Source organism: Elaeis guineensis, chromosome 7 (genome assembly GCF_000442705.2).
Source record: "Elaeis guineensis isolate ETL-2024a chromosome 7, EG11, whole genome shotgun sequence".
Taxonomy (NCBI): domain Eukaryota; kingdom Viridiplantae; phylum Streptophyta; class Magnoliopsida; order Arecales; family Arecaceae; genus Elaeis; species Elaeis guineensis.
In genome coordinates this window covers 90007445-90065414 of record NC_025999.2, presented here as the reverse complement: position 1 = coordinate 90065414, position 57970 = coordinate 90007445, and the positions used below count along the sequence as shown (strand labels likewise).

The 57970-nt window shown below is 38.0% G+C and overlaps 5 protein-coding genes across 7 annotated transcripts; 3 read left to right on the top strand and 2 right to left on the bottom strand.

The window, feature by feature from the left end:
* Positions 1-843: 843 nt before the first annotated feature.
* LOC105048432 (cleavage stimulating factor 64) lies at positions 844-9016 on the bottom strand. Its single transcript, XM_010927735.4, has 7 exons — positions 8838-9016; positions 8674-8751; positions 3139-3177; positions 2483-3052; positions 2295-2375; positions 1575-1763; positions 844-1477 (listed from the first exon to the last, which is right to left on the bottom strand). The coding sequence occupies exons 1-7, from the start codon at positions 8934-8936 to the stop codon at positions 1355-1357; spliced, it is 1179 nt and encodes a 392-aa protein (XP_010926037.1). The 5' UTR covers positions 8937-9016; the 3' UTR covers positions 844-1354.
* A 5961-nt stretch (positions 9017-14977) lies between these two features.
* LOC105048431 (VQ motif-containing protein 8, chloroplastic-like) lies at positions 14978-15972 on the top strand. Its single transcript, XM_010927734.4, has one exon. It carries the CDS (start codon positions 15063-15065, stop codon positions 15675-15677), a length of 615 nt encoding a protein of 204 aa, XP_010926036.1. The 5' UTR covers positions 14978-15062; the 3' UTR covers positions 15678-15972.
* Positions 15973-17906: 1934 nt separating this feature from the next.
* Positions 17907-25855, bottom strand: LOC105048430 (uncharacterized). Of its 3 annotated transcripts, none has more exons than XM_010927730.4 (9): positions 25327-25855; positions 24547-24781; positions 24235-24407; positions 23896-24038; positions 23544-23721; positions 22775-23342; positions 20876-20988; positions 19842-20085; positions 17907-18349 (listed from the first exon to the last, which is right to left on the bottom strand). In XM_010927730.4, the coding sequence occupies exons 1-9, from the start codon at positions 25515-25517 to the stop codon at positions 18122-18124; spliced, it is 2073 nt and encodes a 690-aa protein (XP_010926032.1). In that variant the 5' UTR covers positions 25518-25855; the 3' UTR covers positions 17907-18121. The 3 variants fall into 3 exon arrangements, with proteins under 3 accessions (XP_010926032.1, XP_010926034.1, XP_010926033.1); XM_010927732.4 differs by having other exon boundaries at positions 19842-20019; XM_010927731.4 differs by having other exon boundaries at positions 24235-24404; positions 25327-25854.
* Positions 25856-37011: 11156 nt separating this feature from the next.
* On the top strand, positions 37012-44731 carry LOC105048428 (uncharacterized). Its single transcript, XM_010927727.4, has 10 exons — positions 37012-37575; positions 37674-37811; positions 40093-40281; positions 42740-42877; positions 42995-43116; positions 43199-43331; positions 43416-43545; positions 43685-43764; positions 43879-44013; positions 44208-44731. The coding sequence occupies exons 1-10, from the start codon at positions 37090-37092 to the stop codon at positions 44439-44441; spliced, it is 1785 nt and encodes a 594-aa protein (XP_010926029.1). The 5' UTR covers positions 37012-37089; the 3' UTR covers positions 44442-44731.
* Positions 44732-47367: 2636 nt separating this feature from the next.
* LOC140859499 (uncharacterized) lies at positions 47368-54094 on the top strand. Its single transcript, XM_073261479.1, has 7 exons — positions 47368-47922; positions 48026-48221; positions 52675-52794; positions 53110-53210; positions 53348-53476; positions 53555-53643; positions 53846-54094. The coding sequence occupies exons 1-7, from the start codon at positions 47722-47724 to the stop codon at positions 53982-53984; spliced, it is 975 nt and encodes a 324-aa protein (XP_073117580.1). The 5' UTR covers positions 47368-47721; the 3' UTR covers positions 53985-54094.
* The last annotated feature ends 3876 nt before the right edge of the window (positions 54095-57970 follow it).

The following is a 57970-nucleotide window of genomic DNA, read 5'->3' as shown; positions in this document are numbered from 1 at the left end:
TCAAAAAATTGAGAAGTTTTTTTTCTCATTTTTATTTTAACTATACACCGGTTACATAAGGAAAAACTATATTTTACAATGTATGCACCATATGACTATATACATGATAGACATAGCCACTAGTTTTCTTGGTAGTGCACGTAAATAAACGCTTGATGAATAAGACTTATAAGAACAAGTAATAATTGGCCACATGCGTAGCCGCATGGGCAACAGATATAATTTCTTGTTGCATAGAACCATTGCTGTTATTTTAAGTAACAGGCCAGCAGATCTTGAATCTCACTTCGCACATCAATGATTCATTCTCTTGAGGATTGTTGCACGTATGGAACAGAGACCATCTGTGGACCGTGCAACTTGCTAATCAAGGCTGGAGGAGCACTGCAACCGGGATGGTGTGCAGCTGATTTTAGAAACGAATAGGAAGCCTTGACTTGAGTTTATTGCAAAATGTAGCTACACACAAGTGATCTAAAAGGAAACATTGAAATTGCATCGCTGAGGCTGAAGCAAGAGAGAACTCATAAACTCAACAGCACCTGATGATGGATTCAAATGGTAAGTAAGTTGGGCTATTGCAGTGAAGGGAGCATGATGAGCTAAACTGTCCAATCATTACAGTGGAGACATTGCGATTATTATATATAATTGTACAAATAATGAAGACGAAAATTTAACACCATCATAGCACGTACAATTTTAAAGCACCAGGATGGTGTCCAAGGCTTCCAGGATGAACATTTAAGAAATTACTTGGGCAAAAATTGTGAGCACAAAACAAAATTGCATCAACGAAGGACCATTGATATGTAGTTAAATTACCCACAAACCCGACTGTGATTTAGTAGGGCAAAATTTGTCAGCTACTCTTATAGCATGCGATTTGGGTCTGAATATTCTGTATGTGCTACTTTCAGAAATATCAATCTTCTATTAATTCTCCTCTCCTACTGAAGCTTCAAGGAAACTCAAATGCCTTCACTCACAGGTCTTTGCACACATCTTGAACAACCTTTATCCCAAAAATACAAGGCATCGAAATTTAACAACCGACGAGAAAATAGCAGAAATGATATACCAACTAGTGTGACATTAAAAAAAAAAAAAAGGGAAGAAGATCAATATGAATAGATATAACAGGCTCTGCACCTATTAGAAACCTAGATCATTGATAGGTTAGCGACCAGCTGTCAAGCACGGCTCAGTTGCGAACAGCCTGTTACTGGTTCAGTGAACAATAAAGAAAAGGCACTCCTTACACCGTAAAAGGCCGACCTTAATTCTCCAGCATTATACTGCATATCTGTTCCAATAAAGCCATTCCACGCTACACGAAGTGCCAGTTTCATCACTATCTTAGCATTTCCTGTAGTTGAAGCACCTGATGTCTCTGCTCAGGAGGCAGAAGATTGATTTGTTCCGGGGTAAGGCTCATGACTTGCTGAATTAAAGCCTTCTCCATCTCAGGCGTCAACTGCACAAGCAAAACAGAGGGTAGGATCAATAAGAGGAGGCCTTGGAGGTTGGAGCTTAAATAATGAACACTTAAACATGGCCATGATGATAATTACCGGCGGTGGACGAGGTGGCTGACCACCTGTGCCTGAAGCGGTCTGTGCCGAAATCAATGATGGTGGTCCCGGCAACTGGGGCCCAGGAGTTGCTTTTTCAGGCAGGCTGGGTGCCCAAGCAGCTCCTCTTTCAGCTTGAACGGATGTCCCAGCTTGATTGCTATAATCTGGACCTATATGTGGACCACCCTGAAAATAACACCAAATTTGATTTTGTTAGGTGAAAGTTGCACCTAGGGCAGTGAACAGCCGCATAACTGACCATTCTGCTACCAGATCATGTGCAAGGAAGATATTTAGGGCGAAGCATGACCCTACGAAATATGGTCCGAGAAACGTTTAGATATTCAAGTGATTACAGAGAATGCACTATAATGACTGCAAAGTCATTCAACATGAAATCTGTTTGCAACCCAGAGGGAGCATGTGGTGACCTCACACCTTGAGATTTTAAGCTTAGGCATATAGACTGATTTGGTCAGGTGGTGACTTATAGAGCCAGATGCCAGATGCAAATCTGTTGATCATTTTGAGTGCATACATTAAAAGAAAACACATGGTATGCCATATTTTGCCATCACTAATTCAAATACATAGTACTTGGAACACACGCACACATATATATGAACCAATGAGAAAATTCACCTAGCCAAATGTTGCAGACAGTGAATCTAATAGCAAGTCACAAAATCCTGTCCACGAGCAGGAATGTAAGCCAACCTGATAAAGCTGCAGGGGTAGTGGTTGACTTGGTAGCGGCAGTTGTCCTTGTGGGAAGGAAGATGAAGGATTGCTACCTGACTGAAAAACACAAAAAAAGGTTATCTCACGCAGTTTGTTCATATTGTTAGAAAATTCAGGTATTAGTAAAATGCAAAGTAACATGGAGCTTGTAATAGCCAACTTACAGGAAATGAAGTTTGTGATAAAAGCTGTTGAGGTGCACTTGATGGTTGAAAACCAAGAGCATGAGGCATCTGTGAATGAAGCAGATGAGAAAAAGGCTGCATGGAAGGTGGCCTTGGTTGCTGCGGCAAAGGTGGTTGAAGTGGCAGATTAAATAGTCCAGGAGTCTGCAAAGGTTGCTGTGTCTGGCCAGAAACAATAGGCATATGGGATGGAAGTAAAGAGAGCTGTGGAGGAGCAGAAAGGGGGGGAAGAGTAAGGTTATGGATCTGAGAAGATTGTGGAAGTGATAAAGGAGCTTGAGCATTCAGAAAACTCTTAATTTGTTGTGCTGAATGTGGGGAATCTGATGGCATGGTCTGCGACTGAAAGTTCAACGGGGGAACTGAAGCAGATGGCAATGGAATGGATGGTTGAGTGGGATGTTGCTGTCTACCAGATAATGAGGTTTGAGGTGAACTAGCTTGATTCTGCAGTCCAGCTTGTACTGGCGGTGGTTGAGAAGTTTGAACGTTTGGCTGCTGCACCTGTGCCGATTGTGGTTGTGATAAACCCTGCTGGATGTTAGGCATCTGAAGAAAGAACAAAGATTTATATATTCAACACAGGCTCTAGTTGAGTATGAAAAAATATATTTAAAGTTAAAAAGAAAGATTACCACTCGAGGAGGCTGCAGCATTCCAAGCATAATTTGCCCCTGTAGTGAAACATTAAGACAATTGAATTCCATTTCACAATGTAAATCGCTAGCCATAAGTATTATATGCCAACACAAGTCATATCAAACGAAATAAAGCTAAAGTGCTTAAAATGACATAGGAATAATAATATTATTCAAACTGGTTTAAACCAAAGAATCATAATCCACCATAAATCAAAGGGATTGGTAGTCATCCATATTTTCCAAGATCCACAGACAATTTAAAAAAAAAAAAAATCATAACACAAACCGATATCTTGACTAATATCATACTCTGAAAGAAAATGATTCAACCTAACATGAACACCAATCAATGGACAAACTCTCAGAATGACAATGGAAAATCCGAAAAACCTTTTTGTCAGCCTTCCTTTTTCATAGAAATGCCAATTAGCTTCATTATCCAATACAAGATAGTTGTTGACCTTTCTTTCATTGTGGCCCTTTCCTTCTTTCCGTTCTTTTTCTGAAGTATTAGCTCCGTCACTTCTTTGTGATAGGCAGAATCCAGAATATATAAATTATGGTAACACCGAAAAATTTTGATAAAGGACTAATCTATCCTCCCTTCACAAATATAAGAAAGATAGCTGCCAAAATTGCTGCAAATCTAGCTGCCAAGGCCTATGAACTTGGTGAGTTCTTTATTCTAGCTGGTGTTTCAGAGAAGTCATGCTAGCTTATTTTTCTAATATGTAACACCTCTCATTTATAGGTTTGACTGGTCGTCTTCCTCGCCCAGAAAACCTGATGAAATATGCAGAAAGCTGCATGCACACCCCCCTCTATCGTAGTTACCAATAAGGCAGAGGCTAGCATCCACCAATTTTGTAATAGTCATTCTTAGGTGTAATAGTATTTAATTCTACAACTGGATGTCATTGTAGCATTTGCTGTTTCAAATGTTTTAGCCTCTTATGACTTATATAGATCACTGGGCTATGGCGAATAATTTTTTATAGTGCTGGTTTGGGATACATAGAAATGCTTCCTGCCATCACATTTATAGCAATAAAGCCAACATCTCATTACTTTGACTATAGGAAATATTGCACATGGACAATCACTATAGAAGATGTTAAAATCCTATGGATTATATTAAATTCAGAGTAACTCGCTTGATGTTATTTGCTTTCTAAGCAATAAAATGCAAAGACTTGAAGAAGGTCATGAATATGATAGAACTTTTGCTCAGGGCTTCATCAAGGGGATCCCAAGCATATCTTTCATACATCTTCGTATATTTTCATTTATGTAACAAAAGCATGCTGGATCACATACAACACTAGAAGTAACTCTGTACATGCTCTTGTTCTATCAAGGTTCCCTCATCGCTCTTTGTTCCTATATTACATCAATGTTAATTTTGATCGAAGCTACTTTAACATCTATTGCTTTTGAAAGTACATTCTATTGATTTTTAGATCCTTAACTTTTAAAATTTTACCAAAATATTTTGAATATGAATTAACCAAATCAGGGACAGTGGTGAGGCAAATGTGATCAGGCCTTTTGGATTCTTGAGTGAAGAGTGTGGAACATGAGGGCTCTAATAGTCTCATGCATGAGGATCAAAATTTTGATTAAGTCCGATAGTAACGCAAATAAGGTTGCTTATAGATCTTCTACTTATTGATCTTGTTATTTATAACCCACATACGAACCCAAACAGAACCCATATTTCATGGATCAGGACCGGGTTATACATGAAACCGACCCGATCCGAATGATCGGTTAGGTCAAAAAATTTGATCATGGACCCGACCCGACCTGATCTTCTATTGGACTGGGTTTGGATCCAATATTCAGACCCAATCAAGGAATCAGCTCCTGGGACTCGATGGTATAAAGACCCCAAGATCTCGATAAATCGATGCCTAGCACAAGCTAAACCCTTACTAGATAAATGTCTCCAAAAGGACACAAATCCAGGCTATGAAGTTACATCAACCTCTGAAATATCAATTGAAAGACGGGTTTGCCCGCTCCTTGCACGTTCCACAACATGACCTTCACAATGACATCAAGTAGAAAGAGAGGCTAAACCTCAAGCCCCTCCAACTTCAAGCTCATAGCCTAGCTCCACACCGCCCTCAAAAGCTTCAAGAATTGCCTTCAATCGCATCACAACCCCCTCATGATAGGTCGGCTCCTGGCAGCTTGGCCTAGCAAATTCTTCATTGTGCTTAGGCCCATATGCCAACCTAGCACCCACATAGCCTTGGTCCCTTGCCTTGGCAAGGTCCAGCCCACAAACTGCCCCATCACCTCTTCCTCCAATCACTCGTGATGGCTTATAAGTCTCGATGAAGATCTAAGCCGCCGCCAACTTAAGAGTAGGCGCACCCTCCCGATGGGGGTTATCACCGCCACCAAACCTGCCAGACTCCCAACTAGCTGTAACCAACTCCACGGGATCCCGACTGGACTCCACATTATCCAAGGTAGACCGACACCCCCTAGGTGCTACTAGATCTCCGATGCCAAGCTGCATGCCCCCTACCCCCCACCGAAAGTCCGCTTCCACCTTCCTCTCCAATGACGAGGATCACCGCTCCCTCGGACCGATGTTGTCGTGCCTTCCTCCCTAGGGTTTAGATTGGAGCCTTGTCATGCCTGATCCGAGCTTCGTGGGCTCCTACAACAGGCCTCCCAATCGGCCTACATGATGGGCCTTTGGTAGACTCCTTGCCCGCTTGAGATTTGGGCACCCCACATCAGCTATCACCAGTTCCCTTGGGCTCGGGCCATTATCCCGGCCCAAGTCCATATTATCCTCCACTAAGCCAATAGGGCCCTAAATGAAGACGCCACCCTTGCCTTTGACTCACCCAAGTTGACCCGACCCTCCTCCATGTCCCCCAGCCATTTATCCGATGATCGATGGTGGGTGACCTTGCTAGGCTTTGGCCAACTGTCCGAGTCAAGAGGCGAACCCGATGAACTCAGCACTTGCCTCGACGAGTTAGGCCTAAAGGGGGACGAATTCGGACCAGACGAATCCAGGTCAGACTCAGCATCCTTCGTCACCTTCAGCTCCACCCTAGGTGCCTGAAGCTGCTGGATCCAAGAGGTCATTAGCCAGGGTCCCATCTTCGACCGGCGACCTATAACCGGAGGCTCTGTGGCGGCCTCTTCTGAGATCAAATCCCCCTTCCCCCCACCACCATCAAAGCCAGAAACCCTTTATCTCGGCCGACTCCTTCAACCTCGACCATGTTCCCCGATTGGAGAGGGCAATCGCTACCCTCCGACGAAGGGTCAACCCCTAGAAATTGATAGCCGCCGTCCAAGTGCCCTAACCGCCCAGATTGGAAGCAAATGGTGGGTAACTTCTCATACACAAATGGCTACCAAAACACAATCCCCCCTTCCCCCTCACGAAGACCCTCGGTTTGAAAGGCTCACCGGAATCAATCTCCACTCGAATTCACACATAGCCCATCTTGCAAAGTTGCTTAATGAAGTCATCAATGGCAATCGACCTTCCAACCTCCGCCGTGACCCCCAAGATGATGTGGTCCCTCAAAGACTCCATCGACAGGCTCAGGAGCCTCACCCACACCACCGTTCGCCGGATTATGTTCACCCCAGGGACCAAGTCCAAGACCCAAGGTTCCAGGGTCATCAGTTGAACCGCCACAAACCACAAACTACTGTTGAGAGCCGCTGCACAGTCCACCTCCGACCAAAATCGAAGGAGTTGGTGGTCCTCGGCAAGGGAAAAGACCTCCACATCAATCTTCCTTTCTCCTTCATCTCCTTCGCTATCCATTCCACCGGTACCTTCCAACCAAGACTTCGGATGAACACAGTGAGCTTCTCCCATTGCTGCCTAGATTCTTCCATCTCTGCTTCTGAAAACTCCAACACTTTGGCAAAATACCGTTGCAGGCCTGCAGTTGCTCGACTCCTCCGAGATCTTGTGCGAGGTCCACAACAACTGCCGCAGCGCATCCTACACCACCTTTGCCCAAGACCTTCCTCCCTCGTCGAATCCGACAAGGTATGTGCTACCTCCACCACCTTGTTTTTCCATCCCAAATCACACCCAATTAATGCCCGCTGGGTGTTAGATGGAAAGTCCCAAAAGACGCATGATGATTAAAGCTACCGCCCACTAGCGAGCAAAATCCCCACAATCCATCTCAAACCTTAAATGGTTTCTCAAGTTGCTAAATTTCAATTTTCTTCAATTTTTAATTTAAAATAATTCACATATGCATCTATAACTACTAATCTATGTTGTGCAACCAAGCTCTCTCTTGGCATCATTTTCTATATTTGTTTGTTGATTTTTCTTCTTGGAACTATCTTTGACATTAGATAATAAACTCTTAAAAGTAAATAAATGCTCTTATCTCTTTTTATATTGCATATATGCTATTGTTGGATTATAGGCTGTCACAAACTTGACTATTGAATCCGCCATATCATTTCTATCACCAAAATTATGTCCATCATGTACTTCTTGCTCTAATCCTATAATGTTTCATACATGGTTTATAGCAGCAAACCAAGATATGTTGCCTGTTTGCTATTGTCTGATGTAAAGAGAACTACTCATAATGAATCACCAGCAGATTTAATCTAAAGGCACTAGAAAAAGTGATACTCCAATCTATGGCTAAGTTCAAACAAAATGTTATCTTTTTTCTTCTAAAAGAATCTTCATTCTCTCTTGGATTTTTAAGGGTTGACGCAAGCATGTTTCTGACCATTACACATAAATCACACGCAATTCCATTCAATCAAGGTTCTGTCAGCAACAGATAATACATCATATTTTTAGCTCATAATTATATGCTACCTCCACGAAGAGTTTCATGTTAAGGTAATAAGATTGATATGCCAAATTGCTTTAGTTAATTGGCTTGTGGCTTCACTAAAACTAAAGGTTTTCAACGAAGGCAGGTTATATTCTCAAGGGTATACAGAACTGGGAACATTGACTGCATGCTACTTGATGAATAGCATAAAGTTACAATTGGTTGAACAGAATCATGGTATATAAGCACAAGACAGTATGGATATCATAAAGAACACTAGGGTTTGCCTCAGTTTCTCAAGTAATTATGTTGGATCATTCTTGGATGACAAAGAAATTCTTAAATATCTTTCAAAGAAGTATTACCCTATCTACACTCCTTTCTTTTTCTGTTCAAGGAAAATCAGTCCCCCGACTAGAAAAGGAACCCCGTGGAAGATAAGGGATCATCAGAGACCTTCAATTACTTGTCCAAAGAATTATATCCACAATCACACGTGCAGAATGCTAAAGCCCGTATACTTCTCAATCACAAATTTTGCAGAAACTACAAATTCAAATCGGTGAAATTGCACTACTCCCCACACCAAGAAATCAAAACAGAAGACGACTCCCCAGAACCACAATCAACCCTTTATTTCCTTAAAATTTAGGAAGCATAAACCAAACCCTTGCTTCCGAGGAGCCACAGAGAGAGAGAGAGAGATGAGAGTGGAATCAAGAACCTGGAAGAGAGCTCGCGTCAGGAGAGGGTTGTCGATGAGGATCTGCCTCGCCTGCTCCTGGTTCTGCTCGATCAGAATCTGCACGTAGCAAAAGAAAACAGCAAAAATCAATCCATCCGCTCTTTCCCTTTCTTTTGCCATTCATTTAAACAAAAGAAAATTACCTTCATCTGGGACATAACTTCGTAGAGCTGGCTCTTTGACATGCCGGCGATCTGGGAGGCGAAGCCGTCGCCGGACGGCGGCTGCTTCGCGGCCATCATCGCTTCCCCCTCGCTGAATGCATTTTCCTCCGATCGAAGCCTCGGGTGCTTTTCGTTCAGAAAGAAGAAGGCTGGTTAGCTTCGGGTCGGGTCATAAAGCGGGACGCTCTGACTCCGCTCTTGCGAAGGATTGGGTTCGTGCCGGTCCAATCTGAACCCAAATCATTTTGAGTAGCCCAAGCCCTGGGGATTATTCAAAAATCAAAAGCTTTTTTTTTTTTTTTCATTTAGATAGAAAAACAACAGAAGACTCGCAAGTTAAAATGACGCTGGTGATGCATGCCTGTCTAATTAGTCCATTTGCTTTGTAGTAAAAATGGATGCAGGAGTATCCAGAGCCTGAGTCTAACCCAAACACATTATAAGATATCAATGTGCGTGTAATTTTTTTGAAACTCCGCAAGATATGCTTAAATTGTTGTGGCTCGTGTATTACTTTTAAAGGGAGCTCAGATTCGATGATTGTCCTTGTTTATGGGCCAAGTTATATATTAAGGAAACCAACCCAGAAGCTTGAAAATTGCTGATGTTGGATGCTGCTATTAAAATTGCTAATATTTATAACTTGGCATTCCTCTATTTGTCTGGCTGAAATCTCAATTCTTTATTTTTTAGGTTGTTTTCCTTCTCTTTATGGAGAAATTACTACCTTAGAGTAAGATAATATTTTATTGGAATCAATAAAACAAAACATTTATCAATTTTCTTTTTTTATGTATAATTAAAGTTCTAGATGATTTATCGCATAGCCTTCTTAAATCCTAAATACCTTTGGGCTCCATAAGTAGTCTTTTATTCTCTTTGAAAAATTAAATAAATAATTCACTTCTCTCTTGAGTGAATCTCGTTAGTGCTATGACTGGTTCCTGATTTGATGTTTTTCCATGAGGTTCGCTTTCGGAGCAATTCCATGATTCTTCTTATTTTTTTATTAGGATGTTAGAAGAATCTTATATACAAAAAATAAATGCAACATCTGTCAAAAGTTCAAAGTCTAGGAGAAGGTCAGTTTAACTAAGCTCTTGTCGTGGGATGCAATTAATGGAACTGATATATATAGTATATTTATTTATCCCCTTTATATAGACTGGAAAACTAACAAACTAATTTGCTTGTTTCTTTCATTAATATACATGAGTTTATTTTATTTTTAGAATATTTTTACTTCCTAATTATTGTTCTTCCATAGGTTACCTTTATGAGTTATTTACTTTCAAACCCTAGCTTGCACACCCTAGAAAATATATGATCTTTATGGACCTTATGTCTAAGCTGAAGTTGATATCAGAGCAGGGTCGGCTTAAGAGTAAGGCCATCAAAGCAAGGGCTTTAGGCCCTCACTTGTTTTAGGCCCCCAAGCTCTCCTGCCATCCATCTCCATGACGTCCAACAATTCACTCACGAGAAGATGAATGGTGCTGGAGACGAAGACGGCAAGATGAGAGATGGGAGCAGTGAGACGGGAGACGGGAGCCGTCTACCCCTAACATCTATCAGGGCCGTTTTCTCGCCGGATACGGCGAGATGGAAGTTACGGCCTCACAGGACTCGGAAGTGATTCTTGATGAGGAGGCAGAGGGCGTCGTCGGTGGAGAAGAGCGGGTGCTCGTTGGGGCTGCGGGTAAAGAAGTCGGCAATCCGGGTGATAGGGTCGTCAGAGAGCTTGCAGAGGGAGGCTTCGAGGCTGGCAAGGGCGACACTAGCGAGAAGGCCATCGGAGGCACCAACAGCACCGTCGTCAATGGAGAGAATGTGGACCCATCCGACGGCAACGATCTGGCTTGGAGAATGTCTTTCGATCTCTGACAGCAGACATTCCAGACTTGAGGGGCGTCTCCGACAGTAGTAGAGTCCCAAGCTTCCGACGACGGGGTGTTTCAGGCTTCCAATGATTGAGCGGTGGCAAAAAAAATGAAAGGACTTTGAGTCTCCATATGACAGTCTCTTTTTTTTTTTCCCTGTCTCGAGTCACGATACATGTTGCATTAGTGTGGTGGAAGAAATAAAGTTGCATCCGATTCAATTTCTGCTTTTGATTTTAGTATTTAGCTTTAGGCCTCTCAATGTATTGAGCCACTTCTGTATCGGAGCTACAATTGCAAATTTTTTTTTGGTTTTGTTTGGCCATCAGTTAAAATAAAAGCAAATTGTAAGGCTTTGATAGCTATTGAGTGAGATTTTTATTTGTCGCTAAAAGAGCATTGGGCATTAGTATAGTGCAAGGATTGAAGTAGTTCTGTACGACAAATTGATGATCTTGCTGTGTAGAAGCGCTAATGTGCACTAGGCCAAAAAACCATAGGGCCAGAATAGCAGCTTTGAAAAAAATCAAGCATTGATTGCTAGGGGATGATTGCTAGTTGATAAAATCCTTTAACCTAAAAGGTGTGAATTGGGAGTCCATAGATGACGGAGGCTCTTCCCATTTCTAAAGAAATTGAGCTCCTCTTTCCTTCTCACTCTTCCCCCTTCCTTCTGGCCTGGTCAGAGGATTCGATGGTTTGGACAGGTGTAGTGGCAGTGACAAGTAGCAGCGGTGGCGGTGGTGATGACAAAGGATAGCAACAACGATAAGATGTAGGATTTGGGCAGCACGTTGCGGTGAGTTGATGTAGCGTGCATGCGATTGCATTCATCTATGGTAATGATTCAGCTAAGAAGGCTTTCATAAACTCCCAAGTAATTCCATCAAGATTGGCTGAATTACTACCGACCACTCTATTCTGTGAAGCAGAATCCAATAGTTATGCTCAAACCCCATAAATTACATGAGCCAACCTTTTGATCCTTCGCTTCTTTGCCAGTTCTTGCTACAGCTTATGTAAATAAGATCCTTTCACTGTTCCTTACCTATTGATGAGCTGCCTATCGATCCCTTGTGAATCCAGGAAGAAGGAAATTTAGTTGCCACCCATGCTCAATGAAACCATGCATCCTAAATTTATTTTGGTAAACATTAAATTTCAATGGTCCTAAAGAAGGTACAAATTAGTGGTTTGCTGACAAAATCAGCTTTTGGATAGCTAGTCTTGCTTGTCATAACGGTAGGGGACGGCATGTCTCTTTGGTGGGAAAGGGAGTAAAATTTGTTGGATGTTCCTCCTATTAAAATTGTCTATCTAATATAGGGTGATTTTTGTGCACCATTAAAAAAAAAATCACTGTCCTTTAATGATAATGGCAGGAGAAGGTCTTTTGCCGGGGGACGAGGCCTCTGACAAACCTTGATGCTGGGCCCTTGAGATTGATGGGTTTAACTTCTTCAACAGCTGGAGTTGGGTCGGGGCTTTCTCCATGTCGTTGGACTTGGGCAACTTATTACCGGATTGGACTTTCTTGGTCTGGGCCTTAATGCTTGGACCGTTTGATCTCCATTACCTTTTCCTTTCCTTATCCTCTATTTTGTACGACAGTTGACTAGACATAGAGAAGCGTGATTCGTCTAACTTGTAAAGGTCAACGCAACAGTGTCTGTTAACTTTGTTAGCCGAAACCAGTAATTAACCTACTAAATTTTTAAAGCCTAACCAAAAGATGATCAGGATGATAATTCTTTATAGATATAATGGTTATTCTGCAAATAAGAACTCTCGTTATGGCTGGCATGGCTAGAGTTTCTTTTCCTCGTTATTACTTTCTTGTTTATCTATTTAGTTTGAGGTTGCCTCTTCTTATGTGACAAAAAAAATACATATGGTGGGCAGCTTTCATTTAGGGGTCATGGTCCACCAAACGATGTGGATCCCAATCCATATGGTAGAAAATGAAAAAGGAAGTCATGGTCCACAGTAAATTTAGAAGAGTCCTACTTACCAGGTATAACATGACACAAATGTGTTAGAGGCCGAGGCACAACATTTTTGACTTGGATTTAGATGGCTTGATTGCTTGGAACATAAACTACTGATATCCTTTCGTCAAAGCATGACATTAAAATAACGGCTCGTATCGTCACGACTTCACATAGATGCGTGAGTACCATTTGACAATAGTTGTCCTTGTGTTGCACTTGTTGAATAGAATCCAAATGAATAACTCCTGCAGACTCCCACCTTTCTCTTATTAAACAGATATATTAGACTATAAATTATCTTTGCTTTTGATAGGGCTGCATTATTTTCCAGACTACCACGTCATGCTCGTAGCGTCGTATAGACGACTAGGATTAGAGTACATTTCTTGTGAGACTTGGCTTGCCAGGTGCATCATGCATGTGAGAAATCATGCATGCATTCTTAATATTTTACCAGCTATTTTTTATTAAATATATAATTTAAATCTCTCAAATTGATTATTACAAGGGAGTTATAGATTTAAAAAAAAAAAATAGAAAATAAGTACATAAGCAAAGCTGCACCTCTCCCTCTAGCAAAAAGTAACAATACAAAAAGATCGAAAGAGATGAAACAAATAGCATTTGTCCAGACAAAAGCAACGCAAAAGATCAATAAAAAGGTTGGAAAAAAAAAACCAGCATTGATCTTATGATTTTTTTTTTTTGGGGTCTGCGCATGATAACACTACACGTATACGCATACGAATATTGTCTATTAATAAATAAATCTAATAGCTTACGTAGATAACATGGGAAGAAAGAAGAAAGATGTACACTATTAATTTCTTACAAAGAATATGAGAGAGACGGGTGAGAGTGTAGTACTATCTTTCTTGAAGCAGTTTTCACGGACCAAAATTGGCCTTTTGAATGCCTTTATATTTCTCTCTCGTTAGGACTCACTGCCGAACCTCACGCTGTTCAAAAAAGACCGACAGGGCAAAAGACTGCAATTCTACAATTGAAAGTGTCCCAACTCAAGCATAAACGAGGATACACGACTTTTATCCTCCATGAATCATAAATTCCGACATTGAAGACAAGGTTTCCGTAGGATGCCTCTTCACATCAATTCTTCTGATCATCCAAGTCTAAAGAACTTAAATTTTGTAATATTATTAAAAATTTGTCACTTAGATTTTGTAATATTATTGAAGACTTGTCAAAACGCACGACTTGCCATGGTATTGATGTATTGTTATGGTGATACCTAAATTAAAGCAGCCGTTTCGTGGATGCATGATGGTGAAGACTTTTGACTAATTTCTGGTTTCCTTATATAATTTTTTTAGATGCTAATGCAGAAAGCTAGAAAGCTCTTTCCTGGCACAGATTGTTTCTGTTTCTGATCCAAAACTTTAGATTTGAATCCACCAAGTGAGATTCTCAGATTTTAATATTTATCAGATTCTCCATGCAAAATATATGTTTAATTTGGCATAAATCTGGCCTAAACTGGCTTCCACTTCACAATTAAAAGAAATGGATTGAACTCGTGCAAATTTTAAGAGTTTGAAACTTTTTATTATTTTTTTATTGTATCCAAATGGGTAAATTAGACTCTCATTAATTTAGTTTCGTTTTCAAGGAATCATATCTGTCCAAAACTGTATTCGGTCCTTAGCTCCAATATCCTTCTGGTGTAGACTTGGATCCACGTACATTTGGAACTCGTCTAATCCCCTCCTCGTCCTCCCATCTCCAACTAGGTAACAACATCATGCTGTCATCCTCTGCATGAAGTAGCATCAGGGGAATGGTGCTGCCTCTATATGCCATACTCTTTCACACCCACCATAGACATAAAAAAACTATTTTAGTCTGTTAATTAAATGGTGTTATTTTTGGTTTCGATCCCCATATCCATTCCCACCCGAATCCAACCCTTATCCATCTCTCTCCAGAATTCTCTCTCTAGGTCGCATGCAAAACAGCCGTGGGAACTCCCTCCCTCGGAAAGAGGGCGCGAATCCACAACCCCCACAACCCTCCCTCCCGCTATCTCCTCCCGTGTCTACATGCAACCCTCTCTCAACGCCCTTCCCCCAACGGCCTCCCCCTATAATCCCTGTAATCCCCCCACCGCATCGCCCCTTCCCTTTCTTTTTATCAACGGTCAATTCGGCTGGCGCTGGCCCTTCCATCCCCCGCCTTTTTATATCCCACCCTCCTCCTCACCAACTCCAAACAAAGAATACCTTCCAGCTCAAGAGACAAAAAAAAAAAAGGCACCATCATCTCCTTCCTCCATTTCTCTCTTCCCTTGAATCCTTTCGAACTCTATCTTCATCATGAGCCCTTCGTCACGAGAGATCAACGGCCCCCGCCCGGCCCCTCTCAAGATCCACAAGGACTCCCACCTCATCCACAAGCAATCCTCCTCCTCCTCCTCCTCCTCCTCCACCACCCACCACCACCGCCACCACCCCATCATCATCTACACCCACTCCCCCAAGATCATCCACACGCAGGCCCGCGACTTCATGGCCCTCGTCCAGAAGCTCACCGGCCTCTCCCACTCCACCGACGACGACGACGCCGACACCGCCACCGACAATCCCCCTCCCCCGCCATCCAACATCCCCTGCAAGGACGCCGACGCGATGCATGCGGCTAACGACGATTCATCGTCGTCGTCGGAGGTCGTCCACCATGTGGGCTGCCCCTCGCTGCCATCCGCTGCGGCCACCATGTCGCCGCTCGGCTTTGACCACCCGCCACCGCCGGCTAGCCCGTTCCTGTCGGAGATCCCGCTCTTCACACCCAACTCCTCGGAGTTCTTCTGCTCGCCAAGGTCTTTCTATAGGTACCCGGAGTCGGCGCTGTTCTCGCAATCCATTCCGAACATGGGCGGCTCCATCTCGCCTTCCATCATGGAGGCCATGAAGGCTTTCCCCGACCACTGAGATTGGCAGGAGGGCCTGGTTTTCATGGAAGGATAATAATTTATCTTGGTTAATTAGTTTATTTTGGTTGGCGCATCCTATGAGCTCCGAAGGCAAATGTGAATAATATGATTCAATTCGTTCTTTGTTACCTTAGCGAGGAGAGGAATTAGACTCCTTGTAATTTGAGGTTGATTGGTTTCATTGCCTCATTCCTTTTTCTTCAACGAAGTGAAGGCTTGCATCTAGTTTCCATTTTCTTTCTCTTGTAATGATATATATGAATTTTGTACTGCTTCTTGCTGATTTACGATCAAGAAACCTAAATAATAAGGCGAACTGGCAGATAAATATATGTATGGTGTAACACAGTACCTATTACGGCATTAATGCAGGACAAATGGACATGATAGCTAAGTTTGCAAGAAAAGCCGATTAATATGAAAAATAGAACATGGTTAAGTTTATGGCATGGCGAGCAGGATGCCGGGGGTATGATGCAACTGAAACTGAATTTAATTCCCAACAATTATAGAGATCTCTATATAAGAAAAAGGTCGTGGTATAACCAAGAAGAGAATATTTACTAATTAAACGTAGATCATACCTAATTTGAGTGTGTTGATATATAGATTAAGCTGGTGGCTGGTATGGCCCTTTACGACCTACATTATAAAAAGCTTTCTCATGAGCGGGGTATAGATTGCAAGGGGGTCTCGGAGCCAAAATAAATTTTCAAAAATAACAAAAGAGGAAATGATGAAGAAAATATAGGATGGATGAAAATAGCATTGCTACCATGCATGAAGTAGCTGGAAAAGGATGCCATCACCCAACCACTTTCATCCAGTAATAGAGTCGCGACCGTCCATGTTTTATAATGGTTATGATTGCTGGGCTTCTTGCATGCTACTTTTGTTCAACAATATAAGCGATTTTACAAGATTAAAGAGGCTCTACAAAATAAGAAGTCCAAATATGTGGACAACTGAAGGTTTCAAAACTCGGTTTTGGGTTAGTTCCTAGACCTCCAATAACCCAAAATGATTCGGTAAATTTGGCATTATTTTGTTAACATAATACAGGGAATTCATTGAAAGCCAAATAGATCAAAAAATGGATTAAAAGTTATTTTCAATAATTGAAGGGAAAAAAAATCACCAATTTCCCTAACAATAGAAACGCTTTTCTTCTTTTTTTTTTTTTTTTTTTTTTCTTTTGAGAATAAAATAGAAACGCAATTTTGTCCCACCTTGCTCACACAACAATAAACTTTTGGCCTTAACGTAGCTAGGAAGTATCCTAAAGGCCAAATTGATCATCCAAAAGAACGTCTCAATAATCAGAGTAAAACTAGAATGGAATTGCGTGGTTCGTAGGTTATGTACGCGGTCATGTGGAGCTCAAATTTCTACACTCACATTTCGAAAGACCCTTCAACGGGCGCATATAGACGCAAGGTAGGCGTGTCACAGCGTGTTTGATACGAGTTCCAGGTCCGAATGATGGAATTGTAGCCCGGCTGAACCCTACAGCGGAGTGGGATATTTTTTGGGGAGGGGGGACGGGGGCACGGAGTTATATTTCGATGACTCAAAGGATCGCCAAACTAGAGCCCAGAAGCACGTAGTCCTGCATTAGGAAGGATATAATTATTTTTTATATATATTAACATCGACAAAAATTAAAATCCTATTAAATAGTTGCTAGTTAAAACCTGCTCGGGTATTACCCTTCAAGATTAACATATATTCAGTCAATAAACAGGCTAAACCAACTTAGCACATGATACTGCCATCAAAAGTTGTTCCTTAGAATTGGAAAGTTTACCTCCACTTGCAACGAATAAATTCTTATCTCCTACCCTAAAATCTCTATTCTTGAAACATCGCATAGGAAGGAGCCCCACAGTTGCAGTTTCACAATTTTATTCTTTAAAAGACGTCTCATATCGGAAGAATGATCATTTTCTATACAAACCTGAACTCTTCTATTCACAATCAATATGAAACTAATGATATCTTCTCTTCTATATCACAATAATACCCATGAAAACTAAATTACTTACCAACCATGTGAAGGGGTATATAAGATAATGGAAAGCACTCTTGAGAGCTCCAGTAGCACCAGAATGTTATATAGAACCACAGGTTGCTGCATTTCAGAAAGGTACATAGCCACCATGGCTGAGGGCATGGTGGTTTTTGAACAGTCCATGGTAGTAGTTGTTTTAAAGGCATAAACGCAAGAAGCCAGTGGAAAGGTAGTTCTACTGGTGAATATGCACAGCAGCGATGGCACAAAAGCTTAAGCCGAATACAATCATGTGTATTGTAGACCTCTCTCTCTCTCTCTCTCTCTCTCTCTCTCTCTAAATGTCCCCTGCATTGGACGGTTGACATAAGCAGTAACGGAATCTTATTTATGAACATATGAGACAACTAAAAATACATGAGCATACAGGGTCACTTCCTCTTTTTCTGTTCTTTATCTCGTTTAAGTACTACAGGGGCTGCTGGTATGCTGAACCACCACTCTCTTATTCTTCTTGTCCATCTCTCCGTGCTCGCTCTTCTTGAAGGCGAGTTCCTCGTGAATGCCTCCAGAAATATCATTAAGATTATCAATTTACCAGGTAGAAAGGCTATAGCCAAGGCCAGTAGAACCAGCACTATTATAGCTCTATCTGTTGCCTATTTACCACATGAATAAACAGTAATGTGTAAGATTATGACATTCATATTCATACATATAAAGGAAAAACAAAAAGACAATATCAGAAAGAAAGCATCATATGACAAGTCGTATTTACGGAGGTTTGCATGCAGGTGTTTGAGACACTCGTTGTCTCACTTGGATTTTATAATCCAAAGCATAAGAATTTATGTTATATATGTCTATGTATCCCTCTATCTGATGCCATGTTGAATTTGTTAAATAATTGGGAAACAGATGCATCAGGCGAAAAATCCAACCAACGGGCTAGTTACCAGATGATAATAACTTTTAATCAAGCGGATAAATTGATCATAATGAAAACAGTGAGATGGCCCTGAACAGAAACACATCGTATTAGAGCAATCTAAACACTACGTGACCAAGAGACCAACAAACTTGGTGCTCTAATTTAGATAATGTAAGGTTTGTGATCCAGGTGGTTTTTTATTTTGGGTAAAATGTGATCCAGGGTGTTGATATAGTGTTACTTGCACTGTAACATCATTTATCACAAAAGAAAGAGAGGAAGCAATTGGAGGACAAGCTTGCAATTTGCCATACCAATAACTCTATATCTGTAAGATGCACCAGCTATTCTAAGTATTATAAGAGAATTAATCCTAGTTGTTCCATCATCTGATAACCAGTAATTCTTTGATAAATGATCATTGTGAGTCAGACAGACTCAATATAAATTGATCAATCTTTTGTTCTATTATTAAGGTGGAGAACTGAACCAAGAATTCTATTTTTTTAATAGAAAGATATGACTAATCAGTAGAATTCTCATTCTATCAATATTAATTACATTAATATCTATTTATACATTCTTTTTTTAATGCATTGTATAAATTTTATTTACAATGTTTATACATTATATTTATATTTTTAATATGAATATATATATTAATAATAATATGAAATTATAAATTATGCTTATAAAAATATAAATATTTCTGGAAATAAAAATTATTTTTAAAGTAAAGCAGAATATAGCAATAATTATTGTGAGTGGATTAGTCTTAAGAAAAGTATAAGGACAAAGATACAATCCAAAGAGATATCAACCATTTGGCCATCTCTCCCAGGTGTAATCTCTATTTTATTCCTACAAATAGAAAATGACCTCATGAGATGATACAACAAATATCAATAGAAACATCCTAGATGCAAAATCCATATTTCAATCTATCTATCCCTATACTATGTACATAGTATACATGCATGATCCAGGAGGGAATTTGTAAATTCATTAACCAGGGCTTGATGAAAGAATTTCATAGATTTTTGAAAAATTGAAAGAATTTCATAGATTTTGAAAGAATGACATAGAGTAGTTTCATTGTCTTATCTCCATGTACTCGTCCAGCCATAGATGAATGCTTGCACAACTAAAAAAAACGTATAGGTGAGGCGAAAGTACCAAAGGTTCAAAAAAAAAAAAAAAAAAGAAGAAGAAAAAACAACCTGAGAAGGCATAGCCAATAACAAGGCTCGTAATTTCAAAAGAATGACATTCCCATCCTGGACCAGCTCCTCAACTTGAGATATGGCATTTTGAACAGCCAAGAGCTGCTCCATAGTATTCATTGCTGGAGGGGCTGTCACCTTAACATGATTGATAGGCTGGCCTTTGTTACAAAACCTAGTGAGCAACATGAAGATTGCAATAAAAAGAAGCACCATAACAAGTACATAACCTAGCCATCCCCTGCATTCATTCATATTGAAGGCATATGAGAGCCATGGCATGAATTAGTATTAATGCTTATGTAAAAGAATATATAAATAAGCAAAATATTCTATTATGAACCACTGAAACAAGTTCGATTCATGAATCAGTTCGATTCATGAAATTAAAGGACATCCTACCTAAGAGCGGATCATGACTCTTTCAAGGATGTGAGGGCTAAGGTTTTTATTTATTTATTTAGAAAGAAGTTGAGTATTAATGACATAGTCTTCACAAGAGTTGCAACAAAAGTGTTTCTTTAAGGAAAAATGTCCAGTTTGCTAGCTCCTAATTCAAAGTTCCAAAACATTAAGAGTGCAAGTTTTAGTCATGCAAATTTTCATCATCTATGATCACTCAACCACTGAATCAACTGGCAAGAGTGGCATCTGAAACTCCTTCTATATTATAATGTGTTAAGAGATGGTGCCATTATAACTTCAGTGCTTCCATTCAGCAGTCATTCCTCTCTTTTTTTTTCTTTTCTTTTTCCCTTTTTTTTTTTCTATAGTACCCCCTATCATACACAATTTGGGCCATTAAATGTAGTGTAGCACTGGTTGCTTTGGCACTAAAGGAACCTTCCGATAACAGATATCATCTCTATGCTAATAAATAGTATGAAGGTTTTAAAATTAGGAAAATAACCATGTGTTTGCACACATCGTAAGGACAAAAGTGAACAAGTATATAAAAAAGGAGTTATAGTAGTTAAAAGTATGTCATGCACTATTGATAGATTATCTGTTAAAAAGTGGCAGAGCCAAACCTGGAAATTATGTAACAAGATACAGAACAGAATACAAAAGACTTGAGAGGTTCATTCCATGATGCCAAAGAATCAAGCATTTTTCCTAGTTCAATCATAGGATGCAACAGCTCCTGCACGTTTAAGGCAATGTCATAAAGCATATCATATTACACAAAACAAGAACATTGATGGATTTAATGACAGCTCTATATTTGACTAAAGTGATAGTATTCAAATATGTCATTAACTCATATTCCACATTTCATGGAAAGAAAAAGCATGAACAAACAGAACATGAGACATACAGTAAAACACCATAACCAATTGGTGACATTCTGCTAGAAATGGATACTGAAAACTAAGCTCAAGTAGTTAAATAGATTCAAGCATCAATTTCTCCTCAACAGGTTCTTTTTTAAAAGAAAGTTTCAAAATTTTGTGAAGAACAATATCACATCATTTTCAACCCAAGGTTGTGCTTTGTACACAAGAATTCCTGAAGAAATAGCTCCCTACTGACACCCAGATCACCATCATTCTTTTTAAAATTAAGTAGGATGAGCAACGGGGATGTTAAGTGAAATGGAGGTACATGACCTCATCTAAAAGAGGGTTTGAGAAATGCAGAACTAATCAAGCATTGTAGAAGGACATGCTGGCAAAAGTCGAGCAATTGATCATTCTACAGATCCATACGGCAGACAGTAAAATACTGTCTATTAGGAATAGATGAATTTATTAACTGCATCTGATGATGCAATAGCAAGAACTTCGATAAGCAACAAGAAAAAAGCAACAAGAGGTATAGACATCTTCAGGGGTGAACATAAGCAAGATGAGACAAGTTTCAGACATGTGTGAATGACTGATGCAGACAATCAAATATTGGTAGAGCAAAAAGCTATCGGACCGAGCACTTAGGTCAGAATTCTGTTGCATATATTAACTCCTGGCATAAAATCCCAGCCTGAAGGTTGCACAAGTTGAGTGCATGCTGCCATGCTCTATCTGCCTTGTCAGGCAAAACAGTATAGACTGCATATATGTAGTTTAATTACAGTGTATAATTATAAAATAAATAGGGTGCATATACTTCAAATTTTGACCAGAAAACAATTAAACCAATGATGTAGCAAAATCTAACAGCAATATAACCCATGAATTATTTCCAAAGGAAAAAAAGTCTCATCTGTTTATTTTCCTTACCAACACAAAACTTGCTCGCTCAGGTACAAAGATAAAAAGGCTACAACATACCAAGCAAAGTTAAAAAGGCTACCAAAATCTGGATCCTCCAGGAACCCTTGTTCAAAGACAAACATTCCCAAAATCACTTTGAAGCTTTCCCAGACAAGCACATACCATAACAGGACCTTTTCAACCTGATCCTAAGTATGACACGAGAAGACCATCAAACGGCCTCCATTAACCACAAAAAAGAGACTCCAATACCCGAAATGACTTTATATGAACATACAGATCTTGCACCAATTTAAATAACAGCCTAGTGACCCATTTCTATGTCTCTTAGACTACTCTTTCATCACTCTGAGCTTGAAGCTCACAAAATCATCGCTCTCACACTATGTATCATGACAACTGAGTGACCTATTATATTGATAATAATGGTACATAATACATATGATGCATATGGTCACCTCCAAAGCGTGATTCCGTCAACATCACATCTTCATAGATACATGTGACCACAAAACTAACAAGTGAAGCTCCAGAGCTAAAAAACAATTATATGCAGCAATTTCAAGTCATGCCAGATCAGACTAGCGAACTAAAGAGCACAATTATTTTACATATCAAACTATGAAGACAATAGAGCCATCTAACAATAATCAGTTGAAGTAACAAGGTCACAAGCAATATGGACGGAACAAAATAGATGACATGCATGTTGAATACCTTCATCAACGCCAAATTTGTATCGATCCCATCTACTTTAACTCCATCAACTGTGGCTTTTGCCTGCTCTACCATTTTGTAATTATCCCGGGACTCACTCACAGCCTTTTCTAAGGAACTCATCTGCCCTACAACTAATTCACCAACAAGAAGTCTTTCATTATTAGCATCTTGTGATTCCACCCCCAGATTTGACAAGACCGCCAAAGCAGATATAGAATACATTCCACTTCCTGAGCTAGATTTGTTAACCTGATCCAACCTCCTAGAAGATACCAATTCAGCTAGAGTTTCTAGTATTAGGTCACCTCCAGGAAGCTGATCACACAGATTGAACATCAAAAGTGCCTCACATTGTAAGGGAATTGAGGGAACTAACTCTTGAATAGCTTGCAAACGCAGAATACCTAGCACAGCCTTCGAAATTGTTTCTTCCTTCTCAACACCCTTTATTTGGAATTTTCTAATAAACCTATGGGCATAAAGAATTTCTCGCATAACGGCCAGCCAATAGTCCCGACGTGAATGACCTGTAAGCTCTGGAAACTCCACGATCACTGGTTCTGATCTACAAACAACATTGGAGGCATCAATAGTTACCGTACGATAATCTTCCTCAAGAGCATTCAACTTTTACCAACATCAAAACCTGCCTGAATCTATTAATTTTCCACCCAGTATCCAAATAAAAAATGGGGAAACAAAAAGGTAGCATTAAGGAAGTTAAGACTGCAACATTGGTAACAGGCTGGTAAACAATATGACTTACAAGGATATCGATTTATACATGACTGCTTTGTCAAAAAGACGTGAACCCCATGGCCCAGACAACTCAGGCTTGATAATCTGTTTTAAATCATCTGCAAGGTCATATACTTTTGCTTTGTCATAAGTTACAACACGTAGAGGTTCAAAGTAGAGAGCATGATCTGTCAGCGTTAATCTTCCTGCATTAACAGAGTTTAATAAGAACCATAGCAACAAGAGGGCATGAATTGTTGACAAAGCTCTGTGAATTTAAGTACTTAAGACTAAGCAGTCTATTAGAGAGCATTAATCACTGCATGTTTCATATCAGTCACCAAACCCACAAATATAGTGTTAGTTAATACAGAACCCACCAGGCCATGTGGAAATTCCTACATGTTCAAGTACCGGTTGGGTGGTCAATGTTCCATCCACATCAAGAATTCTTTCTCCTCTATGCGATCGAAGACCCAAAAGAAGAGATGATTCTGATTGTGTCTTCATTTTTTGTGTTGCTCTGCATAAGGGGGAAAAATCTAGAATTAGACACAATGTGCCCTAAATATTTTTCAGTTATGAGCTGACACAGCATGTGTATAACTAAAACAGATTGTTTTATCACACTGTCAACCCCAGGCATAAACTATTAATAAAACAGACAGTTAGCAGTATTCTGCTGACAGCATATTGAATGAAATAATGTGACTGATAACCTGTCTAGCGCTCCAAGGTACTTATCATATATTGCAAAGGGAAGTTGCCCAGCAGTCGAAGTTGTAAGTACGTCAAAAAGATTGAAACAGGTGACTACATCAGCAATGGTGGGGATCGCCGGTGCTATTCTAGAGAAAGCCTCTACCCCAACGGTACTCTCCTTGTCCACCTGCTTTAAAGATGAGAAAGATGAACTTAGAAGAACCAGTCACACTAGGATTTGCAAGCTATACCGTCTGATTACAAAATAAGGGAATAGTTATAACAATTCCAATAAAATATATGTGTGCAGGTCTCTGTGAATTATCTACCTTGACTAGAGGCTGACTTGCAGTAGCAGGAGCTTCCCAGGCTAACATCATATCAAACGTCAGCCGGCGAAATTTCTTATCAGCCAAGTGATCTGTGACTTGAGTAGAGAGAGCAAGTGCTCTAAAACAACAGTACTCCAAGAAATTTCTTGCATAGTTTGAGGGGTGTTTTATGGACTCAGATGCTTCTTTATCAAAGTTATGCTGAAGCTCGTCCATTGAAACGTCAAGAGTTCTGAACCATAGCAAGCGTGGAAGCAAAATATTTGTGCAGCAGAGACAGTAATCCCATTACAATAATGAACATTTACCAAATCATCTAACACTCTCAAAATTTGAGGAAAAGTACACGAAGGAGTGCTACACTGCATAGTAATTAGTGACCGATCCAAAGATGAATCATAATGATACTACCGAACTTTCTGAACGGTCTATTATGATGAGGTATGATGAGGTATTAATGATTTACTCCTAACAGTTTGTACCAAAAACTGGATGACTAGAAACCCTTAGAAGTCTCATCTTAACAAAATTTATACGAAATAATACAAAAAAAATCCCATTTTCAAGTCTAATTTCAGTGGCATCATCCCCATTTCCTTTTTTTATCATAAACAATAAGCTGAGATGGAAACGATAATCCGAACACTAAAAAACCATCAATATTTCTTCAGTATGTTGCATTTGTTGGAAAAAACTTCGAAACTCTAACTAAACAAAAGAAGAATTCCGTTTCAGTTCGAAGCAAAATCAAATCATGAGGAGAAAGCAATGTTATACCGTGAGCAACGGCCGACGATGACATTGGCCATCGGGGAGAGCTCGGGAATCCCCTTGCGCTTGCCGGACGGGGAGCGGCCCATCTCCTCGAACTCCTCGTCAAAGGAGCTCCGGCGGCTGAGCGCCCAGTTGAACGCCCCGTCCTTCACCAACCCTTCCAACACGTTCCGGGTTTTACTCATCATCGCCATCTCCACCACCTCTCCAAGGCCTCCAAATTTCCCAATTCCAATGCCTTAGCAGCTAGGATTTCGCTCTCTGGTCGTCCCGCCGACGAAAGCCCGACCTAAATCCTTGTCGGCTAAGATATCCATCTGTGCTAAAAGGTAATAGATTTCTTGGATTACCAACCAGTAGAGGAGTTTCTGATTCTTGTTCCGGGATTTGGAGAAGAAGATGGAGTTGAAGGAAGATTAGAGGGAAAGAAACGGGGAACGTGAAAGGGGTAGAGCTCCCGGCGGTGACGCGAAGGAGGGGTGAGCAAAGCAATCGTTATCGATTGCTATTCTGGCACAAAACGGGCAAGGCGCAAGCGGGACACGAAAGAAGAGATGGTGATCTTCTCACCTCCCGGTGAACGGTTGGTAGAAGGCTTCCGTCCGCTAAGCTGCAGGATGTGAGGGTTGTTGTTGTGGGGCCATCATCTCAATGTCACTGATGGTATGAATGAAGATAACGAGGTAACCATGTATCATCATCCTGATCCTATTCGACAAAAATTCCAAAATACCGTTCAGTCGACTGATAAAATATTTATTTTTAAAATCGAATATCCAAGATCACGTCGAGACAATAATTTTGAATTAAAATTTAAAAATAATAATGCCCCTCATTAGAAAAGAAAAAGTAATATATTAATATATTATTAATATATTATATTAATATTATATACATTATAGTATATTATATTGATATTATATATATTATATTATTAATCATATTAGTATCATATATTAACATATTTCATATTTACATAATAAAAATATTTAATATATCACTTCTAAATACCTTATTTATCTAATCAAAATAAATATTACTATTAAAAATAATATATTATGAGCAGAAATAAAAATATTAGTCCTATAATAATAATTAATATATCTCTACATAATTACTAAATATATTTCTATGAAATATATTCATAATTAATATATTAATATCTTATGTAAATATTCTATTTTAATATATTTTATATGCTTAATATATTTTTGGTGCATATATTAAAAATAATTTTAATATTATATGATTCGTGATCTTCAATTTTTGTAGAATATCAAATATATTATTTATAAATATTTAAAAAAATTTAATCAATAAATGTAGCATATCAAATATAATAATTTTAAAATATTAAATAAAAATCATCGATGACCTAAGATTACCATCATCACCAAACAGCTATGATTCTTCTTTAGGTACGTGGATTGGTTCGAAGTATAGTGCTTGGCAGAAGAGTTAGATCAAGCGATTTAATTTGTGTCTGTTAGCGTAAGGGTGGGTGATGTGTCGAAAAGGGAAGTTCTTGGCATCGAAGTTGTTTTCAGAATACTAGGCCATTTTTTATCGGGTTAAGGGATAGGTGGAAATGAGAACTCCGTAAAATTGACCAAAGCATCGCTCTCTTTAGCTAATTTGTTGTCCGGTGCCTGTGGGGTTGTCTAATTATTGCTAGTAATTTGTTATTGAAGGTGCTTGGTTTGATACATAAGCCGTACATTTCATGTTGCCATTGACACTCAACCTGAGGGAGTTAGACGTGATGGCGAACGGTGAATGGTCAATTTTGCTCAGATCGATATTTTCAGACCAATCTATTGGGAGGTGAAGATCCAACCTGCAAACAGTAAAGAAAATATAAGAGATTATTAAATTCGATCCAGTTAAGGGTCTTTCGATGCTTAAATGAGATTGAATTTGGGTGACAGTGAAGATTTGAGAGAATTAAAAAGAATAGAATAAGATACTAAAAAAAAAAAAGTGCGCTCGGATGTCTCTCAGATCCTACGTATATATTTGATGCTAGTGGCAATTGCTTAACTAATCTTGAAGATATTAATCATCTGTTATTGGATCATTTTGAAAATCGATGGAAGCAGGAAGAATATGTTCCTCAATTAGATTATTCTTTACTTCAATTAGATTATTCTTTACTGTCACATATTATTTTTTCTGATTAGAATAGGATTCTGATTAGCTGTGTTTTGGATAAAAAGATCGAAGAGGCGATGACGAGTATTCAATCTGATAAGGCTTTCTTATATTTTTTTCAACATTTTTGATCATTAATTAAATCTGATATTTTGGTTGCTCTTCATTATTTCTTCTCTATTGATACTTTGCCTCAGGTCTTGGAACCGAATTTTCATTGTTCTTATTCTAAAAAAATCTAATCCTCAAACACCAAATGATTATAGACTAATTAGTCTATGTAACACCTTGTATAAGATCTTAACAAAAATTTTGGTTAATCGAATCAGTCCTCTTCTTTCGAATTTGATTTCTAAGGAACAAGAAGCTTTTGTTCCTGGTAGACATATTTATACTAATATTTTGATTGCCCAGGAGATTATGCATTTTTTAGTAAGAGCTGCTAAATCTAGAGGTCTGATGATGATTAAATTGGATATGGAGAAGGCTTACGATCAGATTCACTGGCAATATTTGTTTCAAACTTTACATTTATTTGGATTTCACGTTCAATTCATTACATGGATTAAAGCTTGTATTCAACATCCTCAGTTTGCCCTACTCATAAATGGTTCTCCCACTCATTGGTTCACTGTCACTCACAGACTCAAATAGGGTTGCCCCCTATCTCCCTATCTTTTCATTTTTGTAACTTAATCTTTTTCGAATCTTTTGCATATGGCAGCTCAAAATAAACTGTTGTATGTGTACCATCTTAGAAGAGGTTCTTTAATTTCTCACATATTTAATACTTGCTCGAGCTACTATAAAGGATACCATTATTGTAGCTACTGTTATTGGTGTTTATTGTCAATATTTGAATTAGAGGGTTAACTATAACAAATCGTCAAGATATTTTACTCCACTTCTTTAAAATTATTTAGGAGTTTCTTCGTCACCTACCACACCGATAAAACATCAATGTAGATGTTTCATAAATAAGATCTCACCAAAAATCGTATCTTGAAAGTGACGTACTTTATGTTTTGCCAGTAGAGCTACTTTAATTCAATATGTTTTGCTAGCTTTACCCACTTATGAGTTAAGTACGGTAAATATCTCTGTCAATATCTTAAATCAAATGGAAAAAAAATTTTGAATTTTTTTATGAGGTCATTCCTCTGACACTCATGGATTTCATAAAATAGCTTGGGATAAAATCTGTCTTCCTACATCATCTAGGGGTTTGGGCTTCAAATCTTTACTTCCGTGCAAACAGCAATGTCTTAGTCGTCTAGCTGCTTATTTAATTTTGCATCCTACTTCGCTTTGGACAAAATTAATTAGTGCTAAATATCATTTTGTGGGATCATGGTTAAACTATTTTATTCCTAAATCCAGTTCAATCATGTGGAAAAAAATTTGCACTGTTGGTATTAATATTCAGTTTTGTTTTCAATATATGGTAGGGTCTGAAAATCATGTTAATATTTATAATGACCCCTGGATCTCCACTTGTCCTGTGAAATGGTGGCCTACTTTGATAAATATGGATTTAGATGTGTTTCGATCTAACATTTCTGATTATATTGATACATCCTGCTATTGGAGAATTGATAGGTTGGAGCACTTGTTTTCAAATGACCTGGTCCGTCAGATTCAAGCAATTCCTCTCCCCTATTCACAAGAAGATGATATTTTAGTTCGGGGTCTGACTAAACTTCCTCATATGGTCCTGAAAGATATGCCTTCTCCTTCTTCTGAATCAGTTCAGCATGAGCATGCTCGGTTGTTTAAGCTGATTCGGAAACTCTCCCTTCCACCTTTGTGTTCGGTATTTTTGGTGGCAGTTAATTTGGAAAACGACTTTCTACAAAGCAATATCTCACTCACTGTCACATTATTCCTGCCACTCAGCAGTTTTGTGATATGTGTAATAATTCTATCGAAGATTATGATCATATTTTTGCCACTTGCACCTTTGCAAACCAAGTTTCGTCTTATATTAGTTATCTGAACCACTTACCCTGCTCTTTTAACTCGCTTGCATATTTGTTGGATTACATGGGCAACGATGATATTAATAAATACCGAAAAAATATTGTGGCTTGTTCTACTTGGGCTACTTGGCAAGAGAGGAATAGCCGTATTTTTGAAAATACTTTGCCAACTCCTGCTCAGGTTTATTGTAAAGTTATGGCTTTTCTAAGAGATTCAGTGAGGTACCCGTCTAGGTACCGGGGTAGTGCTACTAGCAGCTCTGCTCATCAAAGTGGATGTATTTTTGTCTCTGGGCTACCCCCTCCCTATAGGTATATTAAAATTAATTTTGATGGTGCTCTCGATTCCAGCCAGGCTTCTGCTGCTTATGTGATTAGAGATCATTCTGTTCGTTTCATGCAAACCGGTGGAAAAAATTTATTTAATGTTACTATGCCTTTTGCTGAACTGATTGCTGCCTAGCTAGGTCTGTTTGTTGCTATAACCAAATTTCATGCTACTCATATCATATTGGAAGGTGATTCAATAACTGTTATTAATTGGATTGAAAATTTTCAGTCAAAAATATAATCATCTTCATTTTTTGAAGGACATCTGGAATTGGAAGACACAAGCTGTAGAGGTTAGAACATATCATATATACCGAGAAGGCAACAAGGTGGCAGACTATTTGGCAAACAAGGCCAAGGCTGGAGATTTTCAGTGGAGCAATATAACCGATGTTGATTTAGATTGTTTAAATCTTCTTCAAGCTGACAACTATGGAGTTTGGTTTCAAAGGAAGGAATAACTCTAACCTAATTGCTCTTTTCTGCAGGAACAACTGCTTAAACTTATGGCTCAAGTGCAAGGATAAAAGGAACAGGCTGATTAAGGGACATTGTCAAAATGTTTCAAAGCTGTTTTCTTTTGCATATCAGCTGATCATTGCTGCTATTGCTAATTTGAGACGGGATATCATTTTAAGTAGACTGAGGTTGGATCTTCCACTGAGTCCAATTGGCACGAATCAAATCCTCAGCTTATCATATTTGCAATCATTCATTTTGGAAGACAATGTCAGCCCCATTTGGAAAGAGCTCAATATATTAATAGTATGGGAAAGTAAGTGCTATAGCATCGAACAAATGGGTGATTCTATTCATCTTTCATCATCTACACTCAACATTTAAAGGAGCAAATATTATTGCAGAATGTGGCCACACTTATTTTGGATTCTAAGTGGAAGGCAAGCCTCATTGTTATAATGTACAGGCAAACAGCATGTATGGCAGATTTTCTTTCTATAGAGACTCAGAGAGTAAATATGTGTAAAGGAAGCTCTTGTAAACTGCTCAGCTGTAAAATGATTGGGACAAAAAAAGAAGGAAAAAGAAGAAAAGAAAGAAAGAGGAATGGCAAGAAAAGAACAAAAAAGGAAAGTAAGAAAAAAGGGAATATAAAAAAAAGGAACATATATCCAAAAATAGGAAGATTACAGAAGGTTTTATTCTAACATTTTTTGTTTTCATCCTTGCACAGGTTTCTACTCCATTGAACAGGATCAACATATTGGTATCAATTGTATCATCATACACAGTTTACTATCTTCCATGGAAGGTCATAGAGTACTTCATCTGCAGTCTTCAGTTAAACCCAAGGTTAAAGTGTTTACATCAAGGTTGTGGATTATCTACAGCACAGATGGATGCTTGGTGGAGGTATGCTACACATATTTCAATTCAGAGGATGGATAATCAATGTTGCTACCTTGACAGTAAAGGACATGCTATATTTATTTTGTGATTACTACTAACAATGGGTTCTTTTGCTTGCAGGTTGATTTGTTAAGTAAACTGACTATACACTTCTTACACCATAATCTACCTAATGTTCTACCTACTTACACCAATAAATATAATGGGGTGACCTATTGGATTTACTGGACCAATGAATGTTCTTTTGGAGCCAATTGTGCCGTTATGTCTCATTATGTACCTGCGATTAGCACAAAGTTTTACTGTAGTGGCAGGAGTACAAACAGACACTATTTAAAGAGGAAACATTGGAGAGTGTATCATATGTATGGAGGATTTCAGAGTGAATTGCAAGTTGAGGATTTGATACAACTCTTAAGCGGTGTTTGGTGGCATGAATATCTTCATCACAGATTTCATTGTCTCTTACCTTTTACTTCATCTTTTCAGAAAAAAGGATGTTAGGTTTCTCTGCAATTAGAATAATTCTCAAAGCACTGTGTTCCACGTCTCAAAGCACTGCAATTGGAGTACTTCTGAAAGCACTGGGTTCAGAAGAAGGATGTCAGGATTCTATGCAATTGGACTACTTCTCAAAGCACTTTGTATGCTGCATTGGAATGCTGCAGGCTATCAAGATTTCAAAGCTTTTGATGCTCGGAACCAATATCGTAATACTGGGCAACTCAAATTTCTTTTGCGGTTCATATACAGGCTGCTAATCTTCCCTATCTTCGCCCATGGCATGCTGATGATACTGCGGTCTCACCAGCTTTTGGATCTCCTCTCTTTGCAGTTATACTGTATCTGGTTCCTTTTAATGTACAGCCACTCTTTGTTTGTTTTACTTTTACTACCGCTTGGTTTTGTCAGACAATCCTTGTAAATATTGTAAAGGTTACTTGTTTCGAATGAATAAAGTATAATTCTACCAAAAAAAAAAATTTTAAAAATGACAGTACCGTCAATGATCATCTGTCAAAGGATAACTAGGATACCCTTTCATTATTTTTCTTCAAATAAATATTCCTTCATTGTCTCATATTTTCCTTTCTGTCTACCCTCCTTTTTTTTAAAAAAAAAAAGTGGGAAACTGTCTCTATATTATGCAGTGAAACTCTGTTTTTATGTTATATTAATTCTAAACATAACTATTTTATTTAGAGATCGTCTGATCGGGTCAGTCACAGGCCACATCTGTATCCTTTGGAGTAGACATCCTATGTTGGTCTTCATTTTAATCACTCTTAGAGATAAATACGCGTTTCTAAATTAGTTATTTGGAACTGTGGATGGCTGGAAAGAGAGAGTCTGACCTAGAGAACTTCATCAACCTCCACATCATCACTCTCCGATGATGTCTACCATGATAATATTCAAACCATGACTTCCTGCAGAAGTATAGCTGCTAATTGGTTAAGCTCGTGGTTTTCATATGTCAAGATCTTTATTTGTGTTAGCACGGCACGCCCATGAGTATAGAATAGCTAAATCTAATTCTTAAAAGCTAATTATTCCAAAACATGTGTTGACAAAATGTTGATAGTTGAAAATTTTCTTTGAGAAATATGTCTGGAAGGAAACTTGACCAAAATAGGGTGAGGGGGGGATGGAAGTAAAAATATTAATCTTAAATATTTAAATATTGAACTTGGCAAGGAGCAGCTGGAGCCTACCGTAGGTACGTGTCTTAAGGCCTGAGCCCAACTCAATCAATGTGCCCAGGAAAGTCTCTTTCGTGAAAAAACACTGCTACCCACGTATCCGCACATTGTCATACCAGTTACAAAACTTATAAAAGATTTCTTAGGTGCTAATTGATTCTTTGTAATACTTTCTAAGATTTATTTGCTATATTATATCTTAATCTGAATTTTTTTTTTATTTATCGGATGTTATATTATGATTAAATAAATACCACCATGAGAATCAGTATGTAAAATATTTAAAATCTAAGTGAGAGTTGTAGAAGAAGAAGAAGTTCATAAAGTAGTCGTAGAATGATTGGTCACATAGATCTTAACCCAATGCACTATTCACTTTGGTACAAGCATGTGTCATCTTAAAAGAATGCATAATTTGAGAAAATCTTATACTAGTGGGTGGGAACTAGCATGTAGAAGATGATGAAACCGATAGCCATATAATGATTATCGCATAATCCCTCATGAAAAAGGATATACCAGGCCTTCTCATGCAACAAGATTTTTTTTTTTTTTTTTTTTGATAAATCCAAGGGTCCAAATACTCGAGAGAAAATTAAAAAGAGAGCTAGGTTCTAAGAAAACATATTCTGGTGATATTATAGCATTAATTAACCAGCTCTTTTATTTATTTGGGCATAAAAGACATGTGGAAATCAAAGCCATCTTAAAGGCCTACAAGTTTGTTTGCAGATTGGTTTGCTTCTCTAAACACATGGGAGATATTGGAAAAGTTAATTCACTACATTGCAACATATCTGAAAGAAGAGGGTGCGGCAATGATGTGGAAGTCAGGCAAATCCTTTGAGATTGTCTTCATTGAATAACCTTCAAGCCAAAATTTTGTAAATTCTAACTGATGAGAAGCCACTAATAAATTTTAGCTGATGAGAAGCCACTAATATTCCTTTCCAATTTCCTTGAAGTTTTACTTCGGATACAGAATTTGCATAGATTTTGGTGCTAGCATAAATAATACATCCCATTAAAGTTTTAACAGCCCCTGCGTTATCTTCCTTCCATGATGCCTCAAAATGGACTAACAAATCATTATTATTGACTTCAATTCACAATCATTGGTATCCAATAATACTAGAATATTGTTTTTAATAGAAGTTTAACACGATTTGAGTATTTAAAAAAGAAACTAATTAATCTTATTATGTGGATTGAAAACTAAAAAATTGTATCCGCGATTAATGTTCTTTTTCTATCCTTATCTCTAGGCCTTTTAGGAAATTATAGTGAAACAATTAGTCAATAGACTGGAAGGCCCAAAGATGGACAAATGCCTGCATTAAAAAAAAAAAAAAAAAAAAAAAAAATCTAACCTATTATTCCAGGATAAGTTAGACGGATAAGATGAACAATTACGGTCGACCTATTTGCATACAAAATTTTTATGCGGTATTGCTTCGTGGATTTTTCCTATTTTCCTTTTTGCATACATATATATCGCTACTTTCCGTATTTTATGAGTGCCCGGAATCTCTATCTAGCCAGCTGTCGTCCAGTTAAAATGAATCCGTGAATTACCTCCCAGTCAAACTCCAGACAGATCTGGACCGTCAAAGAAGTTTTGACTCCAGTAAAAGACACAGGGCCACGGTATGGACGGCTAAGATTTTTTGTTTGACTTGGTGATCAGAGGGCGAGAGGCTTTATCGCCCGAGCGGACCGAAAAGATCGCAGTTTACAGCGAGTCGGCGAGTGCGGATTTTATCTTCTAAAGTGGAATTCAGGAATATTAAATGGAGCAATAAATGTAATAAAAATAAGATTCGAGGCTCCCCGTGTGTATCGGATCTAAGGAAACGGCGAATGATGGCAACATGCCTAACGTGCACGCTCTGCCCTTCACATGCAAACAACCTCATTTATCTTCTAAATTACTAAAATGGCACCATGCTTCATCTGAACACTTCTAACATGCATGGTGAATGGATGTCTTGGATTCATCCTAGTGACGAGAATGAACGCACCTAGGTTGTATTTTTCTTGATTTGGTAAGATGATGATGTACTTTAAGAGTTAGAGACTAATTTTGCACTTCCATCCTAAATTATTTTTTTAAGGATATTTTATAGTTTTATGCATTTCCATCATAATGCATTCTCATGATGGAAAAAAAAAGTATTTACTGATTCTTGCCATTCCTTGTTAAATTGGACTGAAGAAAATTGTAATGGTCTTATAAAATACTATAGGAGACAAGTGGAGCTTTATGTAATGAAAAAAAAAGATGGATGAGATAGCATCTAAATAAACAAAATATAGGATTGCACAAAATAGTAGTTATAAAACAAATGCATGTATCATGGACAAATATATACGTCTGAAGTTTATAAATCTAAATTGAATTCAATACATGTAAGTATAATAATTTTGATGAACATTTATACTCGTCTACATTGTGGATTATCCATTCTATCTTTATAGTTTTGTTTACATCTATCTGCTTGACTAGTCTATATGATCTTTTTTTCTCATATATTAGCTATTCTCTCCATTTCTTATGATTGATTATAAGAGTATTGCAAGATTAGAAATATTATGATTTAATTAATAATATAATAGAATGGAAATATGATACCACTATTATTAGAAATGTTCTTTAAAGAAAAAGATATGGAACAATTTGTTTGCATGTCCAGAAGAGATGATTAGAAACAAAGCTAAAGAAATAAAATTCTACTAAATAAAATGTTAAGCATATGGTGCCACTAAAATATGCGATATATGTAACTCATTAAAGGGTTAACTTTGATATTAGTATTATATTGTAATTATTTTTCATCTAGCAATAAACTATGTTAACTTGAAATAAGTTTAGCCGGAACTATTTTTTTTACACAATGTTTTATATAGCTTATATCATTATTGATATATATATACACTGCATGTATATTTCAAGTCCATCTCGTTAGCATCTTGGAGTATGATACATGACCATCATAAATTAAACATGTTAATTGGTTGGATTAAGTGTTGAATCCAACTTAGTTCTTGTCATGACTAATTTTTTAGAAAGATCTTTTCATTTACATACGGTATTATTTTGAACATTAAAGTGATTATATATAAAAAAATGTCTGACTACTACTATAGAAATTGAATCTCAAATCAATCATCAAAATAATTTATTATCAAATTTGGCATGGAATTAAGATACCTATTTTGGTGATAGATATCAAAATACTTCATGGTAATTCATTTTATTCTCTTAAGATCTAAAAAAATAACTTCAATTAATTAAAACATATTTTCAATAAAAATAAATTATATATATATATATATATATATTTTTTTTTTATGATAATCTATAATATTAAGTAGTGAGAATATTCACATGTAATTCCTTCACCATGTGGATATTTAAACTTTGGTATCTCAAGACTAAACAAAAAGCATAACAAAATATGCAAAAATTCTACTCCCACAAAGAAATTTAGGAATTATTTATTTATTTAATTTTTTAAAATAAATTATTTATTATCAATGTTTCGTTTACTCATATTAGTGTCATGACCTCTGGATATATATATATATATATATATCTAAAAAATAAAATTTAATATAGAGAATTTTAGTATTTTTGAGGAGAACTGAAATCATGGTAAAGAAAAGATAACAAAAAATATGGTGATGCATTTCATATGCTGTCATGCAATTATCACAATTGAGTCATAATCATAGTTGAACTAGAATAAGAAAGTTCTTGATTTTACTAAAGATTTTATAAATCAAATTATTTACAAAACATTATTGTTAGGTTGCCATTATTATTATTATTTTTGGGTAAAGAGGTTATCAGCAGTTTGGTTAAATTTTTTGGAGTAACTGGAAAAATACTGCACATCCGGGTTGTAGGAGAAAAAATTAGTTAGTGCTGTTGTTGCTTTGATCATCGTATTTTTCTTTCTGTACTCAGAAACCAAATAAAATACTGAAAAGCATGATACAAAAAATAAGAAGAAAAACTTGTAAACATCATAAATGGCTTAAATGTAATTTCAAGTAAAGGGCTGGTCGTTTTAGAAGACCGCCTGAATTGGAACACCCGTCCAAAGGGGCGCCTTCGCTTCCTCCCTGTGCCTGCTCGTATATGAACACCCCCACCGTTCTCCGTTTTACTCCCCCTCTTGTTACATCCTTTTCTTCGTCAAAGCCCAAACAGGGACACCCTGCCCGACCCTATGGAGGACACTTTCGATCCCTATCTCGTAGAAGAGTCCTCATCCGCCGCCGCCGCCTTTCCGGCGAAGGACCCCGACCACGGCTGGCAGAAGGTCACCTACGCCAAGCGCCAGAGGCGCTCGTCGAACGCCGCCGATCCCAACCGGCACCACCCCAACGGCCTCCCCCACGCCGGCGATAGTTCCCACGTCTTCGCCTCTGTCGAGCAGAAGGCGCTGGAGCGCCGCCGCGCCCTCGAGTCTGCAACCGCTGTCGCGGTGGTCGCCGAGGCCGGAACCACCGCCCCCAGATCGAGGCCCGCCGCTGCCACGTCCGACGACGAGGACGATGATAGTGGCGCGGAGGCCTCCCGCGGGGGACAGGAGAACGGGGAGGCGGCCAAGAAGGTGAAGCAGAAGAAGCCCAAGAAACCGAAGGTCACGGTCCAGGAGGCGGCCTCCAAGATCGACGCCGGAGATCTTGGCGCGTTTCTTGTGGAAGTGTCGGTGAGAATTCCATCTGATTAGGTTTTGGGACCGAATACTCCGTCTATTGCTGTAAATATCGAATCTTGGGAATGAATTTAATCTTTTCCCCTTTTCAGGTTTCCTATGAATCGCAACAGGATATTCAGCTCATGCGGTTCGCCGATTACTTTGCGCGCTCATTTGCCCCGGTCAGCGGATCGCAATTCCCATGGACCAAGATGTTCAAGGAGTCCCCTGTTTCCAAGATCGCTGATGTGGGTTCACAATTTTTGATTAAAAATTATCATTATCATCATCATCATTGTTGTTGTTATTATTATAAGAAGATTCTGGTGTAAAATATTTCCCTTTATCGATAAAATACTATCTGTACTTTTGTTTGATGATTACCTAAAAATGGCAGGCGTTGTCAATAGTCGATTTGAAATAGGAAATATATTGACATAATTGATCTTTATATTCCCGAGAAACTGAGATTTCACTTGTGCTAGATTGCTCGTAAGTCGTTTTATGCAATTGACATAATCGATCTTTATATTTCTCAAATGTACTGTAATTATGTTTCAACATGCATATTCCTTTGATGGAGTGGAATTATTCTGGTCTCAGTTTTGGATTTGTGTTTCGTGAATTACCACACATCTGGAGAGATCTCTAGCTAAGCATATGAATTCTTGTATGACAGTATATCACAGTACATACATCTATTGCGATCCAGGTCATTTGTGGTTACCTTCCTATTGTAGATAGGGGTTGATGGATCTGATCAAAATGATTGAACTCAAAGCCCACATGGGGCAACAGAGCAAGACATATGCAAGTGCCTTTCTTTAAGAGAAAAGTAACATGGCTTTACTGGGAAACTTTTCTACATCCAATTGGTGCATACATTGGACTCTTACTCACAACTGTTAACTAGATCATTGGCAGACATTTTTGATCTGCACATTGTCGTTTATTTTAAATGCACCTTGTTTGGAAATTTAAATGCCTGCCTTATATTCATTTTTTTTCCTCAAGGACATGAGGATGAGAACTTTTATTTGTTTAGGGGCTAAATGGCTGCATGCAGTTTGATCTTACTGAGAAGAGAGCTTTGCATAGGCTGAATTCAGAAGAAACCTGAAATTGTTTCAATTGTTGGTTATGGATTGGTGGCAGGTTACTTTTAATGATCCAATGTGTCACATGCTAAAATATGAGCTTAGGTTGTGAGATTCGATCACCATTTTTAGGAGCCATACAACATTATCCTGCTTAATTTATCGATACACATCATTGATCTGCTATGACATATTCATCTTTGATTGTATAACACTGCACTCAAATAGTAAGGTGTAGTTTAACTGTAGTTGCCTAAGCAAGCTCTGGTGGCATCTGGTGACAAATGATAATTAAATACAGTCTTAATGGACCATTTACAACCATGTTCAGGAGGTTGAATGCTGTCGATGATGGTTGGCCTGGTTTGACTATAATGTCCGATGAATGGACAAAAGTAATCCGAGCTTATTTGCTTGGAGATCCATTTCATATGCAATGTTTTTTTTTTCTTTTCAGCACCGTGGCAAAATGACAATGATTCAGGAAACTGCAGATAGCCAATTTCAGTTCATTTGTTGCTTGTCTTTTTCATTTCATGAATATTCATATTTGTATGTAGAACTTCTCTAAATGCTCATTTTCCTCATTTTGTTTGTCTTTTGTTCTCACACATGTTTACCAGAGTAGCAAGTACCAAAGTGAAAATAACTCATCATGTGTGATTGTAATCAGACGTTATTGGTCATTGATACAAAATACAAATCATTTATGACCATGACCCATGGTTGTTGAACTCTGACCAATTTAGGGTAAGGTTGATCAAGTTGTGGAAGTCATACTATAGTTTTTTTTTGGCTTATGTGCTTGCAGCATAAATGTCCCTTTGATTGGGCATGGTTGAGCAGCTCTGTTTAGCTTTGACCTTTGTTGATTCTAACTAAGCATGAATTTGCATATGGAAGTACTATAGACCAACTAAGACTTCTACTGGCTAAAGGGATGAGTCAAGATTCTATTATGGCTTTTTTGCTTGCAAGATAGTGATAATTGATACAGGGCAAAAAATCCAATTAACAATGATGTAAGGTGATATTTTTAAGTGTGGGAGTTTTAGCAAGGCTGCTCAAGGGACTTCATCAGAAAGAGATATACTTATTCTACTTTATTTATTATCTTCTCCAAGATTTCCTTTATATTTATTTATTCTCTTCTCAAGTGACATGGATCTCTCACTTCATAGTCAGTTATGTGCCTTCTCATTTACCATGTTTATATATTCATCAACATTATGTTCTTTTGTTTCTAGTTGCATGTAAACATCTGAATTATGTCAACATGCTCTCGATAACTCTTTCATTTTGTTGTTGTTATTCACTTTTTGAGGTTATAGTTAACAAGATTTTAAATCTATATGAGCTCTATGAAGGAGCTTGTCAGCTGCTTATTCAGTTTGAAACCAGAAATCTAATCATCTTCATTTATCTGGAACAGATTCCTCTGTGCCACATATCTGAATCTGTTTATAAAACGTCAGTTGATTGGATTTCCCAGAAATCAACTGATGCTCTTGGTGATTTTGTTTTGTGGTGTCTGGATGCCATCCTTTCTGATCTGGCAAGTCTTCAAGCAGCTGCTAGAGGCTCAAAAAAATCTGTTCAACAGTCTCCAGCAAAGGCTCAGGTGAATGTTCAACCACAGTTTCCAGATTCTGCATGTCATTTATGGAATGTGCTGGTATCATGGCTAGAGGAGTTGAATGAGATTTAGTAAATTTAAAACCGGTATAAAGACAGTGAGCATCTTAAACTATATATCAAGAAGTTCTTTTTTTGTTGAAGGAAAACGATAAGTGAGATGAATATAACAAGCTGAGAAGTGAAAATTGATTTCAATTTGTCAAAAATTCTAAATGGTTTATTCACAAATCTTTGACTCTTTTTTTTTTTTAATATATATGTCAAAGTTACGTAACTTTGACTCTCGATATCTCATTGTAGCTTGCTTCAAAACTTTCCCATTTCTTGTACCTCTTTTGTTTCCATATATTTTGCTACAAGGAACAACTTTTGGGCACCTGCAGCCATCTTGATAATAAGATTGAAAAAAGTTTTATCTGATGCATATAATCTGTGTGAAACAGACATGGGTGTTTACTGTTAGTTGAAGTGATAAGTTGGCCAAAAGAAAGTAAATTAATGTTATGTATTAAAAATAGAGGTCTAAATGCTAAGACATTGACCAATTTGACTAAAATGGAAATGGAGTGGTTGATGTAGCATCTTAAAGTGGACACTGACCAATAATCATCCGGCTAGTTTTTCTGTCCTCTTCAGATCATATACGTAATACAGAGTTGCATAATATCCTGCAAGCAAATTTTCTATTTTCCTATATTCCTTTTCTTTCTTGCTTGTTTTCTTCTCTTTCTCTATTTTGATCTTTTCTTTGTTTCATCTAAAAATTCTTTGATTCTTCTTCCTCTATGAAAGTTTTCTTTATGAACCAATAGGTTCTTTCTTCTTTTTATGTCTTCTGAGAAATGCGAGGGGTTTGTTTGTTTCTGGGTGTTTCTTTTGCTTGTATTTTCTTGGCTATGGGTCTGAACCTCCTACTCTTTCCCCCATTCTGACAAGTCCTCTATTTTCTGGATACATCTATCAACCATCTGAGGTTTGCTTAAGAAGCATCATGGAAATCATCCTTATTTTCCATCTCTGCTTGTATGGGGTATGTAATTGATTTATGGAAAAAGGCTATGAAAACAAGATTAATTTAGTGCTCGGTATACTAAAACTATCATCTACATAAGGGTATTCTAAAGATTTTTCTTAATCATACCATAAAACTTAGCCAGCATGGTGTAGCTTATTTTCATTTTGTGCTTTTTGGGGCATGAAGTCCAATGTAGCATTCAATATGCTTTCAAATTGTCATCCACATAAAGTTATTAAAAATATCAAATTTTATTTAAAAAATCTTATGGATAATGTAGACTATAGTCTATAGGGCACTCAGTGTACTTTATTATTACCATAACACCATTTTTTCCTTTTCGTACCAAGTAACCAGGACATGGCTGGATTACTAGAGTATGGTAAGCATGGTTCTCATGTTAGTCAATTATACATAACTATTTAGAGTTTATTAGCTTAGCTATAACTTAGGTGGATGTTTGGAAAGTTAGCAGAATGTCTAAAGACTGACTTTTTGATTTGAATTTTTGGTTGTGGTTTTGTTCATACCATTAACAGTTCAGCAGGCTCTTCGGTGCATAGTTGTATATAGCAGAGAGAACATATACATTAGGGACTTGTTTGATTCACAGGAAGAAATGTTCTTCCCTGGAATATTATTTCTGGGAAGGTGATTCCTAAGAATATAATGCCTAGGAAAGTGGTTTTGGCATGTTCGGTTGACTATGGGAAAGTAGATTATTTCAGCGGCTTATGTTTCGTTGAACATCCACTTTTCTAGAAAAACTGTGTAAAATACCTATTATATCTTTAATACAAGGGAAAACCTTATCCTATTTTATACGTTGCTGTTGTTTGTAGATAAAAAATTATGATGATTAAGGGTATTTTTGGCCATAGATCATGGTGGAGGAGGGTTGAGGTGTTGTGATGGAGAGAATGTTCATTTAAGCCATAGATCTTTTGATGGCTTAAAAGGATATTTTCAAACAAAAAGAGCGTCCAATTCCCATCCCACGGGAAAGCCAAAAACCTATATTCTACATGAGTTTTTCTATCCCATGAAACATGAGAACTGTATTCCTACGAGAATATCTTTTTCAAATTTCTCTCCTTTAAAAACTCCAACCAAACAAGGGGAGATTTTTTTCCACTTCCTGTTGATCGCACTTTCCACCCTCCACTTTCCACAAACCAAATGAGTCCTAGATACTTTTTGTCAACAGAAATTTAATCTGTAATTATGGTCATGGAGTTTTTGAATTGAACATAGGCCATGAATGTCCTCCAATTTTGCTTCATACTCCTATGATATAAAATATTTTAGATTTTCAAAATCTAGTAAAAAAAATGAACCCAACTTAGTTTTTGTGGAAAAATTGCTGATAAATAACGAGTAGAAATTATCATTCACATCATTCTGTATACAATGCTACCAACTGCAGGTTGCAATATTTGTTGTTCTAGCAATGACGTTAAGACGGAAGCCTGACATACTGATAAACCTTTTACCAACACTAAGAGAGAACCCCAAATATCAGGGACAAGAGAAACTCCCTGTTATAGTTTGGGCAATTGCTCAGGTAACTTGTTTATCGTTTTTCCCTTGTTTGACTGAAGGAAACAAGCTGTCATCATCATCTGCTGTCTTATGAACTGATAAGATTTTATTTATTTATTTATTTATATTTTTTAAACAGGTGTCTCAGGGAGATTTTGCCATAGGGATGTATTTATGGGCACATTTCCTCTTGCCTCTGATTTGTGGAAAATTAAGCGGGAATCCACAATCTAGGGACTTAGTTCTGCAGTTGGCCGAGAGGTTGGCCTTAGGAAAAATGTAGTGACATATCTGCCATCTTCATGTTCTTGGAATACTAGCTTCTTTTTCATTTTCTGTGCAGAATTTTATCAGGGCCAAAAGCTCGACCTATCCTATTGAATGGTGCTGTCAGAAAGGGGGAACGTCTAATACCACCTGCTGCGCTTGATTTGCTGATGCGGGCTTCATTTCCTTCCCCAAATGCTCGAGTCAAGGTATGTTTTTCTAAGATAGCTTTGCCTTCTTTGTTCCACACAGCTGGAGTCGAGCATTGTTGATAAAAACATAATCTTGTGCAGGCCACAGAGAGGTTTGAGGCGGTGTATCCTACTCTTAAGGAGCTGGCTCTTGCAGGTTCTCCTGGGACTAAAAGTACAAAACAAGCATCGCAACAGCTTTTGCCTGCTGCTGTAAAAGCAATGCAAGAAAGTATGGAAATTGCTTTATTGCATTATAGATTTGTTTCTTTTTTTCATGTTTTATGTCTTATTTCTCTGATTTGTAGGGAAGCAAATTATGTAAACTTGATGTCATAATGATGATAGCTTAAATCATACATTTGTTGCAGACAATCCAGAACTAACCAGAGAAGCTGCTGATATTTTTATCTGGTGTTTGGCTCAAAATCCTGACTGTTACAAGCTGTGGGTGAGTGATTCTATTCCAATTTTGAACTTTCTTTCAATAATTTTAAATTGTTCTAGCTAGCCCTTTTGATTATTGCTTAATCTGGTGTCCACGTTATCTAAATAATAATATCAGGAAAAACTTCACTTGGAGAACATGAATGCAAGTGTTGCTATTCTTCAAAAATTGTCTAGTGAGTGGAAGGATTATTCAACAAAACTATCTCCTCCTGATGCTCTGCGGGAGACACTGAAGCACCTAAGGGCAAAGGTAAGCAAATTTATGGATGGGCAGTTAAATGCTAGATTTTCATTATTGCCAAACTTGTCTCTGTTTTTTTAACTTTTTGCATCATGGATTTGCAAATATGTTGCGACTTTGAATTTAGTATGTAGTTGTTTGGCATCAAATGTTTCAATGCAAGCTTATTTTCTTTGAGGCACTTGGTGTTCTCTGTCATACAGAACGAGGAAGCCCTATCTGGTGATGTGGATTCCACCAACCAAGCATCCATTAGAGATGCAGACAAGTATTGCAAGCTGATCTTGCGAAGGTTAGCACGTGGCTTTAGCTGCTTAAAGGGTGGTGTTTGTGTACTCTTGCTTGCAGTTGCAGTTGGTTTTGCTGTGTCTTCAAACATGGACTCCTGGGATTGGAATAAGATCCATGCAACATTTGGTTCCCTTCAATCTTTCTGATCATAAAATAATGCCTGATTAACCTGATTCAGCCACCAGTCGGAGAAACAGTCCAGGAAATCGGATCCAAAATCAATAGTGTTTATTTGCTTTGCCTTTCTTTCCTTGGAGAAGTGTTCCATGGAATACCTGTTAGAATTCACAAGTTGTTGAGAGACTTAACGGAGGTTAGGTAGTTCTTTTTTTAAAGACTAATTGTTTTATAGTTCTTTTTGCAGTGAGGGATGAAGAATAGTTGTGTTTTGATTGATTTTAATTTCTGCTGCTGGATTCATGAATCCATTGATGCATGTGTAGATTTGTGCCATTTGTTACCTGCTGTAGTGGCGCGATTATTCATCTCCTGGACTGATCAATTGGAGCTTTTTCTTTATAATTTTGCGAGTAAAGTATCTCTATTGCCCTTTCAGCGTCCACTAGCACAGATCATGATTACTGCTATACGGACTAGTACCGATCATGATGACTGTTTAATTATATGGAGATAAATTCCAGGAGCCAGCAGGCATGTCGCCCATGCCTGTCAAATTTGCCAACGCTATCAGTTGTAATTCCGTTTGATTTGTGTCAGTAGGGCTGGCCTATTATGCCTTAGGGACGTGGTAAGCGAAAGGTCACTGAGGTTCATGAAAACATGATGCTGCGCATCAGTTCTTCTACAGCCTGGGAGAATCGTCGGGGAGTAGGCCATTATAAATATTCAACGATTCAGCACTCTATCTGTTACACAAGATGCCACTTATTTATCCTTCAGGCTTTACCGAACCAAACATGTAACATGGTGCGTCTCAAGGTTGGATTGTTTATGTTTTGAGCTATTTAGACAAATATTGTGGTGAAAATGAGCTGCCTGGAAATTGGTAGAGCCTTTTCCAAAGGAAAATTTTGTGTGATTTTGTCTTTGTCGGGTTTCCTTGCAAAATCAGATTTGCTGGTATAGAATTTTTGTCTGTGGGTGATCATTTGTGATCGGTGATCTTCATGTCTGCTGGATCTCCGGCCAGGGCTCCATTCAGGTTTTACCGTGTTTGCGTGATGGTTGGGCTTTAAGTTTTGTGGTAGAACTACTTTGGGGGCTTGGATCCCATCAACCGCCTTGGTCGGCCGGAATTAGGACTACGGAGCATTATTATGGCGATGTTGTTAGCTTGGAGAGAGCTGACCATCTATACCACACCACGTTCTGTTCTTGTCCCTTTGGGTCAATGGATTGGATCAGTAATCGTAGTCGGAGCTAACTGGGGTCTGGTCAAGATCTGGCCAGATGAGAACCTAATTTGATTTGCCTATTTTTCATTGTTAAGCACTAGCGGACAGCTGCTAGGCAGCTGAAATTTTTACTTTTGGTAGAAGATGGCTCGAAGGCTATATTAATAAATATAAAGTTAGTTTACGGACCTTGTTCTCCAGAGGGGATAAAAATAGAAGCAGAAACTGAGGAACAAAAAAATTAAACAAAAGCTTACGTATCCACAACCCATTCCAGATCCGTATCCCAGAAATATTCAGATGAAATACTGTAGACCCAAATCTATATATGAGATGTGAAGTACTGTAAGCTGAAGCAGTGATGTGCAATTGAGTTGAACCACAAATAAGTAGCTGAAAAATCATCTAAGAGAAGGATAGAACTAGAGGATGGGTGGACAAATCAGATGAAATGGAAAGCATCAAAATTTGTCAGAGCATTAGACAATTTGAGGGAAAAACTTCTTGAGATAGCCAAAGTTCGTTTGTAAGCATTGAACACTTTGTGAGGAGAATGAAATAGCATCGCCATCCCTGTGAAGAGTGTAAAATATTATACTTATTTTGAAACTTCCTGAGAGTCCACCTGTGTCCGCATGAGCAACAATACACCAATGCAGAATTCCAGCTGATGGAATATACACAACTGCTGGTGCATAACAGGCCCGGGCTGAATTACCTAATTGAGAATTAAGGGTGAAACTTGCAGCAATAGGTATTGGCACCGACAGAGTAAAAGTGTTTTGCAATAAGCACAGAGGATGAGGGGATGTGCGGATCAAAGAGACTAAGATATTGCGGTAATTATGTGAGACATTATAGGAGCCAGAGAACAATGTAATAAGGTAGTAGTTAAAACTGCACACCCAGGCTGAATTTAACTGTAATATTCCTGTAATTAAGTAATGAAGGGGGCAAAAGCAGAAACTATAGTGGCCAGCAAATGAACTGGAGAAGGCATTAAACACGCCGCTTGCATAGCGCTTTTCTTTTTCTTTTTATTTTTTAAAAGTTTCGACCGAATTATGCTTAATCATATTTAATTTATTTGCACTCGATCACAAAGGTACCTCGAAAGTGTCCATATTCCCATCAGCCACCTTACATTCCATATCTAAAGATTTGGAGTAGTTGGCTACCATAATTACTACTGCTGCTACTATTGCCGATGTTCTACTAATGTTGCTGTTATTGCTATTATTACTGTTACTTCCGCTGCTGCTAATATTATTATTACTGTTACTTCTGCTCCTACTATTACTGCTACTGCGTTTGCTCCTGTTGCTCCTCCTCCTGCTGCTTGCTATCACTACTGCTGCTGCTACTCTTCTTCGCCTTCCTTACATGCGGCCGTGTCCGAGATGCCGCCGCCATTCCTGACATCCTCTTTGCCCGCTGTGCCCATCTTCTTTCTTCTCCCCACCGTCCCATCTCTCGCTACCCACCACCGTGAGACTCGACCGTCCCCAACAGCCCTCCCTCCATGCGACATCACCGCCATCCCCGACGTCCGCTCCGGCCCCTGCCATCGATGGTGCTACCCGCCGTCTTCTACCTCCCTCCCTCCCGACCTCCTCCTCGATCGGTCGGCCCAGCTTCTTTTCAGCCGTGCGGCCCAGCTTCTTCTTTTCCATCATAAACAGCTGAGCTAAACGCCACGCCATCTTGCAGTTAACCACGTGGCAGAGTGTTACGGTTGAGAAAGCCTGGGTACGTGTTAACCGATGACTGGGGTTTGCACCACAGCCGCTGCCCAGAAGCCAATATCCAATCCCACCGGCCTTTCAGCAAATCCGGTGGTCTTACAAGTCGCAGGGCAAGCGTGAAGAATGGGGGGGACGTTGTCGGCCTCTCTCAGTGCACACCCCACCACGTCCTCCTAAATGTGTCCAGCGGCCGTGGAGCTACCACTATTCCCCCCTCCTTTGCTTCTTCCAACATCTCTCCTCTCCCGTGTCCCACCTTCTCTCTCTTCAACTTCTTGCGCGCCTTTGTCTTATCTATTGAGAAAAAAGAGGCAAGGCCATATGAGATGGCGAGACCTATCATTGCGGTGGTGGCCTCTCGCGGACTCTCTGCCGTTCCCCGGTACCAAATGTCTCTCTTCTTCCACTACTCCTGCAAGGCCCCCTTCTCTCCTCAGGTGCTCACCTTCTTTCCTCATTGCTTCTGGATTCCTCCTTGGGGTTTTCTTTTGGATCTCCGGGATCTTTGGTTTTTATATCTTAATAAGGTTATCGACAGGCTGTTACTGATTGTGCTCCATAAATTTCTTTTTATTATCGGATTCTAACTGGAATTCCCCTCAATCTGTCTCGGTACTTTTCTTGTTCCAGCCTACTCTGCCACCGAAAACTATGTCGCATTTACCAGTTGCTGGTTTTAATTATGCTAGCAATGGACTTGTTGCCCGACAGGAGGTTTTGGACTTAAGAACCCAGTGGAGTTTTATTAATGGATCAAGATTTGTGCTTCGGCCGAAAGTTTCAAGAATCATCTATCATAGAAGAGGATTTAGTCCATCAGCTTTGTGTAATTCTTCGACAACCAACTATAATTTTTCCATCCCGACCTTTTTTTTTTTGCTTTTTGAAAGCTGGTTATGTTTGTTGTTATCTGGCGGAGATTGTTTGGTTGTCACTGTTGCTATGAGAATCTTCGCTGATATACTGCTTATGTAGCATCTTAATTTCTGCTAAGCCAGTTCTATAGATTAAGTTGGAAGCCCAGTTGATTCTAGTTGCTGTGTTAAAAGATTTTGAATAATTGACATTAAACTGATCACTTAACTGTATCTTGATGATAAATTCTTAGACATATCCATAGCCTTAATCAATCAGCGTTGTCCCTGATGATTGTGGTTGTTTTTCTAAATCCTTATTTGCCATTATTTTCTATCAAGGGCAACCTACGATATTAAGATGTAAGCTCATTTTCAATAGATGAAGCTCCGGATTGAGTCTTCCATAATCTATACTGAACACTTGAGAGTTGAGACTCAAGCGTCTCATCACTTACAGGAAGAAACATCGGTTTTACTTTGCTCTATATATTTCTTCTGTTGAGTAGTAGGTCCTTCCTTTATCTATAACTTCCATCCATCTTCGTTACCAGGTCAGACAAGTGTTGTCATCTTGTTTGGGGCATGTAGTGTTTTTAAAAGTAGTCATCAACTTTTGCTCACTGTTTCTGAGCTCTTCAGCTGAGCTGGAACATCCTCCTTAACTGCAAAACTGGATTCCTTTCACCCTTCACACTATATGGTTATGTTATGACCTGCTTCTTCTCATTGTAAGACATTAGTTTTCTCTTTTATTTTCTATTTTACACTCTTTTTCTAGGTAAATTTTGTTTGATCTTCATGATTTAGCATTAATATTTTTATTGCTGAAATTTTTATGAACTGACTTATTTCTTGACAACTGATACTGTTATGCACGATTACTTATATAACCTGATTCATTCAATTGATTCTACAGTAAGATAGCAAATGTGAATACAACAGTTCTAGACATAGTATAATAGTCCTGAGTTTGCTAAAACTCATGCAAAATGCTACTTTCGACATGCACATTTCTTTGAAAGCACAAATTAAGAATTTTCACACTCAATGTGGGCAAAGTAGAATGTCGTTTGCTGCATTAAAATGCTTGATTTGCTAAACTTGATGCGCTTTAGAGGTTTGCTTTTATAATTGCTGGAATATCATCAAGTATGACTAACATTTCTGCATCAACTTTTTCTTTAATGAGTAGTAGCAGGTTAGAAAAGAGTGATCAAAGAACTTTTCCACCAGTTTAACATTGAAAAATTTTTCCATTGAGGATATATTAAGCATTCCATATCTCAAATAAGTTTTTAAAAAAGTGATACATGAAATAACAACCATATCATTTGATAATAAGTGGTTTGATAATCTTTGCCTCTTTGGCTTTTGGTCATGCACTACTATTGATGATAGAAGGGTTTGGATGGGTCCGTCTCTGCTGTAGTTCACCTGAATTAATGCACTAGTGTCCTTGATTTTGGCTGAGCCTGACATATATTGAGACTAGTGGAAACCAAGTATTAGTCCTTTTCAGTTTTAAGAATTAATGAAGCCAACCATATTAACCCTCCCTATAAACTGCACAATCCCTAAGGGATCCTTCCTAGCTAAAAGATCCTCCTAATCCTAAAAAAGTAGTATGTGGTTCCTAGTTCTCTTGCACCTCTGAAACTAATTACTGGAGGATAGAAAGGGAAGAGAGGAAAAACCGAAAAAGATTCAAGGATATAATATGTAATGCATTGAGATTGCAGTTGTAATGGAAATATTGTTGTGGATATTTCTAGATCCAGGGTAGAGGTCTGCAGTGAATTGCCCTCATATAATAATTGAGGTGGTTTGGATGGGGGAAGTTAGGATTGGAGAGGGAAGGAGTGGTTCAAAGAGACAGAGAAGGCAAAAAGAAGCGAAAGATCAAAATCACTTTCAATTGAAACTTGCATTAGATATGATAAGATATGTTCTTCCCCATTAATTGATCATATATTAATCCCTAATTTGAGCATCTGGGTTTGTGGTCTCGAAGTTTAAACCTTTATGAAAGTGACATTATAAATGAGCTTTTAGTACTCGTGTCACAGAGATCTAAGGCTGATGTCTATTCTATTTGGAGGTTGTTTAGGGTGCAATCCCAAAGGTGTTGATGATTTGAGGCTGCAAAGGTAGGATACTGGTGAGGTGGCAGGTTCATAGGAGAGCTGTACTACGTGAAGCTTGTTGCAGGACCCATAATATTGACATGCTAGTAAAGTGGCAATATGATGTAAGTCAAAATAGATGTGATTAGTCCCCCATATGGTGGACCAGTACTGTGGCTCCTAGATCAAGATCGATTTACCAGAGAAGCTGATGAGATTGCAAAGAAAGAGTCAAAGATTGGTAGGAAAAGCTGGTACATATAAAATAGTCTACTGCTGGACAAATATAGTTGAGGGAAATGACCCATCTAAAGACATGCTGATCTTTCCTAAATTGACCATAGGTCCTACTATGTGCTGGATATCAACTAAGAAAGTAGTTTTTGTGGGAGAAAACACTTTGACAGGAGTTAAATTGCTTAACTCTTAACATGGCAACCATAAAATAGAAAAAGGATACACAAAACTCTTCAAGGATGAAATTGGCAGCAACTTTGGTCAAGCTTATACACAAGTCGAAATAAGTAGTCTTTTAGAGAGAAATTTGTAAAGATGAATATGTTTATCATGAGAGGCTTGGAAGATGAAGACATGATACTTGTAATGCCCAAAAGCTCCTCAATTGAAGTAGGGGTGGAAACAAAACCAAAAGGATCAATTGGAATATAAAATCCCTAAGGGCCTGTTTGGCTGTTTAAGCCCAAAATCCTATAGGATTCATGGGATTAGGCTGACACAACTAAGAAAATCAGTCTAGGCTAGGCTTGTTTAGACAAAAACCTAGAGACCTTTGGATTGGGCGAGCTTCAATCCCATGGGGAGAAAAAAAAGACTTGCTCCAATCCCATGAATCCTATAGGATTTTGGGCCCAGACAGCCAAACAGGCCCTTAGGAGGGTTTTGAGGGTAATTAATGACCGATAGTTGGCACAACAGTTTAGCTTTATTGACACTAAATGATCTAGTCAACAATTGGAACATATTTATAAATCCCAAAACTAAAATAGAAGCTTCAAGATAGTAAATAGGGATGAATCATTGACTAGAGAGAAAGGGCGTCCCAGACTCCCAGTGCATGAGGTTCCTGCAATTGCAAGGTTTTGGGAGGGTCAGACGTATGCAATCTTATCCTTGTATGCAGTGAGGATATTTCCATGTTTCAAACCCGTGATATCCAGGTCATGATGAAACAACCTCAGAACTTCTCGGAAAGAAGTGAAAGAAATTGGTCTGGAAACATATTTACTTAGTGACATTTGGGCGTCAACTGGTGAGTAAAGATGAGACTACCCTAAGAAATTTTGATCTAAGTTCTTATCTTTTAAATGAAATGGAGTGCCAGAACAAACTCTAATATTTTTTATAACAACAATAGTCAATGAATGATGGAATAATATCAGAAATTTGATTTCTGGCACTGTACAAAATCAGGCGATAAGAAGTGGCTATAACTGCTGATCTATCGAGGGTTTGTGTTCATGTGCATGTTTTCTGCAGGTGGGTGTTGGGAAAGAGGGTAGAGTGATGGTTTAGAAGAGGCATTTAGGCAATGGGTTAGACCATGTGGGGCAGCCCTCCCCCAAATTCACCTAAACCTCCAAACCATGGTGAAGGGGGGATTTGAACAAGGTCTCTGCCTCTCTGGTACAACTACCAAGAGACTTTGGCAGCTTGGTGAGCTGGAACCTTCATCATCTAAATTTAGGTCAACAATACATGATCATGAATGAGTCACAAATTCTGCACCATGGTGCTTGTTTGAAGCTTTCATGAAAGTCCCATGAGATCCTGTGCTTGAAGGTGGGATTTGAACAAGGTCTCCGGTGCAACAACCAAGAGACTTTGGCAGCTTGGTAAGCTGGAACCTGCATCATCTAAATTTAGTTCAACAATACATGATCATGAATGAGTCAGAAATTCTGCGCCATAGTGCTTCTTTGAAGCTTTATGAAAGTCCCATGAGATCCTGTGCTTGCACCACCACGAAGCATGTGGAGCAATTGCCAGAGTGTTTGTAATTTCTTATGATACAGCCAAGCATTTGCAATTTCATAATAACTTACTCTTTTAACCCATAATATGAGTCTAACATGCTGGAGGCTGAGCTATATAATAAAACAGCGAAGTGTATATGCTGCTAGGGAAAATCAATAAAATAGGTGATGTGCTCATATTGATGGATATTGTTCCATATGCTCATTAACAAATGGTTCTTAGTGATTGTCAAACATACTGATTTTTTCTGCCTCATTTTTGTGAAACTATGGAAGGCAGTCTGTTTAATGAACACCTGGTTCAGGTGCTGGTTTTTATGTCCATGTCTACATGAGACCTTTATACCATGAATTTGCTGCTTGCTGCATGACGCATACAAATCTATGTGGTTTCTGCAGTTTTAAGAAGCATGATAGTAAGGCAGGTATTCCAACGACATTATTCTCTGCTACTTTCATAATATCATATCATTTGTATCTTGCTCATATTTTCTTTTATCTTGCTCTTGTTTTCCTTTACATTTGGTCTTATTAAGAAGAAATTTCTGTGATCATGTAGTGGTCATCTTGAATAAATTTTCCTGAAAGAATTTGCCTTAGTCACTTTTAGCTCAGCTTATGTTAGGTAGGTTAATATTACTAGATGGTTAGCTCTATGCTTGGAGTTGCTGCTTTTAGAGTTCATGTTGCTGAGCACCTATAACTTCTTTTCTGGAGAGTGAAGATGGTTATAATGACAGGGATTACGAGTTCACAAATTGCAAATTGTGCTTTCACTTGGGGCACGGTTGCTGTTCTTCCATTCTATGCTCTGATGGTTCTGGCTCCTAATGCTAGACTTGTAAGTATAATATGTAGATTTTTAAACTGAATATGATTTCAAACCGACCAGCGAATGAACATCTAAATAAAGGTATGCATGTATATCTACCTGAACTGCTTATATAGTGATCGGATTTCTTAATGGCCAAAACCCAGACTAGAAGAATGATGGACAGCAGTGCCCCTTATGTTATTCTTGGAGTTCTGTATGCATACCTCCTCTCTCTGTCATGGACTCCTGATACATTACGCATGATGTTTGCCAGTAAATACTGGCTGCCAGAGGTTCGTATCCAGCTTATGCTGTACTGGGTTGAATTTTTCAATATATTATTGACCTAGCACAAGTGTATGCATCTGCAGTTACCTGGCATAGCAAAAATGTTCGCAAATGAAATGACTCTGGCTTCTGCATGGATTCACTTACTGGCTGTAGACCTTTTTGCAGCAAGGTCTGAACTTTTCCTACCACTCACATCTCCTTCTCCATTTGTGCTACTTTCACTGTTCCCTTCATTCTCAATTTCTATAGTCTCTACAGTGAACAAAGTGAATGATGCATCATTGTCTCCTGTTTTCTCTGTTTAAGTATATGGTGGCCCATTCTTTTTTCCATATGGAAATTCTTAACGCACACCGTGTTTTGTCATCCAGGCAGGTGTTTGATGATGGTCTAAAGAACAAGGTGGAGACTCGGCATTCGGTTTCTTTGTGCCTTTTTTTCTGTCCAATTGGTATTGCTACTCATGCCATCACTAAGGTACTGACCAAGATGTCAACTCAGTCACATTGATGCTTAAATTTAACTGAACATTGTTTTGCATCAATTCTGTAATTGTGCCAAGAAGAACAATGGACATTTGAAATTATGCCATCCCATACCATGGTGGACTTCATAGTTAAGCTGGTAGTACCAGATTTTTTTGATAAATTATTACTTGAACCGGCAAACTTCAGTAGTGCTTGCTTTTAGTTGGCTGTAGGAGTGCACCGATTTGCTGCGAGCCAATCGAGTGATTATGATTTGAAAATATTTCTGGAAGAAAAGCTTGGATGTAGATATCCAGAAAGAAGCTAATCAAGCTCTGGATATTACAGATTCTTTTTTAAAAAAAATTCTAATAGTGATGTCACAGTTGAAAAATCAAGTTATGTTTTCATCACATTTAATCAGTATTGCAGGCAGACGTAAAAATCACTACAACTTAATACTTCACCCTAAAGCTAAAGCCGCATCTTTTTCTTTAGAAAAAAACGTAATTCCCATGGTGCAACATGTACTAAATAACACCAAGTGACATATTAATCAAATTCTCCCCTGTGGCGGCAGGGATGTAGCTGAGGGTGCTGAGAGGCTCGACGGTGAAGAGGAGGGTGCAGCAGAGAGGCGGCGAGGGGATCGGCGATGTGTGGAGGGTACTAATCTAAACCAACTTAGCTCCATGTCCTATTTCAAGTAAAAGAAGGATTCACATTCTTTTGAGCGAATCTACCGTTAGGTCATTAGGGTTGAAACTAGATTGGTATTAGCATATTTATATCTATATTTATTTTTTTAATAAATATAAATATGAATATAGATATTATTTGAATATAAAAATTTATATCCATATTTATTTTAAACAGATACGTATATAATTTAAATACTGAAAGTATGAATATAATTACAGATATAAGTTGAATCATTAAATTTTACGACTACAGAATTAAAGATGATACTAAATAGATGATAAACTAAGTTAATAGTATATTTATATGATTGTATTATTTTTTTAAAAATTAATAAATATAATAAAAAATTATATAGGGTTATAGGTAGATCCGAATATTTGGATACGGGTCGAATAGTTATCTATCCATATTCATATTTATTTTTTTTGACAGATATGGATATTAGTCAGATCGTCAAATTTTTATCCATATCTGAATTGATTCGGATATAAAAATGGATCGAATGAATATTATCCATATCACTTTCATCCCTATGGGGGAGTTTGGTGATCCAACTTGGATCATCACGGTGATCTAAGATCACTGGTGATCCAAATTCTGTGGTGATCTAATCTCTAGTGATTTAAGATCACTATGTTTGTTTTGCGTGCAATGATTAAATATCCTCAGGTATGTATATAAGCTACTTGTTTGGTATGCTATGGGAATTCAAGATTATTGACTATATAATACCAAAAATACCATGACAACTTGTTTGGGAATTGGGATTGAAGATTGTGGTAGAAAAAGTTTTAGAACAAAATCAAATAGATTTTTTTTCTTTCTAATCAGCATGATGAGAGAAAAAATGTTCTTTTCTTTTGTGGAGATGACGTCCCAAGTACCCGCGCGCATTCATTCTCTCTTCTGTGTGGAGAAGATGCCTCAACTACTCAGCCCACGCGTGCGAAAAAAATATCCTGATAAAAAAAATGATTTCCTCTTCTTGGAAGTCTTTTAATCACTTTTAATTACGAAGATATTTTTGTTAACATATTTTAATATAAGATCATCATGATGGAGTGATGTTGGATACCCATCCTCAAGAGCTAGTTTCCTATCACTGTATTTGATAGTGATTTGAGGAGTGTGGATGATTTGAAATTACCATCACATAGGATCATCATCGTGCAACCAAACACGATGATCTCATCATCTCCACTTATATCACCCTTGATTCTGAGCGGATCATCCCATACTAAACATCCCCTATGGGTCACCCACCTTACAAAAATGGAAGCACTCCAAACTCCATCATTCATTCATCTGCCTTTATATATCTTAAACCAGCATACGATGATGGATTCGCACGAAGGAAGGTGAATCCTTCTTTCGCGAAAAAGATATAACCCCAACTCTTTGAGCTAATGGGCCAGCCTAGGATTCGCTCTATGGCGGATCCCAACTCTTTGGGCTGGACGCAAAGAAGGCCCGGTCTGCACACTAAAACTCTCAGGTATTTTTTGGAGGAGGTTCAGGTTCTGGTATGATCCTGCATGACGGTATGCCCGAGTTGCCAAATCTATTCTCACACCATCGCCTTGGTGATGTCGAACCTCCATTCAGAGCTCCATTACCGATCACTAGGAACCAAAAATTGGAGGGGTTCCTTTTCCTTTTTAGGCTTCTTTGGAGGGGCACTTCCCTCCAGATTTTGAACCCAGAACCTATCCCTGGCACGGGCACCGACGGTGCCAAAGTTTAAGGTGAGCTATTGAAGCACTTGTCTTTCCCTGGAGCTAATCCTTGTCGATCCCTCAGGTACCCCTTTCACGTAATCAGGCTTAAGCAGGTTATACTCAGCTTGGCCCAGCTTGTTTGCACCCCCAAGTATGAGTAATTATTAAGAAAAATTTTTTGTGCACCGCAGGCGGTGCAGAACCAGGTATACCATCCATGGTGATTGGTTTCTGTATGGGGCTGACGAAAAATTTTTTTTTTCGACGCATCACATCCCAATCTTGCACGTGAACCAAGCACCACGGGCGATGTGTGCGGTTCTGCACTGCCCGAGATGCATAGAGAGTTTCTCAATTATTAAAGCTTCATTGAGTCAAGTAGAAGAAAATTGACGACTACGAGAAGCTAAGCTAGCACTTACTGGGCCGGAGATCTAAACAAAGCTAAACACCTCAAGAATTTAACATAGGGTTAAAATCGGATCGGATACTAGTATATCCATATCCATATTTGTTTTATCTGAGAAATACAAATATAAATATGGATATTATTTAAATATAAAAATTTATATCTATATTTGTTTTAAATGAAGATACAGATAGAATTCGGATATTAAAAGTATGAATATAATAGTAGATATAAGTTGGATAATTAAACTTTATCAAAAGTATGGTTACATATTAAACTATAGAATCAAAGATATTACTAAATAGATAATAAATCAAGTTAATAGCATATTTATATGATTATATATTTAAAAAAAAAATAAAAAGTGCTATATAAAACTAGCACTCAATCTCCACATTATAGGGATTTAATTGATAATATTGATAACATTTTACATTAAAGATTGTTTTCACCAATTAATCCCATGATGAGATCAAAAGGATCTCTTAGAGTTTTTCTTTCCAAAAATGACCTTCCAAATTAGTGAAGATTGCTGCATTTCGTAAATGCTTAACATGCCACGTCTCCATGCAGTACTCAACATTTAAAATATTTTTTATTTTTTATCATATTATTTATGATTTTATTTTTTATTTAAAAAAATATAAAAAATAAAAAAATAAAACTTGATATGCGATGTTGTAGGAGATTATCCTATAATCTTACATATCAACACGAAATGACACCCAAATATTCGTGTATCGCTTTACTATTATTATTACGTATTAACGTAGAATGCCACATCTAATACTTATGTATCACTTTACTATTATTATATAGATAGATTTAAAATATTTTTTATTTTTTATCATACTATTTATATTTATATTTTTTATTTTAAAAAATAAAAAAATAAAATTTGATACATGATATTGTGGGAGATTATCCTATAATCTTACGTGTCAACACGGAATGCCACTTCTAATATCTGTATATCATTTTACTATTATTATATAGATATTATATAAAATTTAAAAATATAAAAAATAAAAAAAATTTGACACATGATGTCGTGGAAGATTATCCTCTAATCTTACGTATCAGCACGAAATGCCATCCCTAATACCCGTGTCTCATTTTACTATTATTATATAGATATAAATAGATAGATTTAAAATATTATTTATTTTTTATCATACTATTTATGTTTTTATTTTTTAT

Excerpts from the sequence above, each read along its gene's own strand:
- LOC105048432 (XM_010927735.4), bottom strand. The coding sequence starts at position 8,936 with ATGATGGCCGCGAAGCAGCCGCCGTCCGGCGACGGCTTCGCCTCCCAG. Across the intron at positions 3,178-8,673 it reads TGACGCGAGCTCTCTTCCAG|GGGCAAATTATGCTTGGAAT; the intron begins GTTCTTGATTCC and ends GTTTCACTACAG. Across the intron at positions 1,478-1,574 it reads AGCCACCTCGTCCACCGCCG|TTGACGCCTGAGATGGAGAA; the intron begins GTAATTATCATC and ends TTGCTTGTGCAG.
- LOC140859499 (XM_073261479.1), top strand. The coding sequence starts at position 47,722 with ATGGCGAGACCTATCATTGCGGTGGTGGCCTCTCGCGGACTCTCTGCC. Across the intron at positions 48,222-52,674 it reads ATTTAGTCCATCAGCTTTGT|GTGCTGGTTTTTATGTCCAT; the intron begins GTAATTCTTCGA and ends CACCTGGTTCAG. Across the intron at positions 53,211-53,347 it reads TGGCTCCTAATGCTAGACTT|ACTAGAAGAATGATGGACAG; the intron begins GTAAGTATAATA and ends GCCAAAACCCAG.
- LOC105048428 (XM_010927727.4), top strand. The coding sequence starts at position 37,090 with ATGGAGGACACTTTCGATCCCTATCTCGTAGAAGAGTCCTCATCCGCC. Across the intron at positions 37,812-40,092 it reads CTGTTTCCAAGATCGCTGAT|ATTCCTCTGTGCCACATATC; the intron begins GTGGGTTCACAA and ends TATCTGGAACAG. Across the intron at positions 44,014-44,207 it reads TGAAGCACCTAAGGGCAAAG|AACGAGGAAGCCCTATCTGG; the intron begins GTAAGCAAATTT and ends TCTGTCATACAG.
- LOC105048430 (XM_010927730.4), bottom strand. The coding sequence starts at position 25,517 with ATGGCGATGATGAGTAAAACCCGGAACGTGTTGGAAGGGTTGGTGAAG. Across the intron at positions 24,782-25,326 it reads ATCGTCGGCCGTTGCTCACG|AACTCTTGACGTTTCAATGG; the intron begins GTATAACATTGC and ends GCTATGGTTCAG. Across the intron at positions 20,086-20,875 it reads TCTTGTTACATAATTTCCAG|GGGATGGCTAGGTTATGTAC; the intron begins GTTTGGCTCTGC and ends GAATGAATGCAG.
- LOC105048431 (XM_010927734.4), top strand. The coding sequence starts at position 15,063 with ATGAGCCCTTCGTCACGAGAGATCAACGGCCCCCGCCCGGCCCCTCTC.